This window comes from Vipera berus (genome assembly GCF_964194415.1).
Source record: "Vipera berus genome assembly, chromosome: W".
In the NCBI taxonomy this organism is placed as follows: Eukaryota; Metazoa; Chordata; class Lepidosauria; order Squamata; family Viperidae; genus Vipera; species Vipera berus.
The window spans coordinates 2121321-2193409 of record NC_138210.1 but is presented as its reverse complement, the minus strand read 5'-3'; the positions used below and the strand labels follow the sequence as shown (position 1 = coordinate 2193409).

The 72089-nt window shown below is 44.5% G+C and overlaps 1 long non-coding RNA gene across 1 annotated transcript; it reads left to right on the top strand.

Moving 5' to 3' along the window:
* Positions 1 to 51527: 51527 nt before the first annotated feature.
* Positions 51528 to 62625, top strand: LOC308676698. Its single transcript, XR_014028346.1, has 3 exons — positions 51528 to 51618; positions 57325 to 57436; positions 62530 to 62625. It is a non-coding gene; the product is annotated as an uncharacterized lncRNA (long non-coding RNA).
* The last annotated feature ends 9464 nt before the right edge of the window (positions 62626 to 72089 follow it).

Genomic DNA, 72089 nt, shown 5'->3' with positions numbered 1-72089 from the left:
AAATTGGACTTGAAAGGCATATTATCGAGTGAGAATGAAGAAAGGCAATGAGTGGAAAATGGCATTTAATTGCCTGTTGGGTTGTTACCAGTTTTGAGTATTGCCTTTTGGACTGTCTTTATGCAGTTGATAAATGAGGTCCTGGATGAGCATTTATTCAAAGGAGTTTTGGTGTATTTAGATGACGTTTTAATTTACAACAAAATGATGGAAGAACATGTGAAACTAGTCAGACTGGTACTTGAAAAGCTTAGAAAAGCCCAGTTTTACACAAATCTATCCAAATGTGACTTTCGTAAAATAAAACTGGACTACCTAGGATACTGAATCTCGCAGGATGGCATACACATGGACCCTGGAAAAGTGCCCATAGTCTTAGATTGGGAAGCACCTTGGACGAGGAAACAACTGCAGAGTTTCCTCAGCTTTGCCAACTTTTACCAGCAGTTTATCCCTGCTTTTGTTCAAACTGCCTTGCCCATCACGAATCTTTTAAAAACTAAAGGTGTTGTCAAACTCAAGCCAAGTCAACCCTTAAAGTGGTCAATGGAGTGCCAAGCAGCATTTGAAAAGCTAAAACGCCCGTTCACAACTGAGCCAGTCTTAAAACACCCTGACCACAAGCCGTTCATTCAGGCAGACACTAGCAATGTGGCCGTGGGAGCAGTGCTCCTTCAAAATAACTCAAAAGGAGAATTACAACCCTTCACCTACACCTCACACAAAGTGTTGTGATTCAGTGTCAGCCTGTGCTCCCAGCAGCTGAGTCCGATGAATCTGAGGAGGAGGAGGAGGAGGAGGGGTTTGGAGAACCTTTGGTGTCAGAGGGAGGCTCTGATGCACTGCAGGACTCTCAGCCTGGCCCCTCCAGTCATGTTCCTCATGAGGCTCAGCTGTGTGAGTAGGAGGTGTCGGACTTAGAGGAGTCACAGCTGAATCTGTTCAGAGACGCTAGAAGCAGAAGGCAATCCAGCAGAGCAGAGAAGAGAAAATCAATAAGGCAACTCAGTGAGAGGAGGAGAAGGCAGTGAGAAGCCATGCCTTGGGAATGATAATAAAAGGGGAAGGTGTGGGCGGGGCTGGTTGCTGAAGGCAACTGTTTGGAGACATTCTAAGCGAATCCTGGTCTGTTTAACTCGTTTGTTGACTCTTGTTTGATATTTTGATTCATTTATTGAAGGAAATATTCTGTTGCTTTTTTGTTTGAACTGTAAATAAATTTGGGTTGGGTTTTTCCAGCCTATTGACTGTAAAAAGGAAAAAGGGGTTGTCCCTGACACACAAACAGGGCCGGTCGTAGGCTGGAACAGAACACAAACTCTCTGAAGCGGAGAGGTGCTGGGCTGTCTGGGAGAAAGAAGCCTATGCGTTCCGCTGGGCTCTCCTCACTTAGAGACAATTTTTAGAAGGCAGTAAGATCCCTTTCGAAGTATGGACCGACCACAAGAATCTGGAGGCACTCAAAACCCCTTGAAAGTTATCTCCCAAACAAGTTCAGTGAGCTCAATACCTCAATTGTTTTAACTTCACCCTGTGCTATTTGCCCAGGGGAAAACAATTCCTCGCAGATGCCCTTTACAGAATGTCACATGCTTGGTGATAGTCTTGTAGCACATTCCAGTCTTGTGTAGGTCTACAATCTTGTCCCTGACATCCTTGGACAGCTCTTTGGTCTTGGCCATGGTAGAGAGTTTGGAATCTGATTGATTGATTGCTTCTGTGGACAGGTATCTTTTATACAGGTAACAAACTGAGATTAGGAGCACTCCCTTTAAGAGAGTGCTCCTAATTTCAGCTCATTACCTGTATAAAAGACACCTGGGAGCCAGAAATCTTGCCGATTGATAGGGGATCAAATATTTATTTCACTCATTAAAATGCAAATCAATTTATAACTTTTTTGAAATGCGTTTTTCTGGATTTTTTGTTGTTATTCTGTCTCACACTGTTAAAATAAACCTACCATTGAAATTATAGACTGATCATTTCTTTGTCAGTGGGCAAACAAACAAAATCAGTAGAGGATCAAATATTTTTTTTCCCTCACTGTACTTCATCAAACGGCAATAGGTCTCCCCAATCATTCTGTTCATAATTTACATAGCATCTTATATATTGTTCTATCATTGCATTCAAATGTTCAGCTGCACCATGGGTACTTGGATGAAAACTGGAACTGAGACCTTGTGATGATCCTATTGATCGGATGAACTCTCTCCAAAATCTTGCGTTGAATTGTACCCCTCGGTCTGATATGATTTGGTTAGGCACTCCATGCAGCCTGTAAATATGCTGCACAAACATCTTGGCTAACTTCCTAGCTGAGGGAAGCTTTGGACAAGCTACGAAGTGTGCTTGTTTTGAAAATAAATCAACAATTGTCCATGTTACAGTATTTCCACCACTCACCAGTAATTCTACTATGAAATCCATTGCTATTTCTTCCCAGGGTCTTTTAGGGTTGACCACTGGTTGTAATAAACCTGGGTTTTACCCAGGCAACTGCTTCGTGGACACACAAACCGTGCAACTAGCCACATAGTCTTTTATAGCCCTTTTCACTTTTGGCCACCAAAATAGTCTTTTCACAAGATAAAGAGTTTTTACAAACCCAAAATGCCAGACCTTTTTTTTTATCATGAAATTATTTTTATGGGTTTGAAACCAACTATCTTGTTCCATAGCCTCCTTAAATTTCTGCCTCAGGGGATCCAAGGTTAAACACATTGATTTGTGCTTTAGATTGTAAGCCGCCCTGAGTCTTCGGAGAAGGGCGGGATATAAATGGGATTAAAAAACAAAAAAACAGAAAACAGGGTGGGTTTCCCCTGCACAGAACCCCTTTTGCTAGTGCAGCAAGCCGGAGGGAAGGGATTATATAATTTATTACTTCTTCTTTGGTACTTTTGTACTGAGGCATTTATGAAAGGGCATCAGCTAAAGATGTTTTTCCTCCTGGTATGTGATGGAGACTGAAATTAAACTGATTAAAATATTGAGCCCACCAAACTTGTATAGGAGACAAGTTTCCTTGGAGTCTTCAAAGCCTAAGTTTTTATGATCTGTCCACACTATGGGATTTTGCTACCCTCCAGGAATTGTCTCCACATTAGGAGAGCCCAGCGGACCCCAAAATCTTCCTTTTCCCACACAGCCCATCTTCTCTCAGTATCCAATAGCTTCCGAGAAGTATACGCACATGTTTGTAACTTCCCCTTCTCATTTGTTTGTACCAATACTGCCCCCACTGCGACATCACTAGCATCTGCTTGTATTACAAAACGCTTTTCTGGATTTGGGTGCCTCAGCAAAAAGTGTTTTTAGGTTTTCAAACGCCGTTTGACTTTCAAGGGTCCAGCTCAATGGCTGACTGGGTTCAGGGTTATTCCCTTTTCCCATTTTTAATAAATTGGTTATAGGCAATCTGTGCAAAAGTGGGTATGAACTCTCTGTAGAAATTGGCAAATCCCAGTAAACTTTGCAACTGCCTTTGCATGCGGGGAGCTTCCCATTCCAAAATGGCCTTTATTTTCCCTGGATCCGTTTCTATGCTTCTGGAGGAAACACGATATCCCAAGTAATCTAAACAGGTTTTGTGGAAATCGCATTTTGATAATTTGGCATACAGTTGTCTAATAATTTTGTTAACACTGCCCTTACTAATTGTACGTGTTCTTCCATAGTTTCAGTATAAATCAAAATATCATCTAAATATACCAGCACCCCTTTCTATAGATACTCATGTAGGACCTCATTTATTGACTGTATGAACACTGCAGGGGTTCCTTGTAGTCTAAATGGCATCACTTCGAATTGATAACAGCCTAAAGGGCAATTAAAAGCCATTTTCCACTCATCCCCTTGTTTATCCCATACTTGATAATAAGCTTCTGTCAGGTCTAATTTTGTAAAACAAATTCCCTTTAGACAAATATCCTAGCATACCTTTCATAAGGGGAAGGGGGTACATGTTTTTCACTGATAAAGCATTGAGATTTTTTATAATCAACACACATTCTAAGACCCTCCATCCTTCTCCCTGAATAAAATAGAGGCAGCCATTTTCAATTTTGCAGGTTGGATGAATTCTCAAGTCAGGTTTTTATCTAAAAACCCTCTGAGCTCTTTAGGGGTCATAGCATACATTTTTGGTTTAGGAAACTTAGCCCCTAGTATTATCTCAATGGCACAGTCCAATGGCCGATGAGGAGGAAGAGTATCCAATCCCTTTTCACTAAATACTTCCATTAAATCTCTGTATTTGGCAGGCACTGTGTGCTCTTAACTGCTGGGTTGCTTTTTGTGTATTCCCTTCCCCCACTTTCGATTTCTTAACCACTAGCAAGCAGCAACTAGCCGGTGCCTCCTGCGGCTTTTGTCGATTGACTGCTCTGTTCCTTGATTGCCATTTGTTGTTATTCCATTCTATTAGGGGATTCCTTTTCTTCAGCCAGGCTAATCCTAAAATCATCCTTTCAGTCATTTCAGGGCTACTATAAAACAAATGATTTCAGTATGCTTGCCCAACTTTATAGTCACTGGTTTGGTGAGGTAAGTTGCAGGCTCTTCCCCTGTGAGAGACCCATCTAACTGCTCAAACCCCATGGGTTGCCTGAACTTTCTAAGCCACAGTCCAACTTTTTTTTTACTGTGGGCAAGCTGATCACGCACCTAGTGCACCCTGAGTCCAATAGGGTGGTAAGGGTCTCCTTCACTCCTGTTGAAGGTACAAACAGTTCTACTTTGGCAGTCATCGGAGAAATAGGATCACTTACCATAGGGTCATCCTCTCCTTCACTAACACTCTCATAGAAAACCAGTCCAGGTTTCTCAGAAGTTGGAGTTCTTTCCCTTTCACCAGATGTGGAGAGACCTTGATGACCTGTTGAGCCACTTTGGTTCTTTCTTTGGTTTTTGGTTCCAGCTTCTTTGGCCATGGCTTACTTGGAAGGTGACGGACTGACATTGGATGTAGGGCAAGGCATTCCACAGATCAGTGTTCCTCCTTGCCACATCAGAAACACGCTCCCATCACTTGAGGGGGTCTCTCTCTCCTGGTCCTGGTAATGTAACTCTTGCTTCCTCGGCCAGCCGGTCATCTCTGCCCCGCAGGACGAGGTCGAAGGTCTTGACCAGTATGCTGTTGGTAATCCATTAAATCTAACTTCACCTCAGTAGTTAACTGCTACCAGTCGTGGAGGAGATTGGTCACCTCTCTGGGTAGACAGTTGTAAAACAGTTCCTTGTTTAACCCATCTCAAAATTGGTAGATGTGCTCCAGCCAACCTCTGACACCAGCGACCAAGCTACGAAATTCCCAAATATATTCAGCCACTGGTCTTTTCCCTTCCTTGATCGTCTGGACCAGGGGTGTCAAACTCAATTTCATTGAGGGCCGCATCAGCATTGCAGTTGCCCTCAAGGGGCCGGGTGGGTATGGCCAGGGTGGGCGTGGCCTACTGGGTGGGCGTGGCTAGAGTGCATATGGCCTACTGGGTGGGCATGGCCAGCTCTACATTGTTCGCATCAAGGGTGCCTATGGGGGCCTGGGCAGGAGTGGGACAGATCTGAGGGTCTCTGGCAGAAGGAGGGTCTCTGGGCCAGGGCCAAGGCAGTGGGGGCCGTTCCCTCACTGTTTCCAGGATGGCTTCGCAGGCCACATGAAACCACTTCACGGGCCGGATCTGGCCCCCGGGCCTTGTGTTTGACATGTCTGGTATGGACTCTCGCGTTGGCCTTTCTTACTTCGGCAGGATCTTCAGACTGATTCTGTAACTCCTGCATGAAAGCATCCACATCATGGAGCTCTGGGGCTGCCTCATCATAGAGGGACATCAACCACTCTGCTGCTTCTCCTTCCAGATTCACTGAAATAACATTCACCTGTGATCCGTCTTCAGAGTATCTGTCTCCATACCTTTCTAAATAGTTCCACACCGAAGTCAGGAAATAAGCCAGCTTTTCCAGTTATCTGACAAATTTGACTTTAAAAGGTGGAGGCTGAGGATCTTCCCTCACCAGTACTTAGCTGGGTGGCAGACCTGTTCCCAGTAATGTTGCCTGAGCCCCTCTCGGTTCAGTTGGCTTGAGCATCAAGTGGTGTCCCACCTTTTATTGGGATGGCAGTGGCTGGAATACGGTCTCTCTGCTCCCGCTGCTGGATGACTCCTGCCATCCTGGTCCAGAGCAAATCTACTGGCTGTTGCGAAGATGGACATGGGATAATAGGGTAGTGAACAGAACCTGTTTTGACCCAGCCTTCGCGAGTAATGATCAGCTGCTTACTTGTGAGTAGAAACCCCTTTCATTAACAAGGCAGGAACAAACTATGTTTCATTTCATTTTCATTTTATTATATTTGTATACCGCCCTTCTCCCGAAGGACTCAGGGCGGTGAACAGGGCATATATAAAAATACAGAATACAAAAATTAAAAAGAATTAAATAGTAGCCCAGCTAAAACAATCAATAATAATATAAAAATCCCCATTAAAACCCCAACACATCCCCCATCAGGCCAGGCCGGCTTGTTCAAATAGATGGGTCTTCAGACTGCGTCGGAAGGAGCGAAGATCAGGTGCCATCCGGAGCTTGACCGGCAACTGATTCCATAAAGCCGGAGCGCCCACAGAGCAGGCCCTCCCCCTGGGGGCCGCCAGCCGACATTCTCTGACCGGAGGCACCCTGAGGAGGCCCTCTCTGTGGGAACGCACAGGGCGGAGGGAAGTTGATGCCGGCAGCAGGTGATCCCTGAGGTACTCCGGACCCATGCCATGTAGGGCCTTAAAGACCATTACCAGAACCTTGAATCTCACCCGGAAGACAACTGGTAACCAATGCAGCTCGCGGAGCAAAGGTGTAACATGGGAGTACCGGGAGACTCCCAGGACAACTCTCGCGGCTGCATTCTGTACCAGCTGGAGCCTCCGAGTGGTCTTCAAGGGAAGCCCCATGTAGAGAGCATTGCAGTAGTCCTGACGAGAGGTCACGAGCGCATGAGTGACCGTACACAGGGCATCCCGGTCCAGATAGGGCCGCAACTGGCGCACCAGGCGAACCTGGGCGAAGGCCCCCCTAGTCACAGCTACTATATTTTTTAATTTAATTTAATTCCATTTATATCCCGCCCTTCTCCGAAGACTCAGGGCGGCTTACAAGCTTAGCAGTAGCCTTCATTCTATGTATATGCCTGCTTATTAGGGCTTTCACACACCCTCAAGCGGCATTATTACAAAGTCAGCTTATTGCCCCCAACAATCTGGGTCCTCATTTTACCTACCTTGGAAGGATGGAAGGCTGAGTCAACCTTGAGCCTGGTGGGATGCGAACCTGCACTAATTGCAGGCAGCTGGTGTTACTTAAGGAGGCATTAGCCCACTGCTCCACCAAGGCTCTATGATCTTCCAGAGTAAGCCGCGAATCTAGGAGGACTCCCAAGTTGCGAGCCCTATCTACGGGGGGGTAAAAGCTCACCCCCCATGGAAAGAGGTGGAATATTCTGAATATCCCGGGATGCCGGAAAGCACAGCCACTCAGTCTTGTCAGGGTTGAGCTGAAGTCTGTTCCTCCCCATCCAGACCCGAACCGCCTCCAGGCAACGGGACATCACGTCGAGGGCATCACTGGGGTGGTTTGGGGTCGAAATGAAAAGCTCCAAAACCACGAATGATCTCACCCAGCGGTTTCATGTAGATGTTGAACAGGAGAGGTGAGAGGACCGACCCCTGAGGAACTCCACAAACGAGAGACCTTGGGGTCGACCTCTGCCCCCCTGCCAACACCGACTGCGAACGTCCCAGGAGATAGGAGGAGAACCACCGAAGAACTGTGCCTCCCACTCCCAGTCCCCTGAGACGCCGCAGCAGGATACCATGGTCGATGGTATCAAAAGCCGCCGAGAGGTCTAATAGGACTAGGACAGAGGAATATCCCCTGTCCCGGGCCCTCCAGAGATCATTCACCAGAGCGACCAATGCCGTCTCCGTGCTGTACCCGGGCCTGAAACCCGATTGGCACGGGTCTAGATAATCCGCTTCATCCAGGATGAGAGGGAGCTGATGCGCCACCACACTCTCAACAACCTTCGCAAGAAAGCGAAGGTTGGAGACCGGACGAAAGTTATTTAACACAGCTGGGTCCAAGGCAGGCTTCTTGAGGAGAGGTCTCACCACCGCCTCCTTCAAGACGGCGGGGAAATTACCCTCACTCAAAGAAGCAGATATAACCGCCTGGAACCAGCCTCGTGTCCCCTCCCGAGCTGCATAGACCAGCCAGGAAGGGCACGGGTCCAATAAACATGTGGTGGAGCTCAACCTCCCCATAATCCTGTCCACTTCCTCAGGGGTCACAGAATCAAACTCCTCCCAGATAACATCGACAAGACCGCCCGTGTCCTGATCGTCAGACTCTGCCCAGACCGGTCCGAATCCGAGCAATTTTATCCAACAGATGTTGACTAAACTCCTCGGCACGACCCTGCAAGGGTTCCTCCCTCACCTCTTGATTAAGGAGGGAGCGGGTCACCCTAAACAGGGCGGCCGGGCGATTATCTGCGGACGCGATGAGGGAGGAGAAGTAATTAGACCTCGCCGCCCTCATCGCTGCGAGATAAGACCTAATGTGGGTTCTTAGTCGCAACCGGTCGGATTCGGATCGGCTGGACCTCCAACAGCTCTCTAGGCCCCATCTCCGACGCTTCATCTCCCGGAGCTCCGCGGAAAACCATGGAGCTCGCTGGGATCTGCACCGGGTCAGGGGCCGCAAGGGTACAACTCGGTCGAGTGCCTCCGTGGCTGCCCTTTCCCAGGCTTCCACTAAGGCATCCGCCGAGTTGTGAGCAACGGAGGCAGGTGGGGACCCCAGCGCCGCCTGGGGCAGTACCATCTAGTTGGCTCCGTACACCCACGGCGGGGGGTGGCAAAACGGAAGACCAGCCGCAGGAGATGATGATCGGTCCATGACAGGGGCATAACAGTTGGAGAGCCCCCACCAAGATCATCAAACCACCGTCCAGATAAGAAAACCAAGTCAAGGGTGTGGCCTCCCTCATGAGTCGATCCAAGAATTACTTGCGTCAGGTCCATGGCCGTCATGGAAGCCATGAACTCCCGAGCTAACTCAGATGATCCTCCTAGGGATGGTAGATTGAAGTCACCCAAAACTATAAGTTCATGGGAGAACTACAGTTAACAAGTCTTTAAATGCTGAAACAAGCAGTAGCAGTCCCTGCTCACACCGGCTGAGGCAATTTCAATGTCTATTTAGTTCCCAGTAGGGAGACTCAATTACCACTTCAAACACAAACAAATAGTCCTGGCAAACCTGGGTCTTGGCAAAGAAATCTGACTGATTGAAGTATCCCGTAACATGAATGGTTGTTTGCTACAACCAGCCACTCCCACACCCCTCCTATTTATGTTCCAGCCAGGGAGGGGCTGGCTAATGTCTCCTTCTTTTCCCTGAGAGCTGGCCCATAGCCTTCCATTGCTCTCCTCTCTCTATGCCTACGTGCATCTGGGATGGGCCCCATCTGTTCCTCCTCCTCATTTGACTCAAAAGAACCCATGACTGACCATTTCGGTGGGGCAGTTCCTTGAACCTCCAATCCCCTGAACTTCTCTCTCAATTGTTCCACAGAAGGGCTGTGAACTGGCGTAGGGAGTCTCCAATTCACCGGCTCCCTCCATTCTGCAGCCCTCTTGGACGCCTTCATTGGCCAAGGCTCAGATAGAGCCAGAGGAAACTCAGCTTCTGCTGCTTTCCTGAGGCCACACACCCATGTAGTTTGTGGTGCCAGACATGGACCTTCTGTCTCTCTTCCTCCTCCAGTAGTTCGAGTTGGCTGTAATGACCCAGCATTCTGCTTTGGGCGAACCCCCACCGACAAGTCAATCTCTCCCATCTGGATTATAGTCACCATCCTCAGGAGAGAAGCTTCTCCATGAGGCGACCCTCCATCAGTCTTCTTTTCCATTGCAGAACTCACAATATACCAGCACTCCTGGGAGAGAAACTCAGGTAGGCTACAAAGTGTATGAGAGTTAGTTTAATGTCAACCTCCAGCTTGAGTGTCCAAATAAAAGTCCATGAATGTAGTTCATGTAAACATGTTCTCTGTGTTACGGGAACCATCCACTATCTTCTTCACACCTGCTACAATGTCCTTGAAAGTTTTCCAGACGGCTGGCTCTCAGTAGAACTGGAGAGGTTTTGTTTCTCTAACTAACCCATTTGAAAGCAACACCTCCCCCCCTTACTTTAATGGCAAGTTGAAAACAGAAAGGAACGTAGCTGCCAAATTTTCAGTCTTGACACTCTAGTGTGCTCTTTTTTTTCTTTCCTCCATTTGTTTACAATGCTCTTTCCAGTAATTTCTTTATCTTTCTTAACTTTATGTCAGAATTCCACATTTAGCCACCTTGCTTCATGTCTGTAAGCAATGGCTTTAGCTTTCCTTCAGCAATTTTGATGGTTTCCTTTGATAGCCATTTGCTTGTCTTCATTGGATTTTTCTTTGGGACCTGCTTCTGGGCTGTTTTATTTATTTTATTTTATGCACAAATTTGGAAAATAATGACATTCAGAGTTTTTAGCTCAGTTTCAGTACCATCATTCTGTCATTAAACATTTGGAAGGTTTCAACTGATTTGGTGATTTTCTAGATCAGGGGTCCCCAACCTGTGTCCCACGGCCCACTACCAGGCCATGGGGTATTGGCCACTGGGCCCTGTGAGTGGCTAGCCAGTACACACACGTGTGCGCATTTGCAGCCCCCACATTTGCGCTAGTGTCGCAGTGTTGCGTGGGCACTAGCAATGCCGTAAGCATCGGGCGGGTGCTAGTGTCGCCACAAGCACACACACACACACACACACACACTTGCACTAGCATTGCAGCATCATGCCAGTGCTATTGTCACTGCAAGCGCAGCTGGGTATGCAGCTAACGAGCAAGTTAGCTTGGTCACTCAACAGTGAGACACTGGTGAAGCGGGCACAGCAGCACCTGCATTTTCTGTGTCACATGAGAAGAGTATATCTTCCTTCCCCTGTCCTTAACACTTTCTGTAGAGGGACGATCAAGAGCATCCTGTTGCATTACTGTCTGGTTTGGAAGCATTACTGCTTTGGACAGGAAGGTGGTGCAGAGAGTGGTGAAGATGGCAGAAAAGATTATTGGAAGTTCATGTAAGGACCCACTTCAATCTACTTAAGAAAACAGAACTCTTGGAAATGGTCTCTTCCAACAGGAATTTTTATTAAGAGAAATTGATAGTAGGCATACTAGACAGGATCTGAGGGATCCCTCCACCATTCAATGTTTTAAAGTGTTCCCAAGCAGCCCCCCCACCCCGCAGTTCTTCCGGGCGATTCAAACTGGTAGATTTCTAGGTGTTAACTTCAGGAAAAATAACATCAGTCCGACTCCGTTGGCATGATCATTCAATCCACTTATTACCCAGATTCCAGTTGTTGTATCTTTTCCGCTCCCTTTTTCCCTCGCTGTCGGTAAAGAGGAGAGTTTCAGAGGGGCATAGGATGAAAGGCAGATGGCCACATTGTTATGGTTAGCAGACTCGAAGTGAATCAACAAAAGGTTACTTTGTAGTGAATAAAGGAAGTGAAAGTAGTAAAAACCCCATGCATACCCCCTCCCCTTTAGTAGTATGACAGAATCCAGGAGATAGTAAGGATTGGTTTTAAATCAGAGAAGATAGATAGAAATGAAATATAACTGGATTCTGACATCCTGCTCCCCTTAAAAATAAGAGAGATCCACCTTTAAAAACAAAACCGGTATAAAAGTTAGTCTGGCTTGTTAGGATACTCTGAATGAAACTTCTTTAATAACTTCGGGGCTTTTACATGACGTTTATGGACCCACTCGTTTTGTGAGAAGCGGAGGTGTTTCCATGCTACTAGGTATTGAGTTGTCCCATGGTATCTTCTAGAGTTTAGGATTTCCTTTATTTCGAAGTGTTGTTCTCCTTCCACCATGATTGGAGGTGGTGGTGGGGAATTTTTTGCCGTAATGGTGACTGTTGTTCTCTTTTCAGCAAACTGCAGTGAAAAATCGAGTGTATTTGTCTAAGATTTTTGTGTAATTCTAATTCTACTGTTACTGGGTTTGGCATTGGCATCCTTCAGTCTCGAGAGACTATGGTATCGTGCTCTGGAAAGAGGTCCTAAAGCAGTATCTGGTGTGGCTAAAAAGGCCAATTCGAGAGTGGCAGTCCCTTCCACACTGAGGGCAGATATAATCTGTCCCCTGTCCAGCCCCTAGATTTCACTGGTTCTGGGACTGCCTCTTTACCTCAGCCTGCCGCACAAGTGTCTCTTCGAATTGGAGAAGGCCATGCTGAGTCTTTAGCCTCCAAGCTGAGTGATCAGAGGTCAAGGTTTCCCAGCTGTTAATGTCCATTCCCAAGGCCTTTAGATCCCTCTTGCAGATATCCTTATATCGCAACTCTGGTCTCCCTCTGGGGCGCTTTCCCTGCACTACTTCTCCATACAGGAGATCTTTCGGAATCCAACCATCAGCCATTCTCACGACATGCCCAAGCCAGCGTAGATGTCACTGTTTCAATAGTGTATACATGCTAGAAATTCCAGCACATTCCAGGACTGCGCTATTTGGAACTTTGTCATGCCAGGTGATGCCAAGAATACGTCAGAGACAGTGCATATGAAAGGTGTTTAACTTTCTCTCCTGCCGTGCGTAAAGGGTCCAGGACTCACTGCAGTACAAGAGTGTGCTCAGGACGCAGGCTCTATAGACTTGGATCTTTGTATGTTCTGTCAGCTTCTTATTAAGTCATACTCTCTTTGTAAGTCAGGAAAATGTGGCCACTTTACCAATACGTTTATTCAGCTAAGTATCTAAAGAGAGAGTGTCAGAGATGGTTGAGCCAAGGTACACAAAGTCATGGACGACCTCCAGTTCTTGTGTAGAGATTGTAATACAGGGAGGTGAATCCACATCTTGACCCATGACTTGTGTTTTTTTCAGGCTGATTGTTAGTCCAAAGTCTTGGCAGGCCTTGCTAAAACAGTCCATAAGTTGTTGAAAGTCTTCGGCAGAGTGAGCAGTAACTGCAGCATTGTCAGCGAAGAGGAAATCCCGTAGGCATTTCAGTTGGACTTTAGACTTTGCTCTCAATCTAGAGAGATTAAAGAGTTTTCCGTCTGATCTGGACGGGAGATAAATACCCACTGTTGCAGTTCCAAAAGCATGTTTCAGCATGACAGCAAAATAGATCCCAAATAAAGTTGGCGCGAGGACGCAGCCCTGTTTCACTCCACTTCGAATGTCAAAGGAATCTGATGTTAAGCCATCAAAAACTACAGTGCCCTTCATTTCCTCGTGAAAGGATCTGATGATGTTGAGGAGCTGAGGTGGACATCTAATCTTGGGGAGAATTTTATAAAGGCCATCCCTACTAACCAAGTCAAAAGCCTTCGTAAGATCTATGAAGGCTATGAAAAGTGGCTGTCTTTGTTCCCTGCATTTCTCCTGCAACTGTCTAGGGGAAAATACCATGTCAGTTGTGGACCTGTTGGCTCGGAATCCACACTGTGATTCTGGGTAGATTCTCTCTGCAAGCACCTGGAGCCTCTTCAGTACGACACAGGCAAGCAGCTTCCCTACAACACTGAGAAGAGAGATGCCACGGTAGTTGTTACAGTCACCCCTGTCGCCTTTGTTCTTATACAGTGTGACGATATTTGCATCCTTCATGTCCTGTGGTAATCCACCTTCCCTCCAACAAAGACAGAAGATTTCATGCAGTTCGGGGGGGATGTTCTGTTTGCAGCACTTCAGAATTTCGGCAGGGATGTTATCTTTCCCGGGTGCCTTGCCAGAGGCAAGGGATTCCAGGGCCGCGTTTAGTTCTTCTAAAGTTGGTTCACTGTCAAGCTCCTCCAAGGCAGGCAGGCACTCAATATTATTTAATGCTTCTTCAGTTACCCCATTTTCTCTGGAATATACCTCAGAGTAATGCTGCACCCAGCGTGCCATCTGCTGTGCTCGGTCCTGGATAACCTCACCTGTAGCAGACTTCAGAGGGGCAGATTTCTTCTGTGTTGGGCCTGCTTGATGCCATCATACATCCCCTTGATGTTACCTGTGTCAGCTGCTATCTGGATCCAAGAGCAAAGCTGCAGCCAATAGTCATTAGCACATCTCCTGGCAGTCTGTTTGACTAATTCTACTGTTACTGGGTTTATGATTCTTTTAATTGGAAAAGGTCCTATATATTTTGGTCCAGGTTTTTTACAGGGTTGTAAGGATTTTAGGTATTTTGTAGACAAATATACCATTTCACCTATAATGAATGGTGTGGGTTCAATTCTTTTTTTTTATCTGCTTGTGCTTTATATGCTTGCCTAGCTTCATCAAGGGCTTTTCTAACTATTGGCCAGGTGTTTTGTAATTGTTCTATCCATTCTTTCAGTGATGGGATTACCGGTTCGTTTGGGATTAGTTCTGGCATGGGGTTGAAACTTTGACCGGTAGCTATTTGAAAAGGAGTGTAATCTGTGCTGGAGTGGACTGCATTATTATAGGCAACTTCTGCAAAAGGGAGTAGGTCCGTCCAATTTGTTAGCTGGAAATTAATAAAGCATCTTAAATATTGCTCAAGTACTGAGTTAGATTTTTCTGATTGACCGTTTCCCTGAGGATGATGACTAGATGTCAGTCCCTGAGTGGTCCCTAAAAGGGATAAAAATTCCTTCCAAAATGCCGATGTAAATTGCACTCCCCTATCAGATATGATGCGTTGTGGTGCCCCATGCAATCTGTAAATATGCTGCACGAAAAGTTTTGCTAAGGCTTTTGTGGTGGGAATCTTTTGGCAAGGGATGAAGTGCACCTGTTTGGAAAACAAGTCGTGACCGTCCAGATTACAGTATTCCCATTGCTTTCTGGTAATTCCACTATGAAATCCATGGCTATTTCCCTCCAGGGGGCTGAGGGGTTCGCCACTGTTTGTAACAGTCCTGGCGACTTCTCTTGCAGCCTCTTAGCTGTCGTGCAAGTTTGGCAGCTGGCCACGTAGCTTTCTATGTCCTTTTTCATGGATGGCCACCAAAATTGCCTTTTAATTAAGTGTAATGTTTTTACAAATCCAAAATGCCCTGCTGATTTGGTGTCATGGCAAAGCTGCATGAATGTGACCCTCTGAGTGGTTTGTATATATAACCTTTCCCCCACCCAAGGCAGTCCGTCCTTAATTGTGCACACGTGTCTATTTTTCTGCAACCATTCATCCGTTTTCGAAGTTTTCCGGAATTCAATTCCAGTTTGGCTATCCAGCTGCGGTTTTAATTTAGCTTGGGCTCTGGTAGTTACTGGTGCTGCCAGTTGTGATTCCTCCATAAGTGGTTTAGAATCGGTGGTTCGCGTGCTCTTATATTGGGGCAGCCCCTCCCCAAACACTCCTTTTATAGAGAGCTCAGGGCGTGGTCTCCCTGTGCCTCCTCCCGAGGAGTCCCGCAGCCTTTCTTTGTTTGTTCCTGCTCGACTGCCTCCTGCGTCGGGCGTCCTTGAACAGGGCCAGCTGTGGGTCATCTTCCTCCGCACTCTCGGGCTCACGCAGCTGAGAAGAGGTCCCCGGCTGAGGGCTCTGCAAAGCCTCCAAACCATCATCAGCCGGTTCGTTTCCCTCCTCCCCCTCATCTGAGTCATCCGATACATCGGAGCCGGCTGTCGGACCCACAGGCTGGCCCTGAGTCACAACACTATCCCGCACCGCAGGGCCCTTCCCCCGGGTCTGCCGATCCGGATGCGGTCGGGATGGGAACTGTTCGTGAAAAGCAGTCACCAACGCAGGGGCATGAACGGCGGTCGCGTCTTCCCATGTGAAGTCCTCCGGCCCGTACCCTTTCCACTCGATCAGGTACTGGAAGCGACCTTTCAGCCAGCGGGAATCCCTGATGCTGGCAACCTCGTACTCGGGGGTGCTGTCGCCATCACCAGAACCTGATGGGGGAGGTTCCGCTTGGCGAAGTGGACAAGCCGGTTGTTCGGGGACCAACAAGGACTCCGAACAAAGACTCAACCTTACTCGGCTCCATAGCGATGCCCTCAGGAGAAATGCGGTGACCCAGGAAATCGATGGTCACCCGGTAGAACTGGCACTTCTCCAACTTGGCAAACAGCCGATGTTCTCGGAGTCGCTGCAGGACCTGATGGAGATGCTGATGGTGCACCTCACGCGACGGGGAGTAGATCAGGATGTCGTCCAAGTAGATCACGACAAACTGATGCAACAAATCCCGGAAAATGTCATTCATGAAATGCTGAAACACAGCGGGGGTGTTGGTCAGGCCAAACGGCATCATCGTGTACTCAAAATGTCCATAGCGAGTACCAAACGCCGTCTTCCACTCATCACCCGGCCGAACCCTGACGAGGTTGTAAGCTCCACGCAGGTCCAGTTTCGTGAAGATCTTAGCCTCCCGGAGTCGGTCCAAGAGTTCGGGGATGAGGGGCAGCGGGTAACGATTGCGCACCGTGATGGCGTTGAGTTTTCTATAATCGCAGCAAAGCCACAATTCGCCCGACCTCTTTTTGACGAAGAGCACAGGTGCAGACACTGGCGAGGACGAGGGCCGGATGAAACCGCGAGCCAAATTCTTCTCCAGAAAGTCCCGCAATGCAGCCAACTCGGGGTCCGACATGGAGTACAAACGCCCCACTGGGAGAGGCGCATCAGGGACTAAATCAATGGGGCTGTCATAGGGCCTGTGCGGGGGTAATTGATCCGCCTCTGTCTCGCTGAACACATCAGCAAAGTCGGACAGTTCGGGAGGCAAGGAAACCCCTGGGGAACCCTCCACCTGGCCGGCACAGATATGGCGGGAGTGGTCCACGCACTGCAAGCTTGGGAAGGTGACCAAGTTCTGTGACCAATAGATCTGTGGGTCATGCGCCCGGAGCCACACCAGTCCCAAGACCACGGGGAAGTGCAGATCTGAGGTGATATAGAACTGGATGGCCTCCACATGGGAACTGATGGCCATACATAATGGTTGCGTGGCGGCCGTAATTGGCCCAGACAGGAGCACTCGACCATCGATAGTCTCCACTAACATGGGCGGATCCACCGGGCACTGGGGAACAGCCCATTTGGCCATAAATGCTGAGTCCATAAAATTTGTGGTGGCCCCAGAGTCAATTAAGGCATGGACTGGAATCCCCTCTGGCTTGCCAGGAAGGATCAGACGTGCCTCCAAAATCAGATGCCGTGGAGGTCCACAGGCAGCATCGGAAAGACGTCGCTCAGTGTTGTTGTGGGACGCCCTATCTATCTCACCGTCTAGATCGGGCTCGGGGCGTTTCCCGACAGAAAAGTAGGGGACTTTCTCGGGGCAGACTCAGTCACTGATGCCCGCTGTCGCTTCTTTGGGCAAAAAGCAGCCAAATGCCCAGGGTCCCCACAGTAAAAACACAACCCCCCCAATCGTCGTCTGTTCATTTCAGTCACCGATAGACGAGACCTGGCGGCACCCAGCTCCATTGGCTCCTCCCTTTGAACTGGGGGCTCACGCACAACAGGGGCTGCAGGGGTCTGTGGGGTGGCACGGCGACTCCTTCGCTGCTGCAACCGAGCATCGATCCTCAGGCAGAGATGGATCAGCCCATTCAGGTCTGAGGGAATATCCACACGGGCCAGCTCATCCAACATCTCCTCCGACAATCCATCCTGGAAGGCATCCACGAGCGCAGCCTCATTCCAGGTGGAATCCTGGCTAAGCAGCCGGAAATTGCTGATATAGCCCTGTAGGGGGCGTTGACCCTGCCTCAGAGCTTTCAGGCGTCGAGTAGCAGTCTGCGTCTTAATAGGGTCCTCATACATCAGACGCATATGATCACAAAACCCCACAAAGTTGTCCAACAATGGGCTAGGTTGAGCCAGCAGAGGTGTGCCCCAACGAGCTGCATCACCTGAAAGAAGGCTTAACACAAACCCCACCTTATCCCGGTCAGTGGGGAAATCAGCTGCTCTCACGCTGATAAAGAGCTGGCATTGTCCCAGGAAAGCAGGAAACAGTTCTGGATTGCCAGTAAATTTATCCGGCATTGCAACTTGGCATTTTCTCCTGGGTGGGGGTGATGGTGGGGGTGCAGCATGAACCTGAGCTTGCAGTTGAGCCACCTGAGCTGCCAGCAAAGTGAGTTGCTGGGTGAGCTGGGCATTCTCAGCACGTAGCTGCTCCATAATATTAGTAAGGGGTGGGAGGCTGAAGGCAAACTGTTCTGTACCAGCCTGCTACCGGCCCTGCAGAAAAGGCAGGGACAACCCCTTTACAACCGGCAAGAGGCTGGAATTACGCCTGCCAAATTTATAGCTACAAAAACAAACAAGACACGAACCAAGAAACAGGAGCTTTAAGAAACATGAACCATCCGAGCGGTTGCCTTCAGCAAACCAGCCCTCCCAGACATTCCCCTTATATAGAGTTCAGGGCGTGGCTTCTCTCTGCCTCCTTCCGAGAAGCCCCATTGCCTTCCTCTGTTTACTCCTAATTGACTGCCTCCTGCGTCGGGCGTCCTTGAACAGGGCCAGCTGTGGGTCATCTTCATCCACACTGTCAGGCTCACACAGCTGGGTCTCCGTGTTGACCAAGTGGGAGGGGCCTGGCTGAGGGCTATCATCAGCAAGATCTTCAACCCCCTCAGCAAGGTCTTCAACACCCCCCTCCTCCTCTGAGTCGTCCGACCCAACTGCCGAACCCACAGGCTGACCCTGAATCACAACAGACCCCCTTAAATAGGTGCTCCCTTAGTACCTTGTTGATTAATTGCATAAATACTGCGGGGAGCCCTTGTAATCCAAATGGCAAAACTTTGAATTGGTAGCACCCCATTGGGCAATTAAATACGGTTTTCTATTCATCCCCTTCCTTAATTCTAACACAGGAATACGCTTCCCTTAGATCTAGTTTAGTAAAAAAAATTCCTTTTGAGAGGTGTTATAACATGTCCTTCATGAGGGGTAAGGGGTATAGGTTGCTTTCACTGATTGTGTTCAATAGGCGATAGTCAATGCATAAGCGTAAAGAGCCGTCCTTCTATCTAAAGAGGACCAGAGTGGCCGCTTTAGGCTTGGCTGGCTCAATAAACCCCCATCTTAGGTTTTTGTTTATCTTTTGTCTTTCCATTTCCTCCTTTTCCTTTGGGCTCATGGAGTATAATCTGGACTTTGGGAGTTTTGCCCCGTGCTTGAATTCTATGGCACTGTCCGTGGGTCAGTGGGGGGGGGAGCACATCCGCCCTCTCCACGCTGAAAACCTCAGCAAGATCTCTTTATTTCTCTGGTATTTCAGGTAGCCCCTTTTCTTCTCCCATGGATGCTTTTTCCGTTCTTAATTTTGGCAGATCCCCTTGGGGTTTTAGGTCCGTAGGGTCCCCCTTCGGGAAATTGATTTCTGCTGTCCTCCAATTTACCCAGGGGTTCCATTTCTTTAACCATTCCATCCCCAGGGATAGGTGGACTGGTAAAGTGGCTAGGGTAGCTGGCACCCCCCCCGCTATGGACCCATCTAACTGGCCAAATGAGATTGGTTGTTCTAGCCTCCTCAATGGAATGCCCAGATTCCCCACTAGCCTCGGGCTAATGAGGCAGCGGGTGCAACCAGAGTCTATTAAGGCTTTCACTTTGACAGCTTTGAGCATGGAGGGAATTAATATAGTCACTGTCTTGAGGATGGGTGCGATGGGTCCACTTACCAGGGGTTCGCCCTCCGAGCTGTCATCTGAGGTGTCCACTGGCCCTGCAGTGTAGGCTGGAGTTCCTTCCCCATGTTGGGCAGAGGTTGGGGATTCCACAGCCTCTATCACTCTCATGGCGGATTCTTTTGGCTTAGCTGGGGACTTCCCAGATTTGCTGGCCGGTGATCTGTGTGGGTTGTGCTAGGGGGCTTTCGAGCAGCATTCTATGGCCCGATGCCCGTCTCTCCCACATTTCAAACAGCCCGTTGGCTTCTTGGCCATAGCCGGTGTCTTCGCTTGCTCACGCGTTGGCTCAGGCGGTGAGTGGCTTCATTGTTTTCCTCGGTGGTGCCTCTTCAGTAGGTCGATCTCTGCTTCCTCTGCCAGGATGTACCATTCGTTGAGTTGGTGTGGGTCCCCCCGGGGCAGGCAAGCGTCATACAGGTCATAATTTAGGACATCTTTGAAATGGCTAAGGAGGATGTCTTCTGGCCAGTTCAACTTGCTGGCAATGGCCCGGAATTCTTGCATATATTGGGTACCAGGCGTCTGCCTTCCCTCATCATTTTGATTCTTTCGCAGGCTTTGCAATCAGCCAGGGGGTCCTCAAATTGCCTTCTCAGAGAGTACATGAAATGGCTGAAGTCGTTGAGCTCTGGGGCATCGGAGTCATGCAAATTCACCACCCAGTCTGCGCCCAGTCTGTCCAGAGCAGATTGCACGATCCGGATACGAGCTTTGTCGCTAGGGATGTGCCGGCCGTATTTTTCCATGTAGTTGACGACTTGGGTTAGGAAAAACCCTAAGTGTGTTGGCTCCCCCTTCAATTTTGCATCCAGCGGCAGGAGTCTTTGAATGGATCGGTGCCTTCGTCGTCGGTGGTTTGTCTTCCATCTGCATCGCCATCTGTAGGTTGGCGTGGAGTGGGGGCTGATGAAGTGGTTGCTACTGGATCAGTGGATTTCCCTGGGACTGCAGGTTCCAATTCCCCCTCAGTGCCTCTCCAACTGCAGCTCCAGGTGCTGGTACGGCTGTGGGGCTCAGAATTCTCCTCCCCTAGGGAGCCAAGGGTTCTTTTCATCAGGTCCATAGCTTTCTCTAGGATCCAGTTCGAGTGCTGTGCCCAACTTCCTTCCTCTTCGCTTACGTGCAGGGATTTCTCTTTTTTATTTTTATTTTTTTATTTTTTTTAAATATACTTTATTAAACAAGTTTTAAATAAAAACAACAAGAACATTATTACAAAGTACTGAAAAGTGCGTCGAATAGAAAAACACCAAAACACCCTATACACCAAAAAACAAATACAACATCAAACAAGACCGGGGAGTGTAATACTACCCCTAATTTTGTTTTCCTCGTACATCCCAGGCTAAGTAACCTTTAATTACCAAATATTAGAAATCTATAATTGTATATATCTCCAGATTCTATACCTCAAATAGTAATACACAATCATCTGGTATTTCCCCCGTTGAAGTTAAATATTCTATTTTGTATCCATGAATACCAGGAGTCCCAACTTTTATTAAAAAGTGATTCACTTTTCCCTTTGAGAATATATGTCATTCGATCTGACTCTGCACATAGTAATACTTTTTCTATTACTTGATAGTCCGTTGGGATTTCCTTCGTCTTCCAATATTGCGCATAAGTCATACGCGCCGCTGTTGTAATATGTATTAATAGATACCAAACATTTTTTGGTACTTCTTGTGGCTTCATCCCCAAGAGGAAAATAGCTGGGTCCAATTGAAAATCATATCCTGTTATTTGAAATAACCAATTTTTTATATTGGTCCAGTAACGCCTAACCTTTGGACAAGTCCACCACTGATGGTAGAAAGTGCCCCTGGCAGAATCACATTTCCAACATTTGTCATTTACATTGGGAAACATTTTTGAAATTTGTGCGGGAGCTAAGTACCATCTATACAACATTTTGTACATATTTTCTTTAAATGCCGTTGCTAACGTTAATTTTATATTTTTCTTCCAAATTTGTTCCCACTCCTCTAATTCTATAGTGTGACCAATATTTCTCCCCCAGGCAATCATTACATCATTTATTGTACCCCCTTCCATCCCATGAAACAAAAGGAGATTATAGGTCTTAGATAAAAATTTAGCATCACTTCCCCATAAAATCTTGTCTAATTCTTGTGGGATTATATCGATTCCAAATTCCTGCTTATCCCTATTAAACCTTGAGCTCATTTGAGAATACGACCACCAATCCAACTCTATACCCCCAGAATGTAACTCCTCCCTAGATTTAAGATTGCCTCTCAGATCTATGAGATCTTTATACCTATAATTTCTGTCTGGATTGTGTAACGTCGAATAAGTTACAGCTTCCAAAGGAGTAAACCAGCCAGGTGTCTTTGTATAGATCCACCCTCTCACCATACGCCAAGAGTTTATCAATACATCCCTAATATAATGATTAGACAAAACTATATTGACTATCCTTCCTTGGCCAGAGATAGGCATGCCATCCCTGCGTTAAATTATATCCTTCAATAGTTAACACCCTCCTTCTAGATAACACAACCCAGTCCCTAACCCAAGCCAAGGTAGAAGCATGGTAATACAGCTGCCAATGTGGGAGCCCCAGTCCTCCCCTTGTTTTGTGCTCCTGCAGCATTGTCCTTTTAATACGCGACTTTCGATTGTTCCATATGAATTTACCAACTATCTGTTCTAGTTTTTAAAAAAATTTCTTACCTAGTTTTGCAGGAGCAGTTTGGAATAGGTATAACCACTTTGGCAAAATATGAGTCTTAATCACTGCGATTCGTCCTAGGATTGAGAGTTGAATGTTTTTCCAACTGTCTAATTTCTTCTCCATCTCGGTCATCAATTTTTGATAATTTAACTCCTTTATAGATGGGCACCTTGAAGATAACCAAATACCTAAATATTTAACTTTTTTAACTATTTGGATCCCCATCACCTCTTGTAATTGTACCTTGCATTCAGTTCCGATATTCTTTACCAAAAATTTAGTTTTATCTCGATTAATCTTTAAACCTGCTACTTCTCCAAAGGCACTAATTTCCTCCAGTAATTTAGGGCCTCATTCCAATGGGTCTTCCAAAATAAAAACTAAGTCATCAGCGAAAGCTTGAAGCTTATATTGCTGATCATTTATTTTTAATCCTTTAATATTATTATTTTGCCTAATTATAATCAATAGTGGTTCTAAAGTCAGAATAAACAGCAGAGGTGAAAGGGGGCATCCCTGTCTCGTACCTTTTTGTATATCAATTTTCCCAGTCATTTCACCATTGAATAATACTCAGGCAAATTGCGTAGTGTAGATTGTTTGTATAGCTCTTACAAAATTTGGTCCAAATCCCATTTTAATCATCTAACGTATTAAAAATTCCCAACTAACCATGTCGAATGCTTTCTGAGCATCGAGAAACATCATTGCCAACTGTCTACTAGGGTGCATCTCAGTATTCCAACGTATTCATCACTATTCTCAAATTATCTCTTATTTGCCGATTTGGAAGAAACCCATTCTGATCTGAATGTATAAATTCTCTTAAGAATACTTTAAGCCTGCCCGCCAGAATTGAGGAAAAAAAATTATAATCTGCATTCAATAGTGAAATGGGTCTATAATTTTTAACCAAGGTACGATCTGAATCTTCCTTTGGGATCAAAGATATATAAGCCTCTGTCCATGACTGGGGTATTTTCCCTTCACTCAAAACCTCATTAAATAAATCTTTTAAATGGCCACTAAAAGTTCCCAACATCTCTTTATATAATTCCGCCGGGAGTCTATCCGTTCCCGGGGTTTTCCCATTCGATTGTTTCTTAATTGCCTCCTTTATTTCCCCTTCTGAGATCTCTGAATTCAAAATTTGTTTTACATTCTCAGGAACCTCCTGTAAGTCCACCCTTGCTAAGTAACTTCCAATCCTTTCTTCTAAAATTGGGTCTTTCTTATACAATGCGGTAAAGAATTCCTGAATCACCTTTTTCTTTTGTTCATTTGATCCCACCATATTTCCCATCCCATCCTGTAACCATTCTATTTTTCTCGCTATTGCTCGCTTCCTAAGCCTATAGGACAACCATTTTCCAGCCTTGTTGGCATGTTCAAAAAAGAATTGTTTATTTCTTTGAATTTTCTCTGCTAATTCACGTTGATCCAAGAGGGAAATCTCGTGTCGCGTAATATCTTTTCTCTCCCTCGCTATTACTGAGGATGGGTCTTTCTGAAGAGCCTCCTCGGCCTCTGTCAACATTCCCATCAACTCCAATCTCTTAACCCTCTCTTTCTTCCACTTATGTGCTGAATACTTAATTGCTATCCCTCGAATCACTGCTTTCGCTGTTTCCCATATAATTTGAATTGGTGTATCTTCCCTTCTATTCTCCTCAAAAAAGTATCCCATTTCCTGGTTCAACAAGTTTTTGAATTGTTCTTCTTTTAAAAGAGCTGCTCTCATTGTCCATCTATACCTCTTCTTTTCTCCTTTCCAAACCAAAACTAACGGGCTGTGATCTGCCCAGTCATTAGTCGTAATCTCTATTTCCCTAACCATCTCTTTCAATTCATGGGATGCCCATATCATATCAATTCGGGTCCATATTTGATGCCTGGGGGAGAAATAAGTATATTGCCTCTCTTCCCTGTGAAAATCTCGCCATATATCACATATACCTAACTCCTCCCTCACTTGATCCCACACCTTAGGCAATGTTCTTTTTACCCCTTTAAGTAAACGTTGCCCCGGGGTATAGTCTTTATCAACATCTACTATTGCATTGAAGTCTCCTACAATGCATATCTGCTCGTATTCTGACCCTGCTATTACTTTATATAAACCTTGAAAAAAAGCACACTGATTACAATTTGGTGCATACACATTCACCAATAAGATCTTCTGAGCCAATCGAAGTTCTACCATCACTACTCTACCTTCTGTATCTGAATACACCCAGTGGGCCTCAATATGTCGCCGAACGTAAATCACAACTCCCCTTTTCTTTTGTTCTGCCAGGGACACAAAAACGTCCCCCAATTTTGGACACGCTAGTACATTCTGTTGACTTTTAATGATATGGGCTTCCTGGGTACAAATTATATCATATTTTAATTTACAAAGTTTGGACCAAGTTTTTTTCCTCTTAATAGGAGCATTAAGACCATTAATATTGACAGAAAAAACGCGAACCTCTTCCTGAATGTCACTGCTTTGCTGTATTCTTTATTTTTTTCGCTAACCGTGTCTCCATTTGAGAGCCCGAGCCTCCCAATTCCCCAGCATCTTCCTTATCTATAGTCTTCTTTTCTTTTAATCCTCCACTTCTCCCCTTGAAATCCAATTGGACTTCTTCCTGGCTTTTGCCTTCTAACTCCTCCTCACTCTCCCGATTTAACTGAGATTCAAAAAAAATCCATGGGCATCCTGTAAGTTATCAATACGATATCTCTTGTCCTGCCATATAAAAGCCAATCTTTCTGGAATCAGCCATCGGTAACGAATGTCAAATTTCCTAAACTGACTTGTTAGGAAATCATATTTTTTCCTCTGATCTCTTACTCTTCTTGGTAGCTGCTTAAGAATAATTACCGATCTTCCTTTAAAGGATATAGTCTTCTCTCTTGCTTTCCTTAGGACCTGCTCCCGCACTGATGTTTTATTCAGTCGGACATGTATCTCTCTCGGGAGTTTGTTTCGGCGTGCATAACTAGTGTAAACCCGAAATACATCATCTATATCCCTCAACATCTCTTGTGGGTTCACCTCCAGCACTCCAGCCAAAATCTCTGTCACAATAGTTTCCAACTGCTCCTCTCGGTCCTCTTCAATGTTTTGTAAACGTAGGAAGAAGGCAGATTTATCTAATTCAAGGGCAATTATTTCATCCTCCAGGCGTTTGTTAGCTATCACCAGCCGGTGTTCCATACTTTCCACTTTTACATCTGTCTTATCCATTCTCGTTTCCACCACCTGGATCCGTTCCTCTTGACTCACTACCATTGTCTGCATTTCCTGGAGCTTCGTATGTATACTCCTTATTTCTCCCTTTAAACCTTCCATCTGGTTACCCATCTCAGCCTTCATTTCCAACTTTAACTCTTCAAATCCTATAGCTGTACCGTATTTTCCGGCGTATAAGACGACTTTTGAACCCCTGAAAATCTTCTCAAAAGTTGGGGGGTCGTCTTATACGCCGGGTCGTCTTATACGCCGGAAAAAAAACACCTTCGGATCTTTTTTCTGCTGGGCGGCGGGATCGCTGGGTGAATGGAGGCAGGCGATGGCGACCCGTGGTTAAGCGGCCGACGGCGAACGGGTGATGGAAGGCAAACTCGTCAGCTTCTGCGGCGGCTACTGCAGCTGCTGCCGTTGCTCGCTCAAGGACTGGCCGTGCTAGCGTCTCCAATGCTGGCTGACAGGTCCCTGATGAGAGGAGCGGGACTAGCCCGCGCCCGTCGTCTCGAGCAGCCGCTGCCCTGTTTCCCTGCTCCGCCTGCTCTGTGATTGGCCCAGCTTTGCTCCTTTCCCGCCAAAGGGGCGCCTCGCCTTATTGTCTCTGAGCTCTCTCGCCTACTGCGCTGCTGCTCTCAGTTCCGCACTCCGAGCAAGCAATTCTTGTGGTCAGCGCGAGTCAGGCGGTGCCTCGGCGGGAGCAAAGGCTCTCCCTTCCTACAGTCGAGCGGGGTGCCTCTGGGGACCGCCTGCCCGTCCTCTCGTCGTGGACCTGACAGCCAAGCATTGGAGGCGCTAGCACGGCCAGTCCTTGAGCAAGCAACGGCAGCAGCTGCAGTAGCCGCCCCAGAAGCTGACGAGTTTGCCTTCCATCACCCGTTCGCCGTCGGCCGCTTAACCACGGGTCGCCATCGCCTGCCTCCATTCAGCCCAGGGCTCCAGCCGAGCGGGAGTCGTGTTTCTGCGAAGAGGCGGCGGCCGTGGCGGCGGCAAGGGACTCGAGAAAACTTCCTGTCGCTGGGGAGGGCCTCGCGCCCACCGGACTCACCTGTCACCAGCACCGCTCTCCCCCCCGCGGGGAATGCGCTTCCGCTGGGCGGTGCTGGCCGAGACGAGCCAGCAGCCCCACGCGCAGCAGCAGCCGCCGGCTCAGCAACAGGTCCGAGCGCAGGAGCCGCACCGCCAGGCTGCCCAGGAAAAGCAGCCACATCGAGAGGCTGCATGCCCAGTCCAGCTCCATGAGGGGCAGGGCGGGAAGCCGGCCGGGAAGAGGGACCGGGAGCCCGGGCCGAGCGAGCCTCGGCCGACGGTGAGAGGGAAGCGGCACATGAAAAAGAGGCTGCGGGCGGAGCTGCCCCGCCCTGCGCCGAATGGGAGAAGTTCAAGGCCTGGGGGGGGAAGCAGGAGGGGCGCCGGCCGTGGCGGGGTGGCGGCTGCCCTCTGGCGCTGCCTGCCGCCCGGGAAACGCTGTGCCTCGGGGGCCGGCAGAACCGCGGGAGCAGCGGGAGGGCCGGCGGGGCCAGTCGGGCCTTCTCCTCCTCTGCGACGGACAAGAGCCGACGGGCAGCGCCGCCTTCGCGTGGGGAGAGCCGCCCAACGCTCCCGCACAGCGGCAGGACGGCCCAGGGCCTGCAGGACGGCCAGCAGCCCCACGCGCAGCAGCAGCCGCAGCGAGAGCTGCAAACGCAGGAATAATGTGGAACGTGTGGATGGTGCTCGCCGTCGCCTTATCGACTTGCGTCTCGGGCGAGGCGGTAAGAGGTTGTTTTAATTTCATTTGGGGAGGGTGAAGCAGGGCAAGAAGCAGTTGCGAGGAGCGCTTGCGTGGATTCGGACGATTTCCATCCCCTTGGTCAGTGGTTGCCTCGCCTTTCCTGCTCTAACTCTTGGGGAACTTTTCCCGTCTTCTCCGTTCTGCATTAACCGGCAATTTAGCTCGATCCTGGGGCGCCTTGCACTGAACTCCCCTTTCTTGGTTCAGAAACTGGCTTCGGCCTCAAATTGGAGAAAGAGGGGCGGCAGGACGGGGATCAATCCGGAGCGGGAGGAAGGATGAGACGCCCCCGCTGTTCCCACATCTGCTGCGCAGAAGTTTTGCTAAGGTCATTTGCAAAGATCAAAACTTTTTAAACAGGAGGGGCACAGGGTTTTCGGCTCTGCTTAATGGTATGTGAAACGGGGGAAGGGAAGAGGAGAGAGCCATTATATTTTTATTTGACGGGTAGAAAATGTTTTTTTCCTCCTGGGATTTTTTTTTTTTGGTGGGGGGAGCAGACTTCTGAACTCGAGGGGCCTTAGTTTTTTGTAAAGACTATCGATAACTCTTGGGATACGTTTTTTATTTAAACAAAAAGCTGTCCGAAAATTGCAGATGGAAAGAGATGGGATAAGAACATCGAAAGACAGGACCATAAAAACAATCCTTTGAAAGGGGGGGCACATGAGTGTTAGAGTGGTGATTTAACACTCCAGTTAAAACTGTCTAGCGTATTTTTCATTCAAACCTCTCCTTCATTTCTTCAGTCTGTTGAATTCAATGGAGGACTCTAGGAGAACATGATACCATGGTGATTCTGAATGTGACAGTTTTGGATCTGTTTGCAAATCCAGTCTGGCATCACTGAGTTGTGTTTGATTGATCCAAACGGAATTTTGGATTATGACGGACAGGGAGGGCAGGGCATGTAAGTATTTTCCGGCGTATAAGACAAAAAACCTTGAAAAACTTCTTAAAAGTAGGGGGTCGTCTTATACGCCGGGTCGTCTTATATGCCGGAAAATACGGTAGTTTCCTGATTTTTTCAACATTAAGTCTTGAAGTGACTTGAACATATCCTGAACTCCCTGTATAGATAAAGCATCTTTATTCCCTGTCACTGTCTCATCCGGAAATTTGCGAGCTGTTAGGGGTGTAATTGACAGGGATTTTGTAGGCACAGGCACTATGGTCTTTTTCTTGGCAAAAGTTGTTATGGTCGCCATTTCCATTATTCTTTGGTGCTCTTCCAAAATAGCCTACACTTACCCAATCTCAAAGACTCCTCCCCAAGCACCTCGTACTCTCAATATTATCCTAATCACCCAATTTCTTTTTAAACCCCTAATATTTAACCAATCCTCCCATTACCTAATCTAATATTCAATTATATATATTCCTGTAAACAGTTAAATAAAAACTTATCCAATTATGCCAATTAATCAATTAATTATCCATCCATACACACAATTCAATACTAAATCTCAACCATAATACCAATCAAAAGCTAATTGATTAATATATTAGTAAATTAATTATTTTTAATCACTTAATTTATAAGTTTATGGAAGAATTATTTCCTTTATGAAAATAAATAATCAAATCTAAGTTTATTAAAGTAGGGGTTAAATATGTTGTTATTATATAAGATATAAAAAGAAAAAATATAGAGAATATAGTAAATAGGCCCTATCAATGGCAAAAAAGAAAGGGAATAAGTAATAATATGGATAAGCCAATATCAAAAAAGGGGGGGAGATGTAACCCAGTTCAGTATGTTTAAATTCCTTATTCTTCAAGCAGGCGTGGCAGGGATTTCTCCATCTCCTGCTTCCATTCTTGTTGGTTGGACCCCCGTCTCAGGGTCACCTTTCTTGATTTCTTTTCACACTCGCTTTTCTTTCCAATGCCCACTGACCACCGAGGTTTGTGGTTACGCGTCTCCACCACCTCTTCTTCTGAGGAGTATGACATTTCAGATCCCGACAGCTAGCAGGTTTTCGGTCGGGAAAATGGCTCCCTCTCCATGAGAGTTTCTTCCTTCCCTGCCTCGTCATCTGAAATTGTATTTTTTGCAAAGTCCCCCGGCAAGGTTCTCCCTTCCAGGTTGACTATTATTGCAGATTCTGTCTAATGTAAGGACCCACTTCAATCTACATATTAAGAAAAGAGAACTCTTGGAAACGGTCTCTTCCAACATCCTGCTCCCCTTAAAAATAAGAGAAATCCACCTGTAAAGAAAACAAAACAGGTATAAAAGTTAGTCTGGCTGGTTAGGATACTCTGTATGAAACTTCCTTTATAGCTTTGGTGCTTTTACATGACGTTTATGGACCCACTCGTTTTGTGAGGAAGGGAGGTGTTTCCATGCTACTAGGTATTGAGTTGTCCCATGATATCTTCTAGAGTCTAGGATTTCCTTTATTTTGAAGTGTTCTCCTTCCACCATGATTGGAGGTGGTGGTGGTGGTGGGGAATTTTTGGCCGTAATGATGACTGTTGTTCTCTTTTCAGCAAAACTCAATGAAAAATTGGGTGTATTTGTCTAAGATTTTTGGGTAATTCTAATTGTACTGTTACTGGGTTTATGATTCTTTTAATTGGAAAAGGTCCTATATATTTTGGTTCAAGTTTTTTTACAGGGTTGTAAGGATTTTAGGTATTTTGTAGACAAGTATACCATTTCACCTATAATGAATGGTGTGGGTTCAATTCTTTTTTTAATCTGCTTGTGCTTTATATGCTTGCCTAGCTTCGTCTAGGGCTTTTCTAACTATTGGCCAGGTGTTTTGTAATTGTTCTATCCATTCTTTCAGTGATGGGATTACCGGTTCGTTTGGGATTAGTTCTGGCATGGGGTTGAAACTTTGACCGGTAGCTATTTGAAAAGGAGTGTAATCTGTGCTGGAGTGAACTGCATTATTATAGGCAACTTCTGTGAAAAGGAGTAGGTCCATCCAATTCGTTTGCTGGAAATTAATAAAGCATCTTAAATATTGCTCAAGTACTGAGTTAGATTTTTCTGATTGACCGTTTCCCTGAGGATGATGACTAGATGTCAGTCCCTGAGTGGTCCCTAAAAGGGATAAAAATTCCTTCCAAAATGCTTATGTAAATTGCACTCCCCTATCAGATATGATACGTTGTGGTGCCCCATGCAATCTGTAAATATGCTGCACGAAAAGGTTTGCTAAGGCTTTTGTGGTGGGAATCTTTTGGCAAGGGATGAAGTGCACCTGTTTGGAGAACAAGTCTGTGACTGTCCAGATTACAGTGTTCCCGTTGCTTTCTGGTAATTCCACTATAAAATCCATGGCTATCTCTTTCCATGGGGCTGAGGGGTTCGCCACTGTTTGTAACAGTCCTGGCAACTTCTCTTGCAGCCTCTTAGCTGTCGTGCAATTTGGCAGCTGGCCACTTTTCTTTCCAATGTCCACTGACCACCGAGGTTTGTGGTTACGTGTCTCCACCACCTCTTCTCCCGAGCAGTATGACATTTCAGATCCCGACATCTGGCACGTTTTTGGTCGGGGAAAAGGCTCCCTCTCCGTGAGGATTTCTCCCTTCCCTGCCTCGTCGTCTGACATTGTATTTTTTGCAAAATAAGCAGGCATATACATAGAATGAAGGCTATTGCTAAGCACACTGGTTTGTGCTTAAATTATAAGCCACCCTGAGTCTTCGGAGAAGGGCGGGATATAAATGGGATTAAAATAAATAAAAAATAAATAAAATCCCCCAGCAAGGTTCTCCCTTCCAGGTTGACTATTATTGCAGATCCTGTCTAATGTAAGGACCCACTTCAATCTACATCTTAAGAAAACAGAACTCTTGGAAACGGTCTCTTCCAACAGTAATTTTTATTAAGAGAAATTGATAGTAGGCATGCTAGACAGGATCTGAGGGATACCCCCACCATTCAATGTTTTAATAGCCCACAGTTTTTCTGGGTGATTCAAACCGGCAGAGTTCTAGGTGTTAACTCCTGGAAAGATAACATCAATCCGGCTCCATCGGCACAATCATTCAATCCTCTCTTTATCCACATCCCAGGTGTTGCATCTTTTCCCCCCCTTTTTTCCTCGCTGCCAGTAAAGAGGAGAGTTTCAGAGGGGCATAGGATGAAAGGCAGATGGCCATATTGTTATGGTTAGCAGACCCAAAGTGAATCAACAAAAGGTTACTTTGTAGTGAATAGAGGAAGTGAAAGTAATAAAACCCCATGCATACCCCCCTCCTCCTTAGTAGTATGACGGAATCCAGGAGATAGTAAGAATTGGTTTTAAATCAGAGAAGATAGATAGAAATGAAATATAACTGGATTCTGACACACCCTCTCACTTCACCTCCATTTGAGCCCATCAGAACCTCCACTCTACTGTTCTTGACACTCAAGGTCGCCTTCCTAGTAGCTGTCACATCGGCTAGGCACATCTCGGAATTGACAGCACTCTCAATTAGAGATGACTTATGTATTTTTCATAACGACAGGGTGGTCCTACGCTTAGACCCCTCCTTCATCCCCAAAATCAACTCATTGTTTCACATTGTACAGGAGATTGTGCTGCCAGTTTTTTGTCCTGAGACATCCCACAATTTGGAATGTAAATGGCACACCTTGGACGTTCGTAGAGCCTTGTGTCACTATATTAAGCAAACTGCCTCTTTTCGCAAATCTGAAGCTCTATTCGTTTCATTCTAGCCCTCTTCAATGGGTCAGAAGGTGACTGCCTCTACTATCGCCAGATGGATTAGGGCTTGCATAGCAGGGGTGTACCAGACGTACTCCTTGCCAGTTCCAAGACGAATCACCACACATTCCACTTGCAATGCGGCAACTTCAGCAGCATGGGCGACACAGGCGTCAATCAAAGAGATAGGCAAGGCAGTGGCATGGTCATACCCTTTCCCATTTGTGAGGCATTATAAGTTAGATAAGTTCGCCTCAGCAGACGCTTCATTTGGCAGGAGAGTTCTCCAAAGAGTAGTAGCAGATAGTGGGACACAGGGCCAGACTTCTTCCCACCCATAGGGACAGTGAGGCTTTGGTATGTCCCATCTGTGGATTCTCCATTCATCATGCTGGAGAAGGGGCGTTGTCTTACGTGAACGCCTTTTCTCAGCATGATGATGGAGAATCCATTCCCCCCCTAGGGTCCATCCGGTCCTGTGTCAGGGGAATTTGAGCCACCACCTTGAAAAATCATCAACTGCTGTGTCTTCGTCGTGACTGGGGATTCCTAGCTGGAGGAAGAGAGGTGTGGCAAAGGTTGATTGACTTAGTCTCTAGGGCAGAAAGTCAAGATCAACCCATCTGTGGATTCTCCATCGTCATGCTGAGAAAAGGTGTTCAGGTAAGACAATGCCCCTTTTCACCATTACATTTCATTTTGTTAGACAGTGCCCAATGTTCAAGTCTGTCCAGATCCTTCTGTATCTTAAGCCTATCTTCTGGAGTGTTAGCTATTCCTGCCAGCTTGGTGTCGTCTGCAAATTTGATGAGTTCCCCATCTATCCCCTCATCCAAATCATTGATGAAGATGTTGAAGAGCACTGGGCCCAGAACAGAGCCCTGGGGCACCCCACTACACACTTCCCTCCATGTAGATGCAGTTCCATTGAGGACCACACACTGAGTACGGCCAGTCAGCCAGCTATGAATCCATCTGGTGGTGATGCTGTAATCCACATTTTTCTATCTTATCAAGTACAGTAGTAGGTTGTGGTCTACTTTATCAAATACCTTACTAGTGTTTTCTAAGTGCCATCCCAAAAATTTTGGTATGGCATCCAGTGTGCCGATAACCACTGGTACCACCATAGCCGGTTTATGCCATAATCTTTCAATTTTGGTTTTCAGATCTTGATACTTTGTGATTTTCTCCAATTCTTTGTCTTCTATTCTACTATCCCCTGGTATTGTGTCAGAATAATGATTTAAAGGCTAAACAGCTTATGTCAATGGTGGCGAACCTATTGTTCTTTTCCAGCCTACGACCGGCCCTGTTTGAATGTCAGGGACAACCCCTTTTTATAGTCAACAGGCTGGAAAAACCCAACCAAATTTATTTACAAAGAAATCAAAAGTTCAAACAAGAGTTAAACCAAAAGTTCAAACAAGAGTTAAACAGGAATAACAGACCAGGACTCTAGCAGAAGATCTTCAAACGGTTGCCTTCAGCAACCAGCACCTCCCACACCTTCCCCTTTTATCAGCAGTCCCAAGGCGTGGCTTCTCATTGCCTTCTTCTCCTCTCACCAAGTTGCCTCATGGCCTTTCTCTGTTCTACTCTGCTGGATTGCCTCCTGCTCCTAGCGTTCCTGAATAGATCCAGCTGTGAATCATCTATGTCCAATACCTCGTGTTCACACGGCTGAGTCTGATGAGGAACATGATGGGAGGGGCCAGGCTGAGAGTCCTGCAGTGCATCAGAGCCTCCCTCTGACACCAAAGGCTCTCCAAACCCCTCCTCCTCCTCTTCAGAATCATCCGACTCAGCTGCCGGTATCACAGGCTGACACTGAATCACAACACCTATGGCACGTGTGCCAGAGGCGGCACTCAGAGCCCTCTCTGTTGGCACACGCGCCAGCGCTGCCAGCAGCAGGTCCATCAGGCTGCCCTGCCCAGCATAAAGGAGGCGAAGCGGCTGACTAGCAAGCTTGAGTAGAGGTGGTAGAGTGGAGGTCACCAACCATTGTCGATTTGCAGACAGGTTGAAAAGGGAGGGGGAAGCATTTTACATGCATGCGTGCACACAGGGCCAGGAGCATGCATGCGCTGCAAATGGAGCGGGGCTAGTGCCTGCGTGATACTCACTACCCCTGCCCCATTCTTGCGTGGTGCAGCACCTTGTATCTGCACCCTGCGGTGTGGCGGCGGCCGTTTTTGCAGCACGGTGGCCCATTTTTGCGCTCCTGGTTTTTGTGTGTCAGAGACAGCACTCAGAGGCGCCTCCTTGCTCCTCCCCTCCGAGGGCACCACAATGATGATGCACCCCTAGCACTTTGCGATAAGTAAGTGGGTTTTGGGTTGTGGTTTGGGCACTCGGTCTCTAAAAGATTCGCCATCACTGGCTTATGTAATGATGTAATGTAATGTAAGGTGTATGATTCAATATAGGAATGACTTAGCAGGTGTGTGTATCCCTTTAAGTGCCTGAGCATAAAAGGGAAGGTCTTTTGCTGCTGTGCTGTCTCTCTTGTCTTGTTTCCTGCTGTAACTGCTGTGTATTGGAGTTTGCTGTTTCACAACGTGTATGTATTTTATTTCTAGTGTATATTTGTAGATATAGTCTAATATAAACCACATTTAAATACAAACCACTGTTTACTGTATTTAGTCCTGGGTTACCTCAACGCAATAAGACTGTGCATCCTCTGACATATTGCCATATCAATTATCCACACATTCTTCTTTTCAACCACAGTTATATGTTACAAGCCAAGACTTTTATCAGTCTGTATTTGGAAATCCCACAATATTTTAACCTGTTCATTTTTCAGTGTTCTCACCAATTTTTTGTTACTAACACATGGTAATTTTTACAGATGTTCTAGTGAATCATTTTGTCAAATGTGTTGTGTCATTTATTTAGATTTTGTGAACTTTTTTTATTGAAAAGTTTTAAAATACATTTTGAAAACATAAACTCCCCCCTCCTCCTCCCCCCCCACTTCCCCTCCCTCCCCCTCCCCCCATGACTTCCCAGAGCTGAATACAGGGTATTAACTTTTACCAACCTAAGCTAAAATATGCTAACTAACTAAAAAAAACACTTTAAATTCTATCGCACTTTAACTCCTCTTAAACATAACTAAATAACTAAATAATAATAACTAACTAATAATACATCATATAATACTAATACTTATTCATATGCTAACTGAAACTTTTTAGTCCCATATTTATTCTGAATATAATCGATCCATCTTCTCCATTCCAAAATATATCTCTGTTGCGATTGTTCTTTCAAATATGCTGAAATCTTTGCCATTTCCGCCAGGTTTGAAACTTTTAAAGTCCACTCTTCTATAGTAGGCAGTTCCTCCTTCTTCCAATATTGCGCTACCAAAAGTCTGGCTGCCGTAGTTAAATTCAACATCAATTTAGCATCTATAACAGTACAATCTGTACAAACGGTCTCTTCCAACAGAAATAACTGTGTAGAAAACCTTATTTTTTTCTTAAATATCTTCTGCATGTTCCACCAAATTTTAATCCAAAAACCTTTAACTTTTTTACAAGTCCACCATATATGATAATAAGTTGCATCATCACAACCACACCTCCAACATTTAGGCTGATAATTCGGATACATACTTGCTAATTTTTTAGGATCTAAATGCCATCTATAAAACATTTTATAAAAATTCTCTCTTAAATTTTGTGCCTGTGTAAATTTTACATTTCTGACCCATATCTTTTCCCAGATATCCATCGTTATGGGCTCCTGGAAATTCTGGGCCCATTTTATCATGCAGTCTTTAACAAGTTCCGTTTCTGAATCTATTTCTACCAGTGCATTATATATCCTCCTTATATGCGCTGGACTTTGGTCTCTTATTTGTTTAACCAAATTTCCATCAGTTGTCAAAATACCAACTTTCTGATCTTCCTTCCATCTAGCTTCATTTTGCGCATGCCCACGAAAACTTCATTTTGCGCATGCCCACGATGGCGGAGGTGCTGGGCTGAGCTCCGTGGAGCGTTTCCAGTTTTGGCGTCCTTACCGGTCCTTTGGGGTTCCTCCGAGCCCGCGGAGATGTTTTTCCTCTTTGTCGTGGCTCGGAGAGTTGATTGAACCGAGAGAGAAGGAGAGTCGGCATGCAGTTGGAGTTGCAGCCCTCCATTTTTCTACTAAGCTTCGGTGTCTTCATCTCGGAGGCCCTGGTGGAGCTGGGAGGAGCCGCGGCTTGGAGGGCTCCGAATGGTGGATCCTCGGGGCCGATAGAGCCGCGGCCTAGAGTGGCCTCCGATTTTCCTGTTTGCTTAGTAATGGAGGTTGACTCGGCCTCAGAATAGAACGGTGGAGTGATCGACTGCGAGCGGAATGGGGAGCGTTTTGCTGGCTCGTGGCCCCTGTGCGGTCTGTGGAGGTCGGTTTGAAGTCACTCTTGTTTGCTCTCGACCGAGGAGGCCTGCGGCTGGCGTGGAACTGCCTGACTTCTGGTGCTGTGTGTGGCTGGCTGGGCGACGGGCTGTTTGCCTCCGGCTTTCAGCCCCCTGCATCGGGGTCCATCGATCTTCTATCCTGCGTCTCCTGCTCTCCCCGCTTTGTGTTTCCCGCCTTGAGATGAACTCTGCTCTCCAACTTAACTATGGTTACCCTCAGGTTAATCCTGATAACTGCTGCTCTTCTTTTTCTCTCTCTATGGTCCCCACTGAAGCAAGAAGGTCTTGGACGAGCCTCTGTGAGAGGGCGGCTCGTATATGTTATCATCGATACCAACCAATTACCATCTGCTGCCTCCCTAGAGGTGAGAGATCTAGGGAGGTATGCCCTTTTGAGTTGGCAATTGTCCATCCCATCGTAGATCTGGGCCCTTCGTGAGAGGGAGGTGCCTGTTCTATCCTGGAGTCATCTGACTTGTACCCAGCTCAGTGGCAGGGAGCTGGTGAATTGGACACTTTTGACTTTCAGCTTCCCAACTTTTGACTGATGGACTGCCTGACTGGACTCCCCCGGACTAATGGTTTTATCTTACTCCAGCACAGCCTTATTGGCGCTCAGGGGTGCCCCCCTCTCCTGGGTGCGACCCGCCTGCTTTTCCATCGTGCCTCCTGATGACGGACCCAATTATTGGGACCCCGAGAGATGGCTGGGCAGGGACAGGAGCCTCTTTTCCAAATTTAATAAGAGGCCCCTGGTGTGTTTTTTAGCTAAATGTTTTGAGGGGTTAGGGAGGGGGGTGGGCTCATCGGCTCGGTTGGAAACTAGGGGGGTTCCACCAACCGTTTCTCAGACCAGGTCAGGGACTGATCGCGCCGTGGTAGGGGCCGGGCTGGGGGTTTACGGGGCCCCGGAGCAGGGTGTGGGATTATCTATTCCCACGGCGGTTGGGAATGGCCGCAGGTGTAGGAACAGAGGGCCACATCAATACCCGGGGGTGCGTCCCCGCTGTCTTCAAGCGGTGATGCGCTCCGACCCTCTGATTTCAGCACGTGGTACCGGGAGCGAGGATGAGCAGCCACCTGAGCTCAGGCTCGTGTATTTTAATGCCAGGTCTGTAATGAATAAAGCACCTCTCATTCACGATCTGATTGAGGAGGAGCATGCGGACCTGGCTTGCATTACGGAGACCTGGTTGGGCCCAGAGGGCGGGGTCCCCCTGGTTGATCTTAGCCCATCAGGTTTCCGGGTGCTGCACCAGCCTAGGGCTCAAGGTAGGGGCGGTGGAGTGGCAGTTGTTCTGAGGGAGACCTTATGTCCGCGGGAGGCCACCATAGTCCAGATAGCCGGGTGTGAGTCCCTCCTCCTGAGATGTGGTCCCAGAGCTCAGTTGGGCTTGCTGTTGGTGTATATTTCACCTAGACACGTGGCAGCAGCCCTGCCTGAGCTTCTCGATATCCTCTCAGGGTTGGTGGTTGAGTTCCCCAAACTTATAGTTTTGGGTGACTTCAACCTACCATCCCTGGGGGGATCATCTGAGTTAGCTCGGGAGTTCATGGCTTCCATGACAGCCATGGACCTGAAGCAGATTATTCTGGGCCCAACTCACGGAGGGGGTCACACGCTCGATCTGGTTTTTCTATCTGGACGGTGGTTAGATGATCTTGGGGGGGGTTCCCCAATTAATTTACCCCTGTCATGGACCGATCATCATCTCCTGCGGATGGTCTTCCGTTTTGCCACTCCCTGTCGTGGGGTTGCTGAGCCAACAAGATGGTTCCGCCCTAGGCGCCTTATGGACCCTGAGCGGTTCCAAACGGCGCTTGGGCCCCCACCTGCCTCCTTTGCTCACAGCTCGGTCGATGCCCTGGTGGAAGCCTGGGAAAGGGCAGCCACAGAGGCACTCGACCAAGTTGTACCCATGCGGCCCTTGACCCGACGCAGATCCCAATGGGCCCCATGGTTCTCCATGGAGCTCCGCGAGATGAAGCGTCGGAGACGGGGCCTAGAGAGCTGTTGGAGGTCCAGCCGATCCGAATCCGACCGGTTACGACTAAGGTCGTTTACGAGAACTTATCTCGCAGCATTGAGGGTGGCTAGGTCTAACCACTTTGCCACCCTCATTGCGTCCGCAGAGAATCGCCCGGCCGCCCTGTTTAGGGTGACTCGCTCTCTCCTTAATCAGGAGGTGAGGGAGGAACCCTTGCAGGGTCGAGCCGAGGAGTTTAGTCGATTTCTGTCGGACAAAATCGCTCGGATCCGGACCGGTTTGGACTCCGACTGGGCAGAGTCTGTCGAAGAGGATACGGGCGGTCTTGTCGATTTAATCTGGGAAGAGTTCGATCCTGTGACCCCTGAAGAAGTGGACAAGATCATGGGGAAGCTGAGCTCCACCACGTGTTTGTTGGACCCGTGCCCCTCCTGGCTGACTTATGCAGCCCGGGATGGGACACGAGGCTGGCTCCAGGCAGTGATTACTGCTTCTTTGAGTCAGGGTAGTTTTCCCGCCGCCTTGAAGGAGGCGGTGGTGAGACCCCTCCTCAAGAAGCCGGCCTTGGACCCAGCAATTTTAAACAACTATCGTCCGGTCTCCAACCTTCGGTTTTTGGCGAAGGTTGTTGAGAGCGTGGTGGCGCATCAGCTCCCTTTGTTCTTGGAGGAAGCTGACTACCTAGACCCGTACCAATCGGGTTTCAGGCCCGGGTACAGCACGGAGACGGCATTGGTCGCGCTGGTGAATGATCTCTGGCGGGCTCGGGACAGGGGTTGTTCCTCTGTCCTAGTCCTTTTAGACCTCTCAGCGGCTTTTGATACCATCGACCATGGTATCCTGCTGCGACGTCTCAGGGGGTTAGGAGTGGGAGGCACGGTTCTCCAGTGGTTCTCCTCTTACCTCCTGGGACGTTCGCAGTCGGTGTTGGCAGGGGGGCAGAGATCGACCCTGAGACCTCTCATTTGTGGAGTTCCTCAGGGATCGGTTCTCTCGCCTCTCCTGTTCAACATCTATATGAAGCCGCTGGGTGAGATCATTCGTGGTTTTGGAGTTGGGTATCACCAATATGCTGATGATACCCAACTTTTTATTTCCACCCCAAACCACCCCAGCGATGCCCTCGACGTGATGTCCCGTTGCCTGGAGGCGGTCCGGGTCTGGATGGGGAGGAACAGGCTTCGACTCAACCCTGACAAGACTGAGTGGCTGTTCGTGCCGGCATCCCGGGAAATTCCGATTATCCCATCATTGGCCATGGGGGGTGAGCTATTACCCCCCGTAGATAGGGCTCGCAACTTGGGGGTCCTTCTAGATTCACAGCTCTCTTTGGAAGAGCATATTGGAGCTGTGACTAGGGGGGCCTTTGCCCAGGTTCGCCTGGTGCGCCAGTTGCGGCCCTATCTAGACCGGGATGCCTTGCGCACAGTCACTCATGCGCTCGTGACCTCTCGTCTAGACTACTGTAATGCTCTCTACATGGGGCTGCCCTTGAGGTCCACCCGGAGACTCCAGCTGGTGCAGAATGCAGCCGCGCGAGTTGTCTTGGGAGTTTCCCGATACTCCCATGTTACACCTCTGCTCCGCGAGCTGCATTGGCTACCGGTTGCTCTCCGGGTGAGGTTCAAGGTGTTAGTTATGACGTACAAAGCCCTTCATGGCATGGGTCCGGATTACCTACGGCAACACCTGCGACCAGCGTCAACGTCCCTCCGTCCAGTGCGCTCCCACAGAGAGGGCCTCCTCAGGGTGCCGCCGATCAAAGAATGCCGATTGGCGACCCCCAGGGGGAGAGCGTTCTCTGTGGGCGCGCCAGACCTTTGGAACAGCTTACCGGTTGAGCTCCGGACGGCCCCCGACCTTCGCTCCTTCCGGCGCGATCTTAAAACATTTTTTTTCAAACAAGCTGGCCTGGTCTGACGGGGTGGGGTTGGGTTTTTTAAAATTAGTTTTTAACTTAATATGTATTGATTTTATGGGCATGATGTTTAATTGGTTTTTAATGGTTTTTTAATTTTTGTATCTGATTTTTATTGTGTATTGCCCTGTTCACCGCCCTGAGTCCTTCGGGAGAAGGGCGGTATAGAAATCAAATTATTAAATTATTATTAAATTAGCTTGTAACTGCCCATACTGAAACCAAGTCTGCACTATTTTTTCTTCTTTTAAAATATTAAATGGCTTTAATTGCCATACATTCCTTTCCATTCTAAGAATTTCTTTATATGTAGTCACATCATGTTTAAATCCCACACTTATATTTTCTATTGCATGTTTAGGTATTGCCCAAATTGGTATTTCATAATTTAACTTATATCGATATTTTTTCCAGACTCGCAACAGGGCATACCTTAATATATGTGTCTTAAAAACATTATCCACCTTCTTATCATACAATAAATATGCATGCCAGCCAAATAATAAATCACATCCCTCAATATTCAATAATCTCCCTTGTGTTAGATTAAACCAATCACTAATTGATGATAAAGCAGCAGCCTCATAATATAGTTTAAAATTGGGCATTTTAAGACCACCTCTTTCACGTACATTATCTTAAATTTTACTCTTGGTCTTTTCCCTGCCCAAACAAATTTATTAATACCTTTCTGCCATTCTTCCAAATTTGAATCTTTTTTGAGTATAGGTATCATTTGAAACAAAAATAAAATTTTTGGTAAAACATTCATTTTCACTGCTGCAATTCTTCCCAATAAAGACAATTGTAATTTTCTCCAACTATCTAACTCTTTTTGTATTTTTAACCATAACAATTCATAATTATTTTTATATAATTTCACATTTGAAGCTGAAAGATATACCCCCAAATATTTAGTCTTTTTAACTATTTCAAATCCTGTTAATTTTTCTAGGACTACCTTTTGTTCTATAGTCATATTTTTAGACAATATTTTAGTTTTTTGAGTATTTATCTTAAATCCAGAAACTTTTCCATATAACAATATTATCTCCATCAGGTCTACAACCGACTGAGTCGGTTGACTTAATGTAATAACCAAGTCATCTGCAAACGCTCTCAATCTATAATCTTGATCTTTTATTTTAATTCTCTTAATTTTATTTGAGTCACGTATCTTAATCAATAATATTTCCAGTGTTAGAACAAACAACAAAGGTGACAACGGACACCCCTGTCTTGTATCCTTTTCAATATTACATGCTTCTTTCAAACTACCATTAATTATTATTTGAGCTGTTTGCTTCTGATATATTGCTCTAATAGGTTGTAAAAACGTATCCCCAAACTCCATCTTCTCTAATACTTTAAATAAAAATTGCCAATTCAATTGATCAAAGGCCTTTTCAGCATCCAGAAAGATCAGTGCTGCAGAGACCTGGTTATTTCTCTCCAAAAATTCTGATAAATCTACAATATGTCTTACATTATTTTTCATTTGTCTACCACTTATAAATCCTGTTTGGTCACTATGAATCATTTGCTGCATAACCTTCATTAATTTATTTGCTAAAATTTTAGCAAATATAATCAGTATTTAAAAGCGATATTGGCCTGTAATTTTTGGTTTGGGTAAGATCTTGATCTTCCTTTGGAATCAATGATATAAAAGCTGTTTTCCACGATGGAGGCACTTCTCCTCCAGATTGAATTGTTCTAAATAATTCTTTTAAAGGTTCCACCATTTCTAACTGTAAATTTTTATAATAAATGGCAGTCAAACCATCTGTTCCTGGTGCTTTACCCACTTTTAATTGTTTAATTGCTAAAATAATTTCTTCAGCATTTATCAATTGATTCATCCCTTCCCTTTGCTCTTGTGTAAGAACAGGGATATTCACTTCTTGTAAATATCTATCTATATCTAAACCTTGAGTTATATCCCTAGCATATACAGTCATGGCCGAAATTGTTGGCACCCCAGAAACCTTTCCAGAAAATCAAGTATTTCTCACAGAAAAGTATTGCAGGAACACATGTTTTTCTATACACAGGTTTATTCCCTTTGTGTGTATTGGAACACAACAAAAAAAGGGAGGAAAAAAAAGCAAATTGGACATAATGTCAAACAAAACTCCAAAAATGGGCTGGACAAAATTATTGGCACCCTTAACTTAATATTTGGTTGCACACCCTTTGGAAAAAAATAACTGAAATCAGTCGCTTCCTATAACCATCAATAAGCTTCTTACACCTCTCACCCGGAATTTTGGACCACTCTTCCTTTGCAAACTGCTCCAGGTCTCTCTTATTGGAAGGGCGCCTTTTCCCAACAGCAATTTTAAGATCTCTCCACAGGTGTTCAATGGGATTCAGATCTGGATTCATTGCTGGCCACTTCAGAACTCTCCAGCGCTTTCTTGCCATCCATTTCTGGGTGCTTTTTGACGTATGTTTGGGGTCATTGTCCTGCTGGAAGACCCAAGATCTCGGACGCAAACCCAGCTTTCTGACACTGGGCTCTACAGTGCGACCCAAAATCCTTTGGTAATCCTCAGATTTCATGATGCCTTGCACACATTCAAGGCACCCAGTGCCAGAGGCAGCAAAACAACCCCAAAACATCATTGAACCTCCACCATATTTCACTGTAGGTACTGTGTTCTTTTCTTTGTAGGCCTCATTTCGTTTTCAGTAAACAGTAGAATGATGTGCTTTACCAAAAAGCTCTTATCTTGGTCTCATCTGTCCACAAGACGTTTTCCCAGAAGGGTTTTGGCTTACTCAAGTACATTTTGGCAAACTGTAATCTTGCTTTTTTATGTCTCTGTGTCAGCAGTGGGGTCCTCCTGGGTCTCCTGCCATAGCGTTTCATTTCATTTAAATGTCGATGTATAGTTCACGCTGACACTGATGCTCCCTGAGCCTGCAGGACAGCTTGCATTCCTTTGGAACTTGTTTGGGGCTGCTTATCCACCATCCGGACTCTCCTGCGTTGCAACCTTTCATCAATTTTTCTCTTCCGTCCATGACCAGGGAGATTAGCTACAGTGCCGTGGGTTGCAAACTTCTTGATAATGTTGCGCACTGTGGACAAAGGCAAATCTAGATCTCTGGAGATGGACTTGTAACCTTGAGATTGTTGATATTTGTCCACAATTTTGGTTCTCAAGTCCTCAGACAGTTCTCTTCTCCTGTTTTTGTTGTCCATGCTTAGTGTGGCACACACAGACACACAATGCAAAGACTAAGTGAACTTCTCTCCTTTTTATCTGCTTTCAGGTGTGATTTTTATATTGCCCACACCTGTTACTTGTCCCAGGTGAGTTTAAAGGAGCATCACATGCTTCAAACAATCTTGTTTATCTACAATTTTGAAAGGGTGCCAATAATTTTGTCCAGCCCATTTTTGGAGTTTTGTTTGACATTATGTCCAATTTGCTTTTTTTTCCTCCCTTTTTTTGTTGTGTTCCAATACACACAAAGGGAATAAACCTGTGTATAGCAAAACATGTGTTCCTGCAATACTTTTCTGTGAGAAATACTTGATTTTCTGGAAAAATTTCTGGGGTGCCAACAATTTCGGCCATGACTTTAACTTAGAATAAAATTCAACAATGAATTTTACGTGACCTTTGTTTTTTCCTTAACAAATAAGCTAACCACCTACCCGGCTTATTAGCATTGCAAAAAGTATTGAGTTTAACATACCGTAGGTTAGTTGCCACTTGTTCTGCCATCAACATATTAAACTGACCTCTTAACAAAGTAATTGCTTCTTTCACTCTCTTGTCAGATGGGTTCAATATTAGAGCCTTTTCTTTCCTCTTAATTTCCTCCTCTAACTCTTTACGCTTATATTCCAATCTATGTCTATATTTATTCAAATATTTTAACACTCCTCTCATATAGGCTTTACTTGCATCCCAAACCATTTCAATAGGAGTACCCTTATGCATATTTATATTAAAAAATTCTTTCATCTGTTTTTACATTCATCCACATTTTCTTGATATCTAAACAAATTTTCATTTCATCTCCAAGACCACCTATCTTCCCTCATCCAATTCCAACCATACTGGACTATGATCTGATAAAATTCTTGGACATATCTTAATCTTCTTAACCCTAGAAAAAAAATCATTAGTAGTTAATACAAAATCAATCCTAGAAAAAGATTGATGTCTATCAGAAAAAAAGGTAAAATCTTTTTCTTCCAAATTTCGTTCTCTCCAAACGTCTCTCAGTTCCAAATCATCTTTCATCTCAAAAAAAGATTTAGGCAATCTGGCATGATTTGGAGTACTTTTAAAAAGACCTTTTTTATCTTTCTGTGTGTCCAGCACTCCATTCCAGTCTCCCATCAAAATACACGATTTACAATCCCATTGAATTATTTTGTTATGTAAAAGTTTATAAAATTCTCCTTGCTGTTGATTAGGTACATATAATCCAACTAAAAGTATTTTCTTGCCTTCTATTAAAAGTTCAATTATAATATATCTTCCTTGTTTATCAGCTTTAATTAGATTAGCTGTTAAATTCTTCTTCACATAGATAACTACTCCATTTTTCTTATCTGTAGCAGACGCATTAAACTGTATACCCAGTCTGGAATTTATCAAATATTTTTGGTCTGATACACGAATATGCGTTTCCTGTAAGCACACAACATCATTTTTAAATTGTTTCAAATACTGAAATACTTACTTTCTCTTTTGCGGGGAGTTTAATCCATTAACATTCCAAGTTAGAAACTTTGTCGCCATCTTTTGCGACCTGAAGCTTTCGGAGCGCATCTTGCAAAACCACAAGCACCTGCCTCTTCGGTCTCGCTCCTCCCACTGCTTCACTATGAGTAGGTTCTTCAGATATAATTGTAGATTTCTGTTGTTCTTGTTCTTGTCTCATTCGTCTGGCTGCAGCCCGTGTCATTCTTTGATTCTTAACCTCTTCTAATGATGCCTGGGGCTGCACAATTTCTGAAGTTTGCTGAAGTTCTTTAACCATCCGCGAGATAACTTCTTCATTTCCCTGTATACTCTCCATTTGTGTCTGTCGCGTTCCTTCTTCCTTCCTTCCTTTAAATTCTGGGGATGGCAGAGAACCTGCTTTCAGTATGTTAGAATAAAAGTCTTGTGCCTTCAAAACTGTATTAAGACGATATCTCGTACCTGCATAATTCACCACCAAGCCTATTGGTATCTCCCATCTGAATTGAAGCTGCCGTTTCTTTAATTCATCTGCCAAAAAAGCAAATTCTTTCCTTTTCCTTAAAATTCTTGGTGGAATTTCTTTCAAAATTAAAACTTCTTGATCAGCCACTTTAAATCTATTATTATAAAAAGCTTGAATAATCACATTTCTAATTGCTCTCTTTATAAAATAAACAACCACATCTCTAGGTAATTTTCTTTGCCTGGCAATCCAAGAGTTGACACGAAATATTTTATCTATATCCACTATAATATCTTCCGCTTGGCACCCCAAAATCGGTTCCAAGGCTTCTGCCAATAACTCTTTCAAATTTTCCTTCAGATCCTCTTTCAAACCTCTTATCCTCAAAGCAAACTCCATATTGCATCATAACCATATCGTCATCCATCTTTTCCATTTTATTGTCAGCTTCAGACATTTTAGCATCCAATCTCCTTGGTGGAGCAGTGGGCTAATGCCTCCTTAAGTAACACCAGCTGCCTGCAATTAGTGCAGGTTCGAGTCCCACCAGGCTCAAGGTTGACTCAGCCCTTCCATCCTTCCGAGGTAGGTAAAATGAGGACCCAGATTGTTGGGGGCAATTAAGCTGACTTTGTAATAATGCCGCTTGGGGTGTGTGTGAAAGCCCTAATAAGCAGGCATATACATAGAATGAAGGCTACTGCTAAGCTTGTAAGCCGCCCTGAGTCTTCGGAGAAGGGCGGGATATAAATGGAATTAAAATAAAAAATAAATAAATAAATCTCAAATTATTTTGATTCACCTCTTCTACACGTTCATCCAAACGCTCAATACAAACTGCCAGCCCCTGAAATGCCGCTAAAATGTCCTCTCGTATTTCTTTATTCTTCTCATTGATAAGTTCAGATATTTGCTGAGATTGAATTTTTAAAGCATCTTGTAAATCTTTTAATGTTAATGCGGGTGCAGATGCCACAGGGGGTGGCATCAAAGCCTGTAATGCAGAATGTTGAACTGGTGATGCACCAGCAGTTCTAGGAGCAGAAACTTTAGCTGGTTTAGAAGCCATTTTAACATCCAGTTAACTTTCGTTGCGCACTTTCACTTTTTCACCCAACTTGCAACTTTGTTACTTCCCTATTAAATGTCCAAGTCTTTAAGTTCACTTTTAGACCAATGTCAAATATTTTGCGCAGAGTGACTTTAAAAAACACAATTTCTTCCTTCTCAATCTTTTATTTTATAATATTTCCCTTATCCTTTTGTTCTTCCCGTTTTCACTGACAAATCACTCCTGTGCCATCTTTCTTCCTTTCTTTTAGAATAAACTGGAGTTAAAGATTATATACTTGCTATTTCAATATTCTCCTGCACAGCTCTGCCTGCATCCAAGTAATCCAAAATACGATATTGATTGCAGGGATGGTTGCAGTGTCCTGCTCTGTTCCAAAGCCTTGGAACAGAGGAGTCCCCGAGTCCGGAGCTAATTCAGACTCCAGAGGAGCTCTCACCCTTCAACCCCCAGAATAATAATTCTGGGGGTCTAGGGGAGCTCTACCCCTACCTGAATGCTCATCCTCCCCTCTTCTCCCAAGGGGAGGGTTTCCGAACCGCAAAACAGCTGATTGTCGCTGTTTTCGCGATTCAACGGAAAACAATGGGGCTGATGGTTGGAACGGCCGCCATCGACGGAGCCTTGCCACCCGGAAGTCTCAGATTTTGTGAACTTCTTGTATGAGCTTAGTGTATACTGTAGATCTACTGTTTCTTCTGCCTCTTTGCACTATCCACTTTGTATCATTTGAAAATGTTTCAATTCTGGGCTTGATTATATTAGTTTGAATAGCTTGCTCTTGGGCAGCCAAAAACAAGCCTTCAGATTTTTTTTAATGTTCCAGTTGTAAGCCATTGCCAGGCTGTATCCTTAACCACTTTCCCCTCAATCCTTTGTAGAAACTAACAGTGTAATACTTTTCCTTGCCAGCACTCTGTGTTTTTATTATTTCGCTATTCATGTTTTCTTTCCTTCACATTCAGTAAGCTCCAATTTTTAACTTGCATCAATGCTTGTTCTTGGTTGTCTTTTACATAATCATCCAATCTAAACTATCAATATCACTACGGGGACGTGATGTGTAGTGAATAGCCATCAGTTTTCTTGTTTTGCAGTCCAAACTGTCCAGTTCAACTTGTGTCCAGTTAATAATTCCAGCAGTGTATCATATCACCATAACATATCAATATCTGGTATGGCCCAGATATTGATGGCTTTGATTGTGTTTCACCATTCAATTTTGTCTTTAGCACTTTTCTCATTGTCTGGATGCATTCTTTACTAATCACATTTTTAACTTGTCCATGTTTGGACAAGAGCCGTGGTGGTGCAGTGGTTAGAATGCAGTACTGCAGGCTAACTCACTGCTCACTCCAGGAGTTCTATTCTGAATGGCTCAAGTTGACTCAGATTGTTGACTGTAAACAGCTTAGAGAGGGCTGTAAAGCACTATGAAGTGGTATATAAGTCTAAGTGCTATTGCTATTGGTATAAATTTTATCCAACTGTAAAATCCTCAGATACTTGAAGGCTTCATCCTGGTGGCTCTTGATGGTTTGGCCATTTTAATTCCATTACTATTCATGACTTCATCTCAATTTATTGCTACTGTAGCATATTTCTCTAGGCCAAATTACATTGCTGTATTTGTGCTAAACATTCTTACCTTATTTGTCAATGACTGACAATGATTTTTGATTTTGTTTTTGAAAATTTTATTAAATATACATTTAAAAACAAAAGTGGACATGATTCAACTTCCCTAGCTACAACACTACTATTAGTATTATCTTATGTTACAGAAAGAAATAACAAAAACCTAAAATACAATCTATAACAGGACAGAGTATAAAAAACTGTACATATAAGATCTGTCGGTTTTTTTAGTAAACTGTCATTCATTCCTCAGCGTTATATTTACGTATCTTTCAGTTATGTCCATTATATAGATGCTAATAAAAAATCCTTACATTATCAACCAATCAAACAATGTTCATCTCAGCGATCCTCCTTAACTCTAACCAATTGTACAAATTTTGCCAAATTTCATAATACTCCATTTCGTTCTTATTTTTGATCTCTAGGGTTAACCTGTCCATTTCAGCGCAGGATAAAATTTTATCTATTATTTCTTCTTCAGTGGGTGTCTCCTTTCTTTTCCATTTTTGGGCATATGCCAGTCTTGCTGCTGTTAAGATATGTACTAATAAGTAGAGAGATGCTTTACTGAGATTATCGTTAATAATCCCTAATAAAAAAAATTCTGGTTTTAAATCATTTTTTTGTCATAATATTTCTTCCAACCAATTTTTAATCCACTGCCAAAAAAATTTCGCTTCTGAACATTCCCACCACATATGATAATAAGTCCCTGGAAGCCTTCTGCATTTCCAGCATATTGGTGAGATTTTTTTATCTATTTTTGCTAACCTTGTAGGGGGAAGATGCCATCTATAAAACATCTTGTACAAATTCTCTTTATAGGAGGTGGCTAGCGTTAACCTCCTATTTCTATCCCATAATAGTTTCCAATTATCTAAGTCAATATTATAACCAAAATTTTTACTCCAGGTTAACATTGTTTCTTTTACCTGTTCTTCTAATAAATCCTGTTCTAATAAATATTGGTATATCTTTTTTATCAATCGATCTTCTGTTCCTAGAAGAATTTTATCTAATTGTGTATGCTCTAATTTTATCCCTGGTTCTTTTTTATCTTTTCTGTATCGTGACTGTATTTGTAAGTATGCCCACCATTCCAACTCTACACCATCTTCTGATAATCTTTTCTTGTTTTCAGGTCTCCATTTTCATCTAAAAGATCTTTATATGTAACTACACTTCCTAGATTTATAAATTTAGGGTGCATAAAAATCTCTTATATACATAGCCAATTGGGAATTTTTATATAATTATTTTTTTTAATTTTTATCCACACATCTAATAATGCCCGTCTAATATGATGATTCTGAAAATACTGATGAGCCCTATATTTTCCATCCCACATTATAGCATGCCACCCAATTTGCATGTCATGACCTTCTAATGCTAGTAGTCTTCTATTCCTTAAATGTATCCAATCCTTTATCCATACCGCTATTGCTACTTGATAATATTTTTCCCAATCTGGGAGGCCGAGCCCTCCTCTTTCCTTTGCATCCTGTAATAATTTTAACTTGATTCTCGGTTTTTTACCTTGCCAGATAAATTTAGATGTAACTCTATTTAAAATTTCAAAAAAATCCTTGCCTAATTTAATTGGTACACATTGGAATAAAAAGAGTTATTTGGGCAGTATATTCATCTTGATTGTCGCTATTCTTCCCATAAAAGAGAGCTGCAAGTTTTTCCATCTATCTAGGTGTACTATAATTTGGTCCATTAATTTATCATAATTTTCTCTTTTAAGTGTAGTACATCTTGCTGATAGTTGGATCCCCAAATACTTTACTCTTTTAGATGTCTGGATGTCAATTTTTTCTACTAACTCAGTCTCTTGTAAGTTGGACATATTTTTAACGAGCATTTTAGTTTTTTCTTTGTTAATTTTTAATCCCGCAACATCTCCATAATTTTCCAGCACCTGTAATAATCTTGTTCCAGATTCTAAAGGGTCTTCCAGAATTAAAACTAAATCATCCGCATAAGCTTGTAGTTTAAATATCTCTTTTCTGATTTCTAATCCTTTAATCATCTTATCTTTTCAGATTATTCTTGTGAGTACTTCTAAAGAAAGAATGAATAATAAAGGAGATAGTGGACAGCCTTGTCTCGTACCTTTTTGTATTTGAATGCTATTTGTTAATTCTCCGTTTATGATTACTTTTGCCTCTTGCTTGGAATAGATTGCTTTAAACATATTTATAATTTTTTCTCCGAATTCCATCTGTTTGAGTTGAGTCAACATAAAATTCCATTTGACATTATCAAAGTCTTTCTGAGCATTGACAAAAATTAATGCCACTTGTTTTTCGCTATGAAATTCATAGTATTCTAAGATGTCTAGTATGATCCTGACGTTATGTCTAATTTGTCTTTTAGGCAAGAAGCCGTTTTGGTCAGTATGAATAAATTCCGCTAAATATTTTTTTAATCTTTCTGCCATTATAGTCGTGAAAATCTTGTAATCCGTGTTCAGTAAAGAAATGGGTCTATAATTTTTAATACAGGTCAAATCAGAGTTTTCTTTAGGGATTAGTGAGATGATTGCTTCTTTCCATGAGTTTGGAATTTTTGCTGTGTTTAGTACCTCATTAAATAAATCCAATAGTGTTGGGACCAAAAGTTATTGGAGGTTTTTATATATTTCAGACGGTAGTCCATCAGGGCCAGGTGTTTTATTACTTTTTTGTTTTTTAATAGCTTCCATAATTTCCTGAACTGTTATATCTTTATTTAATATATTTTGAAATTCTTCTGAAACCTTCGGTAGGTCTGCTTTCATAAGATATTTATAATTTTTGATTTTCCATAAAGCTTCAGATCATCCATATAAAGCAAATGTGAGATTTTATTAGCATTTTTTGCTGTTAAATATTATTATTTACAGTACCACCTCCCTTCACCTATTGTTTTGTGCCGTGACACTACATCTAAGGAGAGTTTCTCTTGGACCTGAGGAAACATAACTACATTAAACTTTGTAAAAGAAGCCAGTGCATATTTTTATCTTTTAGGTTTATACAGCAGGGTGCCACATTAGTTGAAAAGAATTGTTTTGATAATCTATCCACCCTCCTACCTACAGTAATAGGCATCTTCAACTTCCAAGTTTTTTTTTTCCTTCCCTAGGAAACATCCTCTTGGTAAACGGTACTGCTTGTGGCGAAATTAAAATCACTGACTTCGGCCTTTCGAAAATCATGGATGATGACAGTTACAATTCAGTTGATGGCATGGAGCTGACATCACAAGGGGCTGGTACATACTGGTGGGTATATAATCTACTTTTTGTCTTGCACATTCCATAATATTCTAAGGGTACCTGTCATTAAAACTTGAGGAAAAACAGAAAAGACATACATTTTGCCGAAAGGAGATTTTTTTGTAAAGTGGGAGTAATAGTGAAGACAATAAATTCAACAGAGTATATCATGATCATTCTTTTCAGAGGAAACTAGGTGCCTCTTAGGGATGTGTAAAACAATTCAGGAACAGTACATTCTAGAGAACCTCAGAACATTCTATCCCTAAATAAGTGAGTTTTGCACATCCTTTATTTTCCCTACTCATTTACTGGTCTGACCTATTGAAAATATTCTTTGAAAAGATGAGATGCACATAAATATCTAAGGGACCTTCCTTGTACAATCTATAGCAGAGTCCTTCTTAATGATTCCTGGTTACAAATACTCATTTGGATATGTGAGAAGGGCCATCTCTTGCCTCGTTACCAAAGTATAGATATCCCAGACAACAGAAAAATTATCCTGAGAATATTTTAAGTAAAAAAAAATTGCAAAAGACATACTTATTTCTGTGTATTACTCCTATGGAAATTAATTTTAAAAAATAATTTAAAAAGTCTTGAATATTTTTCCTCTAGGATAGCTAGTAGGTAGGAGAATCAGTATAGCCTATTACACTCATAACTTCCATTTCAAGTTCAGAACATATTGTCCACTTTCTACACACATTCGACTGCAGCTGTCACATACCAGAATGATTGTAGTGCACCACTTCTGAAGGGCACCTTCTCTGAGAATCCTAAACTGGGTAATGAGGTGCACATTATAGGTAACCACTGGTACAGCATCTACTTCACAAGAAAAGACCAGATCAGCAGTGCTCTACTGATGGTAGCTTACCTGAAATACAAGGTAGATGATCTAGGGTCTGTAATCTGTGCTCTTCAGGCAGAAATTAGGTGTCCAGTTCAGCCCTTCTACCCTATTGAGCCTCTGTGCTATCAGCCCCCTCTACCACAAAGATCCTGCAGGAGAAGGGCAGTGTGGACAACCGTGGGATCTGGCAGGGTGAGATCTGTGAACCATAAACCCAAAGCTTTCGCTGTTTCCCTGCACAACAGATACAGTGCCCTTTCTGACCTTAATAAGGACATTAAGGAGACAGGTAAAGGATACCTTTACTTGATAATAACTCAAATAAGCAGGGGATCGTGGTCCAAGATGAAAAACTTGCCTTCGACAGGGAGAAGTGTGAATCTGGTATTACACACCAGTCATGCAAGAACAGAAAGGCATCCAAAAAGAGAAGCCACCTTCTGGTTGGTGATTCAATTATAAGGGATGTAAATTTAGGAAAGGACACAGAGGTTTTGAAAGAGGTCAGGTGTCTTCCAGGTGCTACTGCCAGTAGGGACAAGAAGCGTATTTCTAAAATAATCAAGAATGCCAGCAAGGACTGTGATGTGGAGGCTATTGTACATCTTGGCACTAATGATCTGTCCCAAAAAGATGTACTCTCTGTGCAGAATGATTTCCAGAGCTTGGGGCAGGAACTTAGCAGAATAGGCTGTAGGCTTACTTTTTCAGAGGTTTTACCAGTGTATAAGGAGCAAAATGGAAAAGGCCAGCGTATAGCAGAATTTAATATGTGGCTAAAGGAGTGGTGTAAAGGAGAAGGCTTTGGTTATATTAGTCATGATGTCTGTAGCTGGTCCAATGAACAAATGTATAAAAGAGATGGTCTGCATCCATCCAAGAAAGGGACTGAGTTACTTGGCAATAAAATCACAGCTTTTTTGGAGGAACATTTAAACTAAATAATGGGGATAGTGAGTTAATTGATACAGAACATCACTGTCCCCGGCAATCTAAGAAAATAGGGGAAGCCAGGCACCACACAAGTTATGCAGCAAGTAAACACAGGGTCAGTCATAAAGGACTCAAATGTCGATACACTAATGCACAGAGTATGAACAGTAAGCAGGGTGAACTAGAAATTCAGGTAAATGAGGGCAGATATGATATTGTTGCCATTACGGAAACATGGTGGGACGAAACCTACCAATGGAACACACAGCTAGAGGGATTTAAACTATTTAAAAGAAACAGACTAAACAAAAGAGGAGGAGGAGTTGCTCTCTATATAAGAAATAACTTTATCTCTACAGAAATAGAGCACAACAATGACGAAAACTGTAAACTTGAAAGCATTTGGGTCAATATAAAAGGGGGAAAATGACATTGCCATAGGTGTATATTATAGGCCGCCCAACCAAGCAGAGGAAATAGATGAACTTTTTGCTAGTCAGCTAACTAAGGTATGTAAGAAGCACATCACAATAGTAATGGGGGACTTTAATTACCCTGATATCAACTGGGAGACAAACTCTGCACCAAGTGGAAGATCAAACAGATTCCTGTCAAACCTAGCAGTCAACGTTCTCTCCCAAAAAGTAGAGAAGGGAACTAGGGGATTAGCCATATTGGATTTAATTCTCACAAACAGAGATGAAATGATAGAAGGTGTCGAAGCCACAGGAACCTTGGGGGGAAGTGATCATGCAATATTGGAATTCAACATTCTGGAGGCACAAGCAATAGAACACAGCCAAACTAGAGTCTTGGACTTTAAAAGAGCTAATTTCAATAAACTTAGAGAGACCATGGGAAGAATTCAATGGATGAGAATCCTAAAGGGGAAAACAACTCAAGAAGCTTGGGAAATTTTGAAAAGTGAGATAATAAAGGCCCAGTCTAGTACAATACCAACAAAGAAGAAAAATAACAGCTCTCAAAAGAAACCAGCATGGCTGCATAAAGAACTCTCTGATAAATTGAAAGATAAAAAGGACAAGTATAAGAATTGGAAAGAGGGGCACATAACTAAGTCAGAATATCAGCAAATAGCCCGTGCCTGCAAAGATGAAGTGAGGAAAGCTAAGGCTCAAAATGAACTAAGGCTTGCGACCAAAGTCAAAAATAACAAAAAATGCTTCTTTCAACATATAAAAAAACAAGAAAAAAGTTAAGGAAATGATTGGTCCATTAGTGGGGGAAAGTGGCAAGAAGGTGACAAGCAATAGGGAGAAAGCAGAACTATTTAATTCGTTTTTTGCATCTGTCTTTACACAAAGGGAAAAAACAGTCCAACCTACCCAAACCAGTGCCATAAAAAACAGAATAGAAACGCAAGTTAAGATAGGCAAGAAAATGGTAAGTGAGCACCTGTCCAGCCTAGACGAGTTCAAATCACCAGGACCAGATGGATTACACCCCAAGGTTCTCAAGGAACTGGCAGACGTGATCTCAGAACCACTGAACTATATTTTTCAAAGATCCTGGAGCACTGGGGAACTACCAGAGGACTGGAAGAGAGCTGATGTAGTTCCCATCTTCAAAAAAGGGGAAAAAAATAGATCCAGGAAACTACAGACCTATCAGCCTGACCTCAATACCTGGGAAGATTCTGGAAAAGATAATCAAACAACAAATCAGCGAACACCTTGATGCAAACAAAGTCATCACTAAAAGTCAACATGGGTTTGTCAAAAACAGATCATGCCAGACAAATCTTATTACATTCTTTGACCAAGTGACAAAACTAGTGGACCAGAGGAATGCTGTAGATATAATTTACTTAGACTTCAGTAAGGCATTTGATAAAGTAGATCACAACCTACTACTTGATAAGATAGAAAAATGTGGGTTAGATAGCATTACCACCAGATGGATTCGTAGCTGGCTGACAGGCCGTACTCAGCGTGTGGTCCTCAATGGAACCGCATCTACATGGAGGGAAGTGTGTAGTGTAGCTCTGTTCTGGGCCCAGTGCTCTTCAATATCTTCATTAATGATTTGGATGAGGGGATAGATGGGGAACTCATCAAATTTGCAGACGACACCAAGCTGGCAGGAATAGCCAATACTCCAGAAGATAGGCTTAAGATACAGAAGGATCTGGACAGACTCGAACACTGGGCACTATCTAACAAAATGAAATTCAATGGTGAAAAAAGTAAGGTTCTACATTTAGGCAGGAAAAATCAAATGCATAGGTATAGTATAGGCGGTACCTTGCTCAATAGTAACTGTGAGAGGGATCTCGGAGTCTTAGTAGACAATCACTTCAATATGAGCCAGCAGTGTGCTGCAGCTGCCAAAAAAGCCAACACAGTGCTAGGCTGCATTAACAGAGGGATAGAATCAAGATCAAGTGAAGTACTAATACCACTTTACAATGCTTTGGTAAGGCCACACCTGGAATACTGCATCCAGTTTTGGTCACCACGATGTAAAAAAGATGTCGAGACTCTAGAAAGGGTACAGAGAAGAGCAACAAAGATGATTAGGGGGCTGGAGGCTAAAACATATAGGGAATGGTTGCTGGAATTGGGTATGTGTAGTCTAATGAAGAGAAGGGTGAGGGGTGACATGATAGCAGTGTTCCAATATCTCAGGGGCTACCACAAAGAAGAGGGAGTCAAGCTATTCTCCAAAGCACCTGAAAGCAGGACAAGAAGCAACGGATGGAAACTAGTCAAGGAGAGAAGCAACCTAGAACTAAGGAGAAACCTCCTAACAGTTAGAACAATTAACCAGTGGAACAACCTGCCTCCAAAGGTGGTGAATGCTCCAACACTGGAGGTTTTTAAGAAGAGACTGGACAGCCATTTGCCTGAAATGGTATAGGGTTTCCTGCCTGAGCAGGGGGTTGCACTAGATGACCTCCAAGGTCCCTTCCAACTTATTGTTGTTGTTGTTGTTGTTGTTATTGTTGTTGTTGTTGTTGTTGTTATTATTATTATTATTATTATTATTATTATTATTATTATTATTATTATTATTATTATTATTATTATTATTATTATTATTATTATTATTATCTTTTGCCTGACCTGAACAAGTAAGCATACTGCAAGATCTGGGCTGTGTAAAGACTGCTTGAGATACGTGTTTTTTTTCCCTATGCACATTGAAGTTTCAGTCCCCTTTCCTTGTAAGCCAACAAATTATAAGTATGTTTGAGAACAATTGCTCAGTTTTCAACTGAAGATGAAGGAGCTCCCTCCCCCTCCTTTATCACCCAAATTGCAGTGTTAGCCCTGATTAAAGAATTCGGATAACTCTCCAGAAAATGCAGATCCATTAATGTAAAACAGGTGCTAAGGACACTCTTTTAGGAGTCCATAATTATGTCAGAAGAGGTTGAAAATACAAAGGTGTGGCATAAAATACACAATGTTTATACCCAATGTAGTACAGGGAAATTTGGCAGTAACAAATAATGTTATATGATTATTCCAATAACTGGGCATACATTAATAAAGCCAGCTGATTTCCTATGCTTGAAAATTTTCATTGTTTCAGAGTAGTTTTGCACACACTAAATTGTAATAATTTGCTCAAAGCTGTAACAAAATGCCACTTTATTCAATTTTAAATCAAAGAAGCAAGTTAAAAGCAACTAGGTATTGTGCTACTATTTTTGCAACAACAAAAAAGTTAATGGAAATTTATAGTGTTCGTTTCAAACAACTAGTGTTTGGGACTGTCTATCTATGCCATATAGAACCAGAACATGGCCTGATAAGCAAAATAAAAATGTTTTAATTTTAACACGGAAATTCAGTAATAGTCCTTAGTTGAAATATGTTCTGTGACATAAATGGTTAATGGTGAAAAATAATCAGCATTTAAAATAAATGTAGCTATTGCTCTCTGTTCCTCAGGTATCTGCCCCCTGAATGTTTTGTGGTTGGGAAAGAGCCTCCAAAGATTTCAAATAAAGTTGATGTTTGGTCAGTAGGAGTAATTTTCTACCAGTGTCTTTATGGCAGAAAGGTAAGAATTAATCTACTGTGGAAGGGCAACTAAGCTGCTGCAAGAAATATTAAGTCATCTTGAACCTAAGTCTTATATGCATACAGTTACAGTTATTTTATTATTTTCTTTATTTTCTTTATTAAATTTATATGCTACCCATCTCACGGTTCAAAGTGAATCTGGGCGGCTTACAATGTAATAAAACACAGCTATAAAAACAATTACAGGTAGTCCTCGACTTACAACAGTTCATTTAGTGACTGTTCAAAGTTACAATGGCACTGAATAAAGTGACTTATGACCATTTTTCACAGTTACAACCTTTGCAGCATCCCCATGGTCATGTGATCAAAATTCAGATGCTTGGAAACTGGTTCATATTTATGACGATTGCTGTGTCCCGGGGTCATGTCATGATCGCCTTTTGTGATCGTGTGACAAGCAAAGTCAATGGGGAAGTCACATTCACTTAACAACCGGGTTGCTAACTTAAGAACTTCAGTGATTCACTTAACAACTGTGGCAAGAAATGTCATAAAATGGGGAAAACTCACTTAACAAATGTCTTGCTTAAAAACAGAAATTCGAGGACTACTTGTATAAATATAAAAACAGAATAAAATTACAAAAGATTAAGTACCGACTAAAAGACCATGGGTTCGGAGTGGAGCAGCAGTGGTGCCTTCTGTGTCATTGCACCAACCACCTCCAGCCTTCAACTTCTCCATCAGGTTTTAAGGCTCTTTCTGAAGGCCAAGAGGATAGGGGAGGATCTCACCTCTGGCAGCAAGATGTTCCAAAGGGCGGGGACCGTGGGAGAAAAGGCTCATCTCCTAGACCCCCCACCAGCTGAAATTCCTTGGCTAATGGGGTCAGCAGTAGCCCCCTTCTGCCAGAACGACTGGGGCTGGCCAATTCCATTGGGGCAAGACAGTTCCTCAGATACCCTGGACCTATGCCATAAAGGACTTTAAAGGTAATAACCAACATTTTGAACTGTACCCAGAAGCAGATCAGCAGCCAGTGTAGCTTATGTAACAGTGGTGTTACATGCACCACCCTAGGGGCCTCTAGAACTGTCCATGGTGACACATTCTCTACCAATTGTACCTTCCAAATACTCTTCAAGGGTATCCCCATGTAGAGCGTGTTGTAATAATCCAATCGAGAAATGACCAGGGCATGAATGACCAAGTAGAGAGCCTCCCTATCCATGAAAGGGCATAACTGGCACACAACTTGAAGTTGAGCAAAGGACCTCCTAGCTACAACTGCCACCTCCTCTTCAAGCAGGAGCCCTGACTCTAGGACCGGGGTGTCAAACTGCCTGCCTGTGGCCGGATGCATCATAGAAAAACCGCATCCACCCCATTCCCGGCGATGGCAAAAAAGTCATGATACGTCACGTAACATTGCAAGTAGTGCAACCCCATCCAGAACTAAATATGATAAACCTCTGGATCCCAAGGGTCCACATAAGCACAGCCACTCCATCTTACCATGGTTCAGCTGAAACCTGTTGTTCCCCATCCAGGTCCCCACAGAATCCAGGCACCACGAAAGGGCAGCTACAACATCACTTGGATTGCTAAGGATGGTGATGTAAAGCTGAGTATCATCAGTGTATTGATGATATCTCATTCTATGGTTTTGGATGATCTCACCCAGTGGTTTCATGTAGATGTTAAAAAGGAGCGGAGAGAGTACCAAGCCCTGCGGTGCCCCACAAAGGAGCAGTTGTGGGCTGGATCTCTCACCCACTATCAACACTGATTGAAACCAGCCGCAGAGAAAGGAACTGAACCAGGGCAACACTGCGCCGCCCAGTCCCAAATCCCTCAGGTGGTCCAAAGGATACTGTGGTCAATGGTATTGAAAGCCACCAAGAGGTCAAGAAAGGTGAGGATGGGTGCATTACCCACATCCCTCTCTGGCCAGAGATCATAGACAAGTGTGACCAATGCCATTTTTGTCCCATAACCAGGCATGAAACCTGACTGAAAGGTGTCTAGATAATCCGTTTCATCCAAGAGCCTCTGGAGCTGTAACACAACCACTTTTTTCTACCACCTTCCCTAAAAAGGGAAGGTGAGAGACTGGATGAAAATGGTTCAGCAGGGTGGGATCTAATGATGGCTTCTTAAGGAGGGGGCAGACCACACCCTTCTTAAAGGGTGCTGGGAACACCCCCTCCTGCAGTGATGTATTAATCACTGCATGCACCCACCCAGAAATTACTGTCCTGGAAGCTTTGACTAACCATGAGGAGCAGGGGTCTAATAAGCAAGTGGTTGCGCTGACAGCCTCGAGGACACTGTCCACTTCCTCAGGTCTAACAGGTTCAAACTGCTCCCAGATAATAGGGTAAGTCCATTTGCTGGGCATCTCTAATGGAATTGCACCATGCTTGGACTCCAGCTGAGAGCAAATCTGAGTAATTTTATCTGTCAGGTTCCTAAAATTAGGAGAAGTGTGGTAACACCTTTTACAACTAAGAAATTTTATTAAAAGGCATAAGCTTTCATGAACTAGTAAAGGTAAAGGTAAAGGTTCCCCCGCACATGCGTGCTAGTCGTTTCCAACTCTAGGTGCCGGTGCTCATCTCCGTTTCAAGGCCGAAGAGCCAGCGCTTGTCCGAGGACGTCTCCGTGGTCATGTGGCCGGCATGACTAGACGCCAAAGGCGCACGGAACGCTGTTACCTTCCCACCGTAGTGGTCCCTATTTTTCTACTTGCATTTTTACGTGCTTTCGAACTGCTAGGTTGGCAGAAGCTGGGACGAGTAACAGGCGCTCACTGCTACGCGGCACTCAGGATTCGACCCGCCAAACTGCCGACCTTCTGATCGACAAGCTCAGCGTCCTAACCCACTGAGCTACTGCGTCCCTTTCATGAACTATGGGTTCCTAAAAATCCTTTTGAAGTTAACTTCCATTTGATGTTTTAAAGCACATATCCTATCCAGTTGACATAACTTCAGTTTGTGCAAGTAGATTCTGTTAAAAGTGCCAGTGTTTATATAGCAAATCTTCTGAATTTATCAAATTTGTATATTGCCAAGGACTCCCAGCAGGAAACAACAATGCATAATAACATTGATATCACGTTTCCGATGTATGGGCTTTTCAAGTGACTCTGAGGCATTGTTTACCTTAAAAGTCCTTTATTTAGCCTAATACACCGGCAAATGCTTGCTCGAAGGAAGCTGGAATCTGAAATCTCTGCCCCCTTGCACAATATATTAAACACAATTCTCCACCTTTCTAATTTTGTCATTAATCATATTCTCCAATTAATTTAAAGAATCAGTTCCCTTCCATTAGACAACCCGCCAAGTTCTTATCTTCTTTAATGTCATATGGCCTTGAGGCACAATCTTCCTCCTCCCAGCCTTAACCCTATCTCTTAAAGCAATACACAAGTTTAACATATGAAATAGCTACTTCTTCATCTCTTGTCAAGCAAGAACATTCGATGTTAGCAGCATTGACAATTGACACTTCAATGGTTAAAATTGACATCATCACCACCATCATCATCATCTTAGCCATTGTCTATCCACTGCAGGATGAAGGCCTCTTCCGCATGTTTCCAACCAATATGGTCCTGAGCTTTCTTTTGTCAATTGGCCCTGCAATACTTGCTGATGTTGTCGATCCATCTTGTTTTAGGTCTCTTTTGTGGATGCTTTTTATCAAGTGGGATCCATTCTATGACTGCCTTGGTCCACCTGCCATCAGTTTTTCTTGCTACATGTGACCAGTCCATTTCCATTTCAATTCTTTTACTCATTTGATGATATTGTATACTTTCATTTGTTCTCTAATCAGTGTACAGGTCTTTCTATCTTGTCTTGTAATGCCAAGCATGCATCTTTCCATGGCTTTTTGCGCCACTCATAGCTTTTGTATCGATTGTGAGGTTATTGTCCATGTTTCACTGGCATATGTTAGAACAGAAAGCACACACTGATTGAAAACTTTTCAGGAATAGGGGGAGGTTGTTCTTGAAAATTATCCTTAGCTTGCCAAATGCCTGCCAACCACATTTAACATGCCATTCAATTTCCTTTATTGTATCACCTTCCATTGAGAACCATTGGCCAAGGTATATGACCATATCTTAACATTGACATATCTACATTATATATTAAACATGGTTAACCAACAATGTGAATGTCTTGAAGACTTCAGTCATTAATTTTATTCATGAACCTGAAATGTAATATTTATTAAAATCTTGGGTTGCTGTCCAACTCATATAGGAATGTTAGATGAAACTTGGGAAAGGAAAGGTGATATATATATACAGGAAAATGAGGGGATTTTTGAAGAGTATACTTGGAATTTAATTAATAATCACAGCTGGCAGTTGTTTCACACATCAAATGCAATTCACTCTCAATGAACAAATCCAGATAAAGCATTCCTCACAAATATTTCCCAGCCTTTGCTTAGACACAATTTTAGAGCCACAATTTCTCTAGTTAATTGGTTCCACTATTGAACTGCTCTTACCATTAAATAATGTTCCTACCATTGAGCTATCTTACAGTATAACAACGAGACCATTATTCCATGACTGGGACAATAGTGAATAGCCTTCTGTATGATCCCTTTTCAGTCAGGTAGAATGCTCTCTTATCCCTTCTTGTTCATCTTTTCTCAGAGCTAAATATCTAGCTCCCTCAGATTCTTGAGTTTCTAGCTCTGTTTCTAGCTCTTTAATCATCATTGCAGTCCTTCCTTGCAAACCAAAGAGAGAAGCAACCTAGAACTAAGGAGAAATTTTGTGACAGTTAGAACAATTAATCAGTGGAACAACCTGCCTCCAGAAGCTGTGAATGCTCCAACACTGGTAGTTTCTAAGAAGAGACTGGACAACCATTTGTCTGAAATGGTATAGAGTTTCCTGCCTGAGCAGGGGGTTGGACTAGATGACCTCCAAGGTCCCTCCCAACTATTATTATTATTATTGCTGGTTGTTGTTGTTGTTGTTGTTGTTGTTGTTGTTATTATTATTATTATTATTATTATTATTATTATTATTATTATTATTATTATTATTATTATTATTATTATTATTTGATGGGTTTTTCTCTTTCTTTGCAGCCCTTTGGTCACAACCAATCTCAGCAAGATATTCTGCAGGAAAACACCATCCTTAAAGCTACAGAAGTGCAGTTTCCTCCTAAGCCAGTGGTAACACCAGAAGCAAAGGTAAAAAGGGTTATATTTGATACACAGGAATAGGATCAGTCCATGCTTAGGGGTTTGTTTAATTCTACTACTGGAAGAGCATTGAATGTTTGAGCATATTCACCACTTGATTTGCTTATCACCTACTTCTAAATCAGAGGGGAAAATGTTTTTGCACTCCATAATCCTATTATCTACCTATCTCTCTTCACTGGAGATACGTTCTTTAAAACAGATAATAGAGTAATAAAAGTAGGGAGGAGTCATAGCTGCCTTTCAGTTGGATTTTTAAGAGGAATTCCTATATCAGAAACGAAAACATGACCTGGAAAAATCTACTTGAGGCAAATTTCATACTGCCTAGGAAGGTTTTTCTCCAAGTTTAATTTGCTGTAATACTCTGTTAACATTTAAAAACTTGATTTGTTTCTGCTAGTATGGATAGTTTCTTGCCTTTAAAGGGGGGGGCTAGCTTTTTGCCTTTAAAAAATGGGGAGAGTACTATTTTTGATTTCTGGTGCCTGTTTTCTCCGTGTCTTTCATTATCTTTTAGGCATTTATTAGGCGCTGCCTGGCATATAGGAAGGAAGATCGGATAGATGTCCAACAATTGACATGTGACCCCTACTTGCTTCCTCACATCCGCAAGTCTGTATCAACCAGCAGCCCAGCTGGATCTGCTGTTGCCTCAACTTCTGGATCTTCTAATAATAGCTCTTCAAACTGAGCAGGCACAATAGGCCCAAAATATATACATAACTGGAACTGCAAAAGGAAACCTAGTGAGTCAGACATGTTTTGAGATGCTGCCTTGGGATTGGCAAGGAGTCCACAAAACGGCTTCAAGAAACTAGGATCAGGTTCTTTGTTTTTCTCTTGCATTCTTGTCCCATCTGTAGAGCAAGGCATCATCGATTCTTGGCAAGGATTTATGGCAACTTAAGCTAAGTGGACAGGGAGTGACTGGTTGGTCCCAAGCTTAAGTGACTGCAAAGGCAATAACTGGTCTGGGCAGTGAAGGGGAAAAGATGGTTCCATGTAACATGAACTTCCAAACACTATGGACTCTGAGTGTGGTTCCATGATGAAGGGTGCACACACTTAACTATGGAGAATTGTGGACTTGGCAGCAGGGTAAAGAGGCTGAACATAGTCCACTGTCAATATTTAAAAGTATGATTTTTTTAAGACAACATCTCATTGGAAAGATGGAGAAGAAATCACATACAGTAGGTCAATACTGTGAGGTTCCACTGGAGGTTGGCATAGGATTCTTGTGCTCTCTACAACCTATTGACAGCAGCAGCATTAGCATGCTATCCCAAATACATTCAACTTTAGTAACAGTTTTAATTGTTTTCTGAATACAAGGCAAGTCAGTGTGGTAGCCATTTTTCCTTAGAGTGACTTCATAATCTATGAGAAAGTAATGCAATGCAGAGATTACATTAAAACTGTGAGCATAGATTTCTCTCCCTACTCAGCATCCCAGGAAAGCTACTATTTCATCAGGAACATGATGGTTGTTGGCTCTCCGCCCCCCCTTTGAATAAATGTTGAGTTTCTCTGTTTTTTAAAAAAAAATTACAGTAGTTCTTTGATCCTTTCATTGGTGTTTCCGTTAGAAAATTGTGTTCTCTTTAGCATCCACACAGATGTTGGCTCTAGCAAAAACCCTTTAGCCATAGTTCAGCTCTCCTATCCTTCCTAATTTTTCGTATTTGCTTTCTGCACTGTTTTGGATGCATTTGCTGCCTTTACATCTTGAAGGAACTGTATCTAAAAGAGGCAGACTTTTCTAATCTTCTATCTTGTGTTTAATTTTCTTCTATCAGTTAAGAAGTGTTTTTAAATACGTTTTAAGTTTTTCATCTTCTAAGAAAAGCCTTAAAAACCAAAGAAGAATCCAGTTGCTTGAAACTTGTGGCAAAATGCTACTCCTGCAAATAGCTGAAAGGATGTTTGCTGGAAATTATTTAAGCAGTATTAAGTATGATCCTGACCCTGGCACAGACCTCAGCTCTTCATTTACAGCTGATGATTCTCAGTCCTCCCTTAACTTCCAATGTATGGGTAATAGCACAAATAGAAGCAGTCTGGTAAGATGAAGGGGGTCAAATATTTTGTAAGTCAAGGGAATTGGGAAGAGAAAGCAAAGTTGCAAATAAAGACTTTGTATGTAAACTAGTATGAGGTCTTCTTTGGCTACAGTTGTGGGTCAGGTGATTAAGACCTAGTTGTTAGGTGCATCTGGGCTCCCCACCCTTCCTTCTGAAGCACCACAGTGCATACACCATTTGCCCAGAAGTTGATCCTCATACTTAAAGAGAATTGCTGTAAATGAGCCTGCACAAAGAATGAGGAAATGCAGTATGTCTCCATCACAACTGAAGATATTATAAGAAGGCTCACAGTGTCTTTTTTCAAAAGATCTCCCCCAAACAGATGCGGTCACTACCTTCAACGTGGGAGGTTCTCATCAGTGTGAATTAATCTGTTGTCAAAGCTTTGGAGGGACTGTGTCTTCCTTTTTCCTTTCACTCTCAATTACAGTTCTTCTTCTAGAGCAGGGGTGTCAAACTGCCAGCCTGTGGGCCGGATGCATCATAGTGAAACTGCGCCTACCCCATTGCCGGCAATGGAAAAAAAGTCAAGATATGTCACAACACGTCAGATGACGTTGCGAGTTTGACACCCCTGTTCTAGAGAAACAGCTGATACCTAAGCAACATTTACTGGAGACAAAAGTAGGTTGTCTCCAGGATTATCTAGAATTCAGGTGAACTACATCCTTTGCACCCATTTCTCCCTATAAAAGTTGTTACTTCTGAAAACATAAAAAAGTGAAATGATTTTTTTTTCTTCTCCCCTCCTCCCAGCCTTCAATTTCCTTTCTTGTCTTAAAAGAAACCAACTCACACTGTTTCTTTCAGGGGTCATCTGTGCCAGGGTTACTCATAGTTCTTTCAGCAAAATGCAGCTTACATTAAATGGCAAAATACATAGGCAGAATCACTGCTACCATGACAAGATATGACTCCTTTCAGCTTGTTTGGACAGTAATGGTTGACCCCTTACCTCATCCATTTTGGTTAGGGTTTGTTTTATTTTTCCATAGCTGAATCCAAGACATGAAAGATTGTCGACATCAGTGCTCAGGTCTAACATTGTAGCCTTTTGTTTCCCTGTTTAAATCTTTACTTTGGATAGATAGAAATCTGCATTTCACACTATCATTTAATTGTTTATTCATCATTAGTAGAAATTCCTATCCCAAATGAGACTTGCAGTACTTATTTTTGCTTTTAAAAAGAATCTTATTTTTATTTTTTTTTAAATCATAGCTTTAATTTTTTAAAATCACAGCTTGACTTCCCCTCACCTTCCGCTCACCCATAGCCTGTCAGATATTTTGATCTTCATTAGTTGTACCTGAGCAGAAGCATCTAACCTTTTCATAGAGTTCATCACTAAAGCAGGCTAAATCACTCTGGATGAGAAATACAGACTGTGACTTTTTTTAAAAAAAAGCTGTTGCTGAGCTGGGTTTTATTTCAGGTATCCAAACCTTTTTATTGCCACACTGTTCATTTTATTGAAAGGGAAAAGGTATATGAATTTGTAACTTGAAACTAGGCCAGACTGTTTTGGCTTTGCCCAACAGACAAAAATATAGATACCGGTATTAAACAAGTTTTAAAAAATGAAATACTGTATCGTCAGTTGCCTGGTTTTATCTTTAAGGTTTGCTATTAATGTGAGGCATGAAAATCACTTGAGGGGCTACTGTATATAAGGCACTCACTAGTCTTGATGAAATAATATAAGCAAATATTTATTGGATTCCATAAAAAATACTATTTGAAAAAGATGTAGTTGCCCTTCACTAATAAGAACAGGAAGACCTGATAGATTAATAAGTCAGTTGTAAAAATGAATAAACCAATGTGGACAGAAATGAAGTGCCATCCTCCCTTAAATACCGGTAATCCTCAAGGTACATCAGGCAATTTAAAGAACGTTTGAAATTACAACATAAGATACATATGACCCCATTTCAAAGTTATAATGGCTGCAGCAGCCCTGTGGTCATTCGCTCTTATGACCCACCACAGGGTCGCTGCAGAGCCCTCCTGCCTCTTTTCCCCCATCCCACCCTGCCGGAAACCTTCAGTGCTTGGGCCTCCTCCTTAACATGCCCATTATGCCCCAAACTTACTTTCCGAAGCTATATTGTAGAAGGAGGGCAGGTCCTGTGTCCCTGGACTGCACAGCGGCGATCCAAATGCAGCTGCCATTTTGTCCACCCATTTGTGGGTGGGAACAAAATGGTGGCCACCAGACAAACTGCTTAATTTTTCTGCCTTAGAGAGGTCTTCACAGTGTTCCAGAAGCTTCCCAATGCTACTGCAGACCTTATTAAGGCAGCAGAACAAAGTAGTTTGTCCCTGGACTGTGCAGTGGCAACCCAACTGCGGCTGCCATTTTGTGGCTGGGACAAAATGTTGGCTGCTTTCGAAACCATGCCATATGGCTGTGCAAAGAAACAAATGATTCCAGCACTCTGGAAGGCCTCAGCGCTCTTCAAAAGGTACGTGAGGAGAAGGGTGTTTGGCCTGGTGAGATGGGAATCAGGCCTAAGTTCTGGGAGGACCTGGTGGGAGAGGGAAAAGGCCTGCTGGGACCCAAGGCATGGGAAGTGGAACATTGGGTGTCTTCGGGGTGGGGGAGGCCTTGGGAGGGCCAGGGCAGGTGGGCCTGGGCCTGTACTAGGCCTCAAATGGCCTCCCCCACCCAGGAGGCACCCCACGATGCACTTAATGACCCGCATGCTTATTTTATGTTTCATTCAGGAGAGCAGGGATGGGGTCATTAGGTGACACATTTGATTTGATTTGATTTGATTAAATTTATATGCCGCCCTTCTCCCTGAGGATTCAGGGCAGCTCACAACCATAAAAATTAAAAAACATAAAGTAATTTTTTTTAAAAAAGAATTAAACAATAGATGCAATAAATACAAGACAATTTAACCCAGTAAAAAGCCTAATTAAAAACCGTAGTCAGTCCAGGCCCGCTTGTTGGAACAACCAGGTCTTCAGATCACGGCGGAAGGACTGAAGGTCAGGGGCCGTCCGCAGCTCCGGGGGTAGTTCATTCCAGAGGGTCGGCGCGCCCACACAGAAGGCTCTCCCCCTGGGGGTCACCAGCTGGCATTGCCTGGCCGATGGCACCCTGAGGAGGCCGACTCTGTGGGAACGAACCGGGCAATGGGAGGTTGACAATGGCAGCAAGTGGTCTCGCAAGTACCCCGGGCCTAAGCCATGTAGGGCTTTAAAGGTTATTACCAGCACCTTGAATCGCACTCGGAGGGTAACCGGAAGCCAATGCAGCTTGCGCAGGAGTGGTGTAACATGGGAGTACCGAGATACTCCCATAAGCACCCACGCGGCCGCATTTTGCACCAGTTGAAGCCTCCAGGTGCTCTTCAAGGACAGCCCCATGTAAAGAGCATTGCAGTAATCCAGGCGAGAAGTGACGAGGGCGTGGGTAACCGTGCATAGGGCATCTCGGTCCAAAAAGGGGCGCAACTGGCGCACCAGGCGAACCTGTGCAAAGGCCCCCCTGGTCACGGCTGTTAGATGATCATCCAAGTTGAGCCGTGAATCCAGGAGGACACCCAAGTTGCGAGCCCTTTCTGAGGGGGGCAATACCTCCCCCCCATCAAAAGAGAAGGAACCTGTTGGACAGTACGAGATGCCGATATCCACAGCCACTCGGTCTTGGAGGGGTTCAGCCTGAGCCTGTTCCTTCCCATCCAGACCCGCACCTCCTCCAGGCACCGGGACATCACGTCAAGGGCATCACTGGGTTGGCTCGGGGTGGAGATGAACAACTGGGTATCATCCGCATATTGGTGATACCTCACCCCAAAGCCACGGATGATCTCACCCAGCGGCTTCATGTAGATGTTAAACAGGAGGGGGGAGAGAACCGACCCTTGAGGCACCCCACAAGTGAGGGGCCTCGGGGTAGATCTCTGTCCCCCTGCCAATACAAACTGCGAACGGTCTGAGAGGTAAGAGGAGAACCACCGTAAAACGGTGCCTCCCACTCCCAACCCCTCGAGCCGTCGCAACAGGATACCATGGTCGATGGTATCAAAACCCGCTGAGAGGTCAAGTAGGACCAGGACAGAGTAACAGCCCCTGTCCCGGGCCCACCAGAGATCATCCACCAGTGCGACCAATGCCGTTTCCGTGCTGTAGCCGGGTCTGAAACCGGACTGGTATGGGTCCAGATAGTCCGCTTCATCCAGGAATTGCGGGAGCTGACACACCACCACACTCAAAAACCTTCGCTACAAAGCGAAGGTTGGAGACAGGATGGTAGTTATTCAACAAGGCTAGGTCCAGAGCAGGCCTCTTGAGGAGGGGCCTCACCACCGCCTCTTTTAAGGCGGAGGGGAAGACACCCTCCATCAAAGAAGCGTTGACAACTGCCTGGAGCCAGCCCCCTGTCACCTCCCAGGCAGCCGAAACCAACCAGGAGGGACATGGCTCCAGTAAACAAGTTGTAGTGCTCAGTTTACGCATGATCCTGTCCACATCATCCAGAGTCACAGGGTCAAACTCACCCCAAATGGTATGATCAAGACCTGCCCTCTCCATTCCACCGGATTCCGCCCAGTCGGAGTCCAAGCCAGTCTGGATCTGAGCGATTTTGTCCTGCAGATACTGTACAAATTCCTCAGCCCTACCCTGCAAGGGGTCATCCCTCAGTCCCTGGTTAAACAGTGAGTGGGTCACTCTAAACAGGGCGGCTATCTGCAGACGCAGTGAGACGGAAAAGTAGACACGCTTTGCCGCTTCCATCGCCACTAGGTAAGACTTAAGATAAGTTCTTAGCTGTGTTCGATCAGATTCGGATCCGCTGGACCTCCAACAGCTCTCTAGGCATCTTTTCCAGCGCTTCATCTCCCGGAGCTCCTCGGTAAACCAGGGGGCCACCCGGGGTCTGCACTGGGTTAGAGGCTGCAAAGGCACAACTCAATCCAAGGCCTCAGCAGCCGCCCTCTCCCAGGCTTCTACTAGGGCCTCAGCAGAGTCGTGGGCAAGGGAAGCAGGAAATGTCCCAAGCTCCGTCTGGAACCTTTCAGGGTCCATCAGGCGCCTGGGGCGGAACCACCTGGTCGGTTCCGCCTCCCAGCGGCGGGGGGTGGCGTACTGAAAGTCTAGCCAGAGAAGAAAATGATTTGACCATGACAGGTTGGATGATTAAATCCTCCCTACCCTGATCATTAATCCACTGCCCAGAGATAAAAACCAGGTCGAGTGTGTGCCCTCCATTATGGGTCAGGTCCTGAATTATTTGAGTCAGGTCCATGGCCGTCATGGAAGCCATGAACTCCTGGGCCAACTCAGATGCCTCATCCACGGAAGGCAGATTGAAATCCCCCAGAACTATAAACCTGGGTAACTCAATTGCCAACCCGGACAAGACGTCGAGAAGCTTGGGCAGGACCGATGACACGCAGCTGGGAGACAGGTACGTGATCAGTAGGCCCAACTGAACTCCAGGACCCCACTTCAAGAGGAGAGACTCACACCCGCCTATCTGAGGGACAGTGGCCACTCGCGGACAAACTCTCCCTAATAATAACCGCCACCCCCCCGCCCCTGCCCTGGGCCCGCGGCTGGTGAAGCACCCGGAAACCTGGTGGGCATAATTCCGAGAGGGGGACACCCCCCTCTTGGCCCAACCAGGTCTCCGTGATGCAAGCCAGGTCCACGTTCTCCTCCTCAATAAGTTCCTGTATGAGGGGAGCCTAGTTCACCACGGACCTGGCGTTGATATAGACCAACCTGAGTCCAGGTTCTTGTAATCCTATGCCCCTGGGGGAGCGAGAAGAGCAATGAGGTCGGGAACAGGCCACCGCTTGACAGCGGTGGCCCGTTCCCCGATTACAATAAAGCCCTCTGCTCCCACACTCTCTGCCCCTCCCAATCACTGTCGGGATAGAAAAACCCTCCTCACTCGGAGCTGCGTCCGTTCCCAAACCCCTACTCCCCCCCTGTGACCATCCGATGGTCTGGACTGCTGTCCGGGTCGAACTCCCCCAAGTTCATTCCGGATCCCTTGGGCCTCCCCCCTCCCGGATCCCCTTAAAATGTTATTTAAAAATCTTAGTAAAAATCCATCTCTCGGGGTCCCACAACCCATCATCAAGGAAGATCTTCCATAAAACAGATGGACGCTCCTGCGAGAGGGGGGAATCTCGCAGCGAGTAAAGTTCTGCTGCAGTGTACGCTGGCATACAAAAGGGAAACGGTAACATCAGACAATGAAGGGTGCCAGCAGATGGAATCAATAAGAAGTTCAGTCAGCCTGTGGCAGGTCCCAAAGCCACAATCGTGGTAACGATAGTATGGTCGACGGCGGCGACAGCGGAAGCCATAATAAAGGTGGCGATGACAACTCCAAAAAAGGGGGCAGCCCAATGACAATAACGGCGGCCCATCGCAGCGGACCCAAAACAACGGGTTCAGCCATGATGGCAAGAACAGCTACAGCCTCCACGGTGGCAAAAAAGGAGGGGGGAGGAGGAGAGCGCAACAGCAGGCTCCATGGCAACAGCAACAGCAGGCACCATGGCAACAGCAACAGCAGGCACCATAGCCGCAGCAATAGTACCACCAGGTCCACTGTGTCTGTAGAGCCAAGCTGGCCGAGTGGTGGAGGGGGGGAGCCACGATATCAAAAGCCTCATTTCCCCAACCCCCCCACCACAACCCAGGTCCCATAACAAACGTACAAGCGGCGTTTGGCTCTGGTTCCAGTTCATTCGACTCAACTCCATTCGACTCGGCTCAGCAAAAGAACAGTCGAGTCAGTCGGCCCCGCCCAGCCGCCGGCGTCTTCTCACCGGTGTGTGTGTTTGGATGGCCGGCTTCTCCTCCTCCGTCCTCTGCCATTTCCAGGCATATCCCGACGGGGGAGGGTGCTAACGCTCCACCGATAGTCCAGCTGACTGGATGGGGACCAAACGATGGTAAAAAAGTCCCATGGCCACCCAACAAAGCCGAAATCCGTTCCTCCCTAGGAGCTCAGAAACAGCAGACAGTCATCATGGTCATGCGCAGAATAAAAGACTTTCACCTAATGACTGCTGCAACAGTAATCGTAGTGGGCAGGATCCATTGCGGTCCTATCTCGAGGACTACCTGTATCAGTATACATGCAAATGGCTCCTCCCATGCCAAGAGTTTTGTATTGGAGACTGAGTCTATCATACTGGGAAAATGTCCATTCTTTGCATTAAAAGTTTGTAGTATCAGAAATGCCTTTTGAAAATTCAGAGCCTACTCTCAATAGATGATATTTGGATAGGTGGAGGAGATGACAAGGCTGAGCCCAACAGAGGGGTCAAGTGTGTCATCAGTCTTGAGTCCTTTCTTGACCACAAGAGATCT